Genomic DNA, 55,186 nt, shown 5'->3' with positions numbered 1-55,186 from the left:
TAGAGTCGAACAGGAATGACATTAGCGGTAGCTCCAGTGTCGAGTTTGAATCGGATACTGCGTGACTGTGCTCCTACCTGAACATCTGCGAATGCCTGTTCATTAGTTTCTCCCTCATTGGTTTTGGTGATAGTGTCAATAAACAGTTCCTCTGTGCCGCTTGAGCTGTCTGGTATATGTTGTCTGACTTGTGTTGTGATGATCGACAAACCTTGGCAAAGTGGTTCATTTTCTGGCACTTTTTGCACTTACGCCCTTTTGCAGGACAATCCTCTTTGTCACTGTACGGCAGCGCACATCTCCCACATGTTTTCTTCGGGTTATTACCGCTGCCTGTCTTCGTGTTTCTCTGTTGAGCGTGTCTCTGCTTAGAGAAAATGGTGTGTGCTGCCATTGGTGCTTGGGAACTTGGACGTGGGGCCACCATTGTCTTCAGCTGGTCTTGTGCTATTTCGTATGAGCGAGCGATGTCAATTGCTTTATCCAATGTAAGATCCGAGCCTTGATTTAATGGCTTCTCTCTCACTTGGGGCGAGTTTGTGGCGAATACGATCCTATCGCGCACCATCTCATCACTGCTAGCATAGCCGCATTGCTTCACCAGTAACTTTAGCTCAGTAACGAAATGCTCAAAAGTTTCTCCTTCGCCTTGCATTCGCTCATTGAACTTGTATCTTGCAAATATCGTATTGGTTTTCGGCATTAGATACTCTTCAAATCGCCCATAATAAATATCCAGCTTTTTAGCTTCATCATCTGTCAACGTCCAAGTATTAAAAATGTCACGGCCTCTTTCTCCTACCCACAGAAGTAAGTAGCTGCATTGGGTCGCTTCCTCCTTTCCCTTCAGCGGTCCAGAAAACGTGAGCCTGACGTGCTGCACGAATCTCCGCCATGCATCGGGAAGGTTCGCCGAATCCCAGTCCATCTGCGGTGTAGGCACTCCAGACGAATTCATCTTTAGCTCTTTTTAGAAGCGTATGGTCCGGCGAGTCTCTGACACCATGTAATATTCCATGTCGGATGAAATAAGACGCACTGATGAAGCTTGTGGTTGGCGTTTATTAACATCCACCTGGTCACACTGACATTTCACTATTGAGTCCCCAGGACAACATATCCCAGCATGCATTGTCAATCCCGCCTGGACTATGGTGAGCGAAAAGGGACACAAGTCAAAATCCACAATAATACAACTATGTGTACAATGTGCCCTGACATATTCATTGCAAGTACCGTTAACAGCACTAAATTGTCACTTAAAGGCGCTATCCGCGATTTTAATTTAACCACTACGAGAAAAATGCTTTTGACATCGTGTACTAGCAAGTCCATGCTGCATTTCTGTGAAAAAAAAAAAAAAATCACACATTGATCAGCGTGTTTTGGATATCTGGCCCCGCAAAGCGCTGCCTGGGGATTTAGCGTGAGGACCTCTCTCCTCCAGTCACAGCGCAGCAGCAGTGGGGGCAGGGCGGAGCAAGGCCATCTTCAGCGCGTGCACAACACCGGTAAACAGACCAGCATGGAAGCCGAAGGAGCAACAAGTTACTTTCTGCATTGAACATGTAGTGACAAGGTAAAATATGGTTTACCTGAGATGAAGTGGCCATTTATTTTGAACAAAAAAGAGTCGAAGTGGCTTCTGCTGTGTTTCCTACCAGACGATAGTGCACGCGTATGGGATGTGCATGTAGCGTCGTGCACGCTGAGTGGGAGCAGAGCGGAGGGGGAGTGGGAGGGTTTTCTCAACGTGAGGAACCAGTCAGAGAGCTCGGGGGCGGTGCCAACATTTCAAACTGAAGTCAGGGCTCAAAATTGTGCAGAATCACGGATAGCTCCTTTAACCCCGCCCGCCACTGACGGATTAGGCTGATGAAACAACCACCACCTATTCAAATTGCCAACCCTAGCTTTAAAGGTGCATTAAGGAGTTTGCACGTTTTATGCAAAACAGCGCCCCCTGCAGGCCTTGGGCGTAATGCAGCTTAGTGAAAAACTCGTCCCTGTGGCTCGCGTGCACGGAAGAGGGGAACTCCTTCCTCGCTCATTCAGTCGCGCTCAAGTAAAATTTAAGTTTCTTTTACCTGGTGGAGTCTGTGCTGGAGTTGTGGCAGTGCTGGAAGTCGGTCTTTTCTTACTTTCTGGAAGATCCTGCTCAGTTGTTGCTCACTAAGCATCTGGCGGAGTAATGGCGGACAAAACGAAACCTAACCAGGCGGAGCGTGCATTACGTCATTCCTTTCAAATTCTCCCCCAAAAAATTCTGGTGCCGGACTGGCACTGCAACTTTCAAGTGACAATTTAGCGCTGTTAGAGGTACTTGTAATGAATATGTCAGGGCACATTATACACATCATTAAAAAATATTTATAGTGGAAAATAAGTATTTTTAAGGTTGTAAAACTCCTTAATGCACCTTTAAGGTTACAATAAGAGGTGGAAGGAAAATCCATAAAACAAGGGACCAATTAACCTGACACGCCTGTTTTTGGACCATGGGAGGAAGTCGGACTACCCGGAGAGAACCCACGCACACAGAACATGCAAACTCCACACAGAAAGGCCCCGAGTGCCAGCCAGTATTTGAACCCAAGACCTTCTTGCTGTAAGGCACAAGCTCTAGCCACTGCACCACCATGCTTTTTTATGTTTTCATGTTAGCAACATAGCTCAAAAAGTTATCTACAGATTATAATGACATTTTTATGAAACGTCCCAAATGGGGCAAAATGATTAGATTTTGGGGGTGATCCAGATTAGCCATCTTAGCATTTATGGAGAGACTCTTTCGGTATTTGTAATTTCCCTGTGATAAAAACTAAATTAGTAGTCTTGTTTTTCATGTTTTTTTAGACTAGTCGTTTTTGTGGTTTTCTATAATGTTTCATGTACCATGTAAGAGATCCCTAATAAAAGTTGGAGAGAAGGGAGACATATTGTTGCAATATACAAACTCTCCACTAGATGTCACTAAAGTCCAACATACACAATTCGTGAGACGATATCAGAAAGACTGACCAGGGTGTGCAAATATTCATATTTATTTAAATATAGAACTGCTGGGAAAACACACAATCACACAATGTAGATTAACTAATTAACAAAAAAATGCAAACAATTAAAAATAACAAGCATTGGTAATAGATAACACCAATGCTAAATTAGAATAAATAAAATTTTAACATGAAGACGCTCTGACACTAGAATGTTTTCCTCGAAGCACATGGGCCATCTTTTAAGTGGCTTTTTAAAATTCTTACTCCTTTGAGTTGATGATTTATCAAAAACAGAAAATTTGAGGTTTTCCCACCTGCTCCCTCCCCTACCATAGGCCAATGGAGCATGACCTACTGAGAGAGGAGTTCCTGGAAATTCGGCTATGCCTCCCCTACAGGTGACAGGATGGAATCTGCTCCAGAGGCAAAGCTGGTCTAAGGCAGCAGCAGAGCGAGTGTTTTCTGGGGGGAGGCGCTAAACAAGACCAAGATCAGGAACAGTTCGGCCCTGGACGGAAACGTGTCATTAAATAATGACTATAAAGGTGCATGCAAATTAAACATCCACACAATTAGCCATGCTGTCTCGTGTGTCATTGACTCACCTCCTAAAAATATGTCGAAATCAGCATGGTGTCCCTGTGCCTTCACACACACTGTGAAGTTGTTCCAAGCACTAACCAGCTCTTTTTTTATTGTCAACCGTAGTTTGTGACTTTGCCTCTTAATCATGAATCAATATAACATTTTGTATTTTGTAATATGGTTATGTATTTTTGTGTGGACGCATAATAAACACAATTGTTGGGGTAATTTTGTTCTTTAGACTGTCTAACTGGCTGCTGGATGAAAATTTAAGGTGCAAAATAAAGAAGGAAAAAAACAAACAAATGCAATGAAAAACTTGCTCTTAAAGTTCGACAGAGACTTGACAGCAGATGGCAGCAATGCTTCTGACAGATCCTGAGCAGCAGAAAGAAAGCTGCTCTACCACCAGCCTGTCAGGTCAAGATTGTTAAAACATATGAAAAGCTGCAAAAATTAACAAGACTTTCGCCCACAGTTTACTGAGAATAAACAGTGGTGCAGAAAGGACATCAAATCGTATTCTAGAAATTCTAGATAAAATTAAGTTGTCAAATGTTCACAGTAGTTTATGGCAAAAATTGCAGTTGTCAGTGTTCTTTATCCAGTGATGGGCAGTAGCGAGCTACAAGTAGCGGAGCTAGCAGCTTTAGTTACATTTTTCAGTAGCGAGGCGGTAGCACCGCTCCATTTGAGTCAAGTAGCTCTTTCCAGTGATGGGCAGTAGTGAGCTACAAGTAGCGGAGCTAGTAGCTTTAGTTACATTTTTCAGTAGCAAGGCGGTAGCGCCGCTCCATTTGAGTCAAGTAGCTCTTTCTGTAACGAAGCTATTTTTAGAGCCAGTAGCGACGGAAGCTACACGTCGGCTGTTTTGTGTGTGGGGAAAAAAACTCTACAGTGACTGGTTGGTTTGCATATGACGACTCACAGTTGGGTAAGGTTACCCAATCAGAGGCAAGATAAGGCGGGTCATGCCACTCCAACCAGGAAGCAGAGTCCTACACCCATATTATCAAACGCACATGTGAAATGAGGACGAGTGAAGACAAAGCAAGCAAAAGGGATGGAAGAACAACCGGATAATGGCAGAAGCAGAAAGCACTTGTCCCTCTGCTGACAGGAGGCTTGTTGAATTGTTTGCAGTTTGTTTTTTAAAAAGTGCGCCGGCCCGAAACATCTCCAGATGCATTTACCTAATGTGGAGACGCAGTTCTCAGATTCCACGGACACACTATGTACCGTTAGAAAGCTTAAATTCTCACGAATCCATCGGTATAAACCACTTTCAGATGTGATTACCACAGCGGGTAATATAAACACATTTGTCCAACAAACAGCAAATAAAGTAAACAGCGCAACTCACCTTTGGAGGCTCATAACTGATCACAGATGATCCATAATCTAGATCAGGGGTCACCAACCCTGTTCGTGGAGAGCCCCTATCCAGCATGTTTTCCTTCTTTCCCTGTTTCAACACACCTGCTGGCATCAACAGGCTCGTTACTGGGCTTTGCTCTTTGCTTGGTGATTAGAGAATAAATAGATTCAGGTGTGTTGAAGCGGGAGAGAACTAAAACATGCTGGATAGGGGCTCTCCAGGAACAGGGTTGGTGACCCCTGATCTAGATAATCCAGCAAAAACTGCCACAGTCCAAACGTATGTATCCAGACAAAGCTAGAAAGTATAGCCTTTTGTCCAAAGCATGTCTTGAAATAAGCAAATAATCCAGAATTAGACGCGCCACCACGCACGCACGCTGCGCGTCTCTCCGTGTGCGCGTCCTATAATAATCCATACTTTCATCAGAAAGTCGCGCTGAGGATATCCAATATGGCGACTGAACGGTTTCCGTTGCTTATTCGTCACATTTCAACCAATCAAGTGACTCATCGCTGCCTTCGAGGACTAACCAGCCAATCGTTGCCGAGACTGATGGACCCTCGTCATCTCTCGTCGTGGCGCTTCGTCGATGAATCCTGAGCCAATCACGTCGGAGGAAACGTTTGACTGACAGGGCTGGTAGCCAATGAGCATGCTGGACGGCTGGATAGCCTGACAGCGCTGTTTTGGGTCTGCTGAGGGCTGAGAACTGGGGCCTGTCTGTGTTCCTCTCAGTCTTTGTGCTTTATCCAGAGGTGGCCAGAAAGTACTTTCCCATGCCATGTTTTCCATGTACCCAGTCAGTTCTCGAAGAGCTGGGCTGATTGTGATCACCTGGGCCCAGAACTGTTTGTTGCAGGTGATTCAAATCAGCCCAGCCCTTTGTTAAATGACTGGGCACAACAAAAACATGGCATGGGAAAGTACTTTCTGGCCACCTCTGGCTTTATCCCACACTGAAGCCTATTTGAGGTGATTTTTTGAGTAATTTATGATTTTTTGGAGTGAAAAGAATGTAAAAACAGGCTAAAAACCAACATATACAATTGTACAGAGGGCATCCAGAGGGTATACAGAGGATGTCCAAAATTGACACCACCGGGGCATAGCAGTACAAATACATGTGTGAAACACTCATTTCTTGTATTGCTGCCCTGACATTTTGACCTGAACTATGTAAGACCCCAGGCTTTAGCAAAATTGTGTTTTCAAGCTATTTCAGTGCTGCCACACTTATTTCCAGGTGTTTTATGAGGGAAAAAATTCAGGCGAGAATGAAATTCATCCTAATTCAGTGTGTTGCAACATAAATAAATCTGTCCCAGTAGCACCTAGAGTAATTATGACTGCACTGGGTGAAAATACAGGTTGTCAGCTTTAAAATGAGACCCCAACCATGCATGTACTCCAAACAGTTCAAGAACAGCATTCAATTTACTTTCTGTACATCTTCAGTAGAAATTTTGGGCGGAAATTGCCTGTAGTATATAAGGTTAATTAACGGTGGTAAAAAAAAAAAAAAAGTAGTGGGACTGTAGCTAGCTACTTCTGCACTGTAGCTTGTAGCTTAACTAGCTACATTTCTCTGGGTTAGCTTTTGCTGTAGTGAAGCTATATTTTATTAAGATTAACTTGTAGCTTAACTAGCTACATTTTCCAAGTAGCTTGCCCATCACTGTCTTTATTATTCTATTACATTTTTTGACAACTTTGCTCTAAAACCTGGACATACTTCAAACATTGTGTTCTTTCTGGGGAGTCTGCAGAAGTCAGAGACGTGAGCTTTGACACTGTGATTCTCTTTTACAAAATACACATTTTATTTCATTTGAGGATTCATATTCAGTTACAATAATCCTAATATTCTGTGTATATTTTACAGCAGTTACACATTTACAGTAAAGTTCAGTGAATAAGTGTTACAAAACGAAAATCAATAAAACAAAAGAGAAGCTTAATTTTTTTTTTTCTTTTTAAACTTTTGAAGTTTTGACTCTTGAAGTGTGAGACACATCCCGTCTCCTCGTCTCTTCGTATCAGGATGGTCTCTCAAAACATCGCTGAAGATTTTTCAGCCAAGTATGCAAATAAAGAAGAAGACGCAGCAGCCGCAGGCCACAAACACACATAGAATAATGTAGACCAGCGTCGTGGTCCAGAAGGCGAACAGGTAGAGCGTCTTGTTGCAGTAGTGATCGATATTTGTTGTGTTCTTGTTGTAGTCTGGCTGATAAATAGAGTAGATCCACACGTTACCTACAAAGTAAAAGTGGTGTTTATTAACAGTTGATCTCTACACACACAAGTGGATGAACTGGATGTAATATGATCAGATATGACAGTTTAAAAACTTTACAATCAATATATTGTGTTTTCACCTTCATTTTCAGATCATAACAAGTAATCAACAAAGCGATCCATCAAAAAAGAGTTGAAATATCAAAGGACACAGTTTTTCACATCTTACATTTTGCACACCACGGAGTTACTGAATGTAACTATTGTAGGCTGAAGATAATTGTCTAATCTCTCCCACTAGAAGACGACCTCGAATAGCTGCATAAAAACAATAGAAACAGCTGGAAAAACAGCAGCTGAGCAGCAGAAGCTGAACACATGAAGAGGTTAACTCGGAATGCCACCGCTAGACAAACTGTGTTTCATAACCAATCAGAAAAATGGCTCAATGGTTAAGCAGTCGTGTCCCAGAGGGAACATTGAATAAAAGTGTTCAAGCCATCTTTTGTCTGTGTTTGTGTGTGTTGTCCCTAGTTGCCACAGTAGGTGGCGCTCATAGACAATGGCTGATGTGAGACAGAAGCAGAGGAGTTGATTACTCTCCAGATGCCCTGTTACCTGGGAAAGGTACACAGTTTTTTTTGACCAGCAGTTTTTTTTGACCACCCAGGTGCTTTCACACCCACAGCATTTGGTCCGCTTGAAGCGAACTAGAGTCCCCAACTCCTGCAGGTTCGGTTCGTATATGCTGGTGTGAAAGCGGACCAGTTGGTTTTGGTCCAGGACAAAGAACCGTACCGAGACCTCCTCGAGGAGGCGGTCTCGGTTCGGTCTCGGTGCGGTCCGCTCCTGGTGTGAACGTTGACCAGCCTCGGTCCTGTCCGCTCTGTTGTGGAGAAGGCTTTTTGGAGGCTTCCGTAGAAAGCTGCGCGGCGCATTACGTCACACATGCTGGCCAATCAGGGTTCACTTCTGTCACCCAAAACACACTATTGTGTGAACAGCGCTACCAAGGGGCAGGAGGATCATAGTGGATAGTTCATCTGCAAAAACAAGTGGTGTGAATGCGAACCGAACTGGTTGACAGCTGCAACGTTTATGAATAATTTATGTCCGAACCGAACCACTCTAGCGGACTAGTAGGTGTGAAAGCACCAATAAGTTTCTTAACTCTGAACCTTTTGTGAATCTACATACAAGTTACCGGCATTTCAGTGTGTGTCGATTAATGAAAGTGTACTGTAAATGGGATTGTCATAGAGTAAATGTTCTGAGCACAACTTCCTGGTAGCCTCACCTCATGTTCTTCTACTCTGTTCTCCAGTCATGTTTTGTCTCCTCTCCTGTATTTAGTGTCATTTCTCCAGTCTGTATCTGTATACGTATCTGTCTCTCTGGCATACTGGACTTTGACCCTGGCCTTGGATTGCCATTTCTGGAATTGTTTTCCTTGAATAAAAACCTGGTTTTGACTCTCGCTGGCTCCAGTCTGCGTTTGGGTTCACCTGCCTTGTGACTCCAAATAGTCACTTTTAATGAGCTGTGAAAACAAATGATTGAGTGTGATGTTTGGTTTATATCAGCATTTCTGACCTGTGATAAACCAGCAGAAGAGGAAGAGGGATATCAGCGAGTACAGGAATTTGCAGCATCGGGTCAGCAGGGTGGGAGGTTCTTCTTCTTCACCCTCCTGGGTGCTCGGCAGGCAGCTGGTCACCACATTCAGCACCAACCCAAACACCCCCACCACGATCAAATAGATGGGGATGTAGTGGTTTATTGGACAATCCTGCAGGTACACTGACCCTGGGGAGCACGGGGGATGACGGCAGGATGAAGTTAAAATACTGTGTGTCAAAACAAATTAAATAAAATACATCTGTGACTTACCAATCGCAATCTGTGCAATGGGGATAGCACTAAAAATCACCCTACAAATGACTGCAAGAAAACCATAAATTAGCTTTATGAAAACAGGAATCCATGGCCGTGTCGTCACTTGGTCTCACCTGACGTTGTTCCTGAGGGTTTAGGAGGGTCTCGCACACGTTGAATGAGCCCAGTGTTTGACATTATCAGCAGTTCGGTGTCCAACCTGCAGAGGAAGGCAAGAGACGGTGACGGATCTCAGAGTAAAGCAACACACTGTTTACGTTCTTCTAAACCAAATTTATGGAAGCCTTGTTTTCTGTAGTGTAGTGATTAGCACTCTCCGGTTTGAGTCTGATTGGGAGGAGGATCATAGGCCTTGACGGTGAACACCCGCGTTTAATGCTCAACTATATAGAGTTCCTGAATTGACTATATTTTCTACTAGTTTTTGGAATACACTTAATTTAACTTTGGTTTCAAAAAGAGCCCGAGGCTCATTTGAACCCAATCAAAAATGCCAAGTTTCAGAGTTCAAATAAACATATAAAGCGCCCAGTTTCAGGACATGTTCTGGTCTCTATCACTAGTTTCCACAACCGTGTCGACTTGACAAAAAATCGTCTGCTGATTTTATTTGATGATGATAATTTGCAGAAATCTCCCTATCACAGTGTCTTCTCTCTCCACATGACAGGCTTGACAAATCACATTTACATCTGGTTTTCAAATGTGCAATATGGAGAATCCTCAAAACGGGATTTCAGAATGCTAAGGGTGACGCCACGTACGTTTCGTCCATCTTTTATAGACCGTCAATAGGTTGGAACTATTGTTTCAGGCCCATATTCATTCCCTCGAACTTCAGCGTTTGGCTATAGGCAGTCAGTCAGGGTTCTCCTTCGCCACTTGCATCAGGCAGTGATTGTACCTCATGGCTTTGGTTTTTTTAGAAGATTAGCTTTGGCTGGTTTTGTTGATGAGTTCATTCAGTCTCCTGCCTGAGAGTTGCTGGATCGATGTACTACACGACACTACACTGTGATTCATTGTTATTATCAAAGTCATTATCAATCTCTGAAATTTTTACCAATCAATGTAACATCTTGAAACCCTCTGAGGCAACTGTTGATGTGATACTGGGCTATACAAAAATAAAATGAATTGAATTGAATGTACCAAGGGACAGCTGAACTGTGCTGATCATTAATCCAGAGAATGATCTCAGACACACAAAGGAAAACCTCAGGATATGGAAACGCAGAAATGGACCATAATTAAGGATGATAAAATGTCTGGAACTGTTCTAAACTGTGCTTCACATTTTGATGTTGCAAGTCACCTGAAATTAACACCAAAGTTTCATGAAGAACAGAAACTTTTATTATGTTTGAGTGTGCAGTCGATGCAAGGAACTGGCCTGATGAACGGTGAACTTTGATACGACAATGTGTCTTTCCAGGTAAGGCACAAGAGGCTTCTACAAATCTATCCTGAGAAGACTGTAAAGGTTACAATACGGTCAAAGCAGCTGTCCCTCACACAGGATTTAGTTTCACATTTTACTCACTGGTTCTCTTCCACTGATGTGTCAACATCTGACACATAAAGAAGCAATTCCAGTCAGCAGATTCTTTATCCCTGATGGTGCAACATGAACCGTGGGTGTAAGGAAACCTTCAGCATTTTTTCTGTTCCCGTTTGAAACTTGATGTCTCTGGATTGATGAAGACACGTCACTCCTGTCAGGTTACAGGGAAGTCTGATCAGAGTTTAAAACCTGCTCCTTTCTATCCTGTATCTGCAGTGAGTCAGCCATTTGAGCATCTCATTGACTGCTTGGGCCTTTGGCCCTGCCCAGTTCAAAGTCACTTTGCTCTTACCTGATAACAGAAATGTCTCAGACCAAATACCCAGCTGCTTATCAAGAGGTTCAAAGATTTTTATTGTCATTCTAAAGCATTACAGCGAAATTGAAATTCGACTTCTGCTCTAAAGATTAAAAAATATCAGTAAGACTGAATAAATGAATACAGTGAAACAAGATAAGTGGAATATAAATAAAAGGCTGCAAAAACCAGGTCAGTGTTATTCCTGTAGACAAATATGGAATTGAACATATTCCCGGGAGTGTTGCAGTTTAGAGTGTTCACAGGAGCACTGTGCCAAACATGATCACATCTGTTTATCTCTTGTTTAAACTTCCAAAGTTCGATGCTCTGATTTCTTCTATTTAAAAACAGGTATTTAGCAGGGTGACTGCCTCAGTCTTCTGTTATTTCTAATTAGTATTGAGCCACTCGCTGCTTCAATCAGGATGAATGAAAATATCAAAGGCATTGAGGATGGGAATAAGAAAGAACATAAGATATCCCTCTTTGCCGATGATATTTTGACATACATTAGTGATCAAACCACATCTGTAACTCCACTTCTAAAAGTTTTAGAAGACTTCAGAAAACTTTCCAAATATCAAATAAATCAATCAAAATTGGAAGCGAGATGTTAAAGGCCAGTGGCCCAAAAATCTTAGAGGTGAATTTAATTTTCAAATGTTCAATCAATGATTTCGATATATTGGAATTATAATTACCCCTGGAATATCACAAGTACTTAAAGCCAATTATGGTAAGTGTTTGGATGAAATTAAAAAGATCTTACTAGGTGGGAAATCTTACCCCTCTCATGAGGAGAACAGAAACAGTCATGAACATATTACCCTGCTTGCTTTTTCTCTTTCAATCCTTAAAGGAAAACTCCAAAAATTTTGGACCCACGCCCTATCCCTATCATTTACAAAGTGAGATAAGCTCGTAAATACATTTTTTGTGTCTGTGCATCCAGTGGCTGGATCCCAGCTGTTAGCATCGTAGTTAGCTTCGCTCAACTGCTGGAGGTGAAGAGGAGACAGAGCCAGACTGACGAAAGTGGACAAAATACTCCCTACAGTGGTCCAGGGGATGGCGTATTAGCACATGAAGTAAATCCGAATGGTTATAAAACATTTTAAAAGACGTGTTTTCTTTTCAATCTGTTAAAATAACGTTTTGATACACACAGATCTGCACATACGCAGTACTCCGCCCGCGGAAGGATATATCCGGCTCACAGCGGCTGAGTCTATGGCTTCTACTGCTGCGCTCCAGTATATCCTTCCCCGGAGCACTGCGCATGCGCAGGTCTGTGTGTATCAAAACGTCATTTTAACGGATTGAAAAGAAAACACATTTTTTTAAAACGTTTTATAACCATTCGGATTTACTTCACGTGCTAATACGCCGTCCCCTGGACCACTGGAAGGAGTATTTTGTCCATGTTCGTCAGTCTGGCTCTGTCTCCTCGTCACCTCCCACAGTTGAGCTAAGCTAACTACGATGCTAACAGCTGGGAACAAGCCACTGGACGCACAGACACAAAAAAGGTATTTATGAGTTTATTTCACTTTGTAAATGACAGGGATAGGGCGTGGGTCCAAAATCTTCGGAGGATTCCTTTAAGCCAACGTCCACTATGCTTAATAAATGGCTCTCAAAAATTTGTTTGGCAGAAAAAACACCCAAGAATCAAACTTGTGTGGGAATATAATGACCTTCCATCAACTCCAACAAAAATATAATCTTCCAGCCAAAGATTTTTTTATAAATGTCAACAATTGAGGCATTATCCACATAAACATAATTATTTGATGTCCCTGCAGGAACCACCCTCTCCTATAGAACAATTATTTATTCCTGTAATAAAAAACGTCAATCACGTAATAGCAGTTATGTGCCTACAAAATATTGTAAGGAGATTGGGATTTTCCCAAATTAACAAATTGTTGGAAAGATATTCAGGGTGAAATTATAAATTGTTTAGGTGTCAAATTTCCATTAGAACCAAGTTTTACAATTATGGGAATGTTCCCAATCAATTTTGTACCAAACTGTAACCAAATACATTTTCACTATTGATTGCACAAAAAAGAAGAAGAAGAAGAAAAAAAGATTACAGTCGCCTGACTTTAACCTCAACCCCCTACTATTACACAATGGAAGAACAAGTTAAAGGAAGTGTATCACATGGAGCAGACAACCACAAGATGGCAACTGAAAACTGGCATATTTAAAGATAAATGGTCCTCAATTCACAATTATATTTTAAACTGAATTCTAGTATATAAAGAAAAGAAAAAATTATTCTTTATATTCTTGTTTTATTGTAATGCGGGCGGCAAAATGTGTTTTATGGAAACAAGAAGTCACACTGTACCGCGTTGTATCTGTTAAATTCTCTCAACAGAGGTGTCTGAGGATGGAAGCTGTAGTGGTTTGCTCCGTTTTCCTCACAACTAAACCAGAAAAAGTAATAAAAAAATAAAATAACTTTAAGTCCTTAAACTGTCCGATAATGGGTTTAATCTCCCCTCAGACTAACGTCACTGTCAACACAACAAACTTTCTCTGGTGGAGAATAAAAATAAATAAATAAATAAATAAATAAATGAATGAATGAATGAAAACAACAACCAAAACACCGTTTTCTCATGGGATGTCCCGCACTCACCTCGGTAATGATCCCTCAGCCTCCTCTCTGTCTGCAGCCGCTTCTCTCACAGCCTCACCTGCTGGATGACCGCCTCCTGTCTGTCTGTCTGTCATGCGCGTGCCTGCACAACAATGAGCGCGTTCGCGCGGTCAGCTGACAGTTGGTAAATGTTTCAGCATCCTGCTCAGCAGGACTGCAAAATGCACATATTTCAAGTTCCTGTTCTTAATTTTTTAGGCTCACTGGTGAATATTTAAGGTTATAATAAGAGGTGGAAGGAAAATCCATCAAAAAACTTGATGCGAAACTTGATTTGAAAGTGTGAAACAGTTCTGGGTGGGAAGCAGGAGAGCAGAAAACAGTGAAAACCTGGTTTCAGCGAGAGCCATGTAGTGACTCATTCGAGGAATCGGAAGTTGGTGACTGTTTAACTGCAAGATTGTCAATTTTAAAATTGGTGACATTTGACCTCATAGTGTACAGTCAACTCCTCCTACTTTCAGCACTCCTGCAGTTTCCTTTCAATTTATTGATTATATCGGGGGTTTTTTCTCCATGGGGGTTTGGGTTGGCATTTGATTGTTTCAGTTAAAAGTGGAGCTGCTGAGTCCAGACTGGATTTCACAGTCTACTGTAAAAATCATCAACGATGAAATCACATGGTGCATGAAATCTGCAGCCACTTCACAAGTTAGTGAAGTTCTTAACAGCACTTCTTTAAACTATATCCTTGCCAAAATGACCCTGGAACATCGACGGGATAAGTAGATCATTGAGTGCCAAATGACAACAATGAACATGACATGTTCAGTAAAGCGCCATTCCAAATTACAACATGGAATGGAAGTGACACTGTAAAAGGGTAATAAGTCACATCATTTCACTTAATGGCACGTGCAAAAGTAATCAAGAAGAAGTAAAATGGCATAATAAACTATACCTGCTGCCTTTAACAACACAAATAATACAGTAATCAAATATCTGAAAAAAATGAATGAACAAAAATGTCTAAATAAAAACTACATATTTAAATATTCATGCAGTTTTTTGCTTTTAGTGTTTTCCAGTTCTGATCCTCAGGCCTCCTGTCCAGCATGAAGATGTTTCCTTCCTCCAACTCATTCTGCGGAGCTTGACAACAACATTCGTATTCTTATTAACTCGCATGACATATTGGCGTGTATTAACTAGTCATCATTTTGCATGTAACAGCATTTCTCACCTGATACGGTTTGTTTGTATAAAGTTTGCAAAAGTTGTTTTCAGCAGCTCCTCCAGTCAGTCAGCTAAATGCGCTCATGATGCGTTTATGGACGGCTCGGAAAAACACGTCACGGCTTGTAAATACTGGATTTTATTATCTTTATGTTTACCAGAAACTCTTCTCTCGGGTTTTTTTATTTTGGTTTGTGTGTCAGCAACATAGCTCAAAATGTATCTACAGATTATACTGACATTTTCAGGAAACGTCCCAAATGGGACAAAATGATTAGATTTTGGGGGTGATCCAGATTAGCTACCATAACATTTATGTAGAGACTCTTTCGGTATTTCTAATTTCCCTGTAATAAAAACTAACTTAGTAGTCTTGTTTTTTTTTTTTTCTTTTTTGTAGACTGATCATTTTTGTGGTTTTCTACCATATTTAAGAGATCCATAATAAAAGTTGGAGAGAAGGGAGACATGTTGTTGCAATATACAATCTCTCCACTAGATGTCACTAAAGTCCATCATACACGATTCGTGAGACGATATCAGAAAGACTGACCAGGGTGTGCAAATATTCAAATTTATATAAATATAGAACTGCTGGGAAAACACACAATCACACAATGTAGATTAATAAATTAATAAAAAATGCAAACATTAAAAATAACAAGTATTGGTAATAAATAACACCAATTCAAATTGGATTAAATGAAATTAAATTTCAACATGAAGACACACTGACACTAGAACGTTTTCCTCTAAGCACATGGGCCATCTTTTAAGTGGCTTTTTAAAATTCTTACTCCTTTGAGTTAATGATGATTTATCAAAAACAGAAAAATTGAGGTTTTCCCACCTGCTCCCCTACCATAGGCCAATGGAGCATGACCTACTGAGAGAGGAGTTTCTGGAAATTCGGCTATGCCTCCCCCACAGGTGACAGGATGGAGTCTGCTCCAGAGGCAAAGCTGGTCTAATGCAGCTGCAGAGTGAGTGTTCTCTGTGGTGGGGGCGCTAAACAAAACCAAGATCAGGATTGGCCCTGGATGGAAACCTTTCATTAAATAATTACTATAAAGGTGCATGCAAATTAAACATCCACACAATGTGCCACGCTGTCTCGTGTGTTTGTTTGTTTGTTTGTTTTATTGAGATCCCCATTAGCTACTGTTAAAACAGTTGCTATTCTTCCTGGGGTCTAAACTTCATCAGAAATATTTCTGCACCAACACTCAGCAACGCGTCAACAACAGGATGTACAGACAACATTCATACAGACAATACAATAACATAACTATCAACAAAGACGACATTAACAAAAACAAAACAATATCAAAACAGACGAAATAGCTCACCATTAAACAATCATAAATGACCAGTTCCATGTTATTCCTGAGTGAATAAAAATAGTCTCATTTGTTTACAAAAATAAGTTGTGTGCATCTGTGAAATCAAAAACTGCGGCAAACGATTCCAGGCCACCATTGCCCTATAGTGCACGGATCTTTGAATGTGACTGGATCGACAGACAGGTAACAGAAAACGTCCCTCAACTGTTTGACGGGTAGAATGCTGATGCACATCACTGAAAAAGGTCAGCTTATTATAGAGTATTGCTGGTGTTCTTGTAATTATAATATTTCTGATAAATTTTGTAAGAGAATAATTTATTCTACTTTTTACTCTCAGCCACGCCAGCTGGTTATGCATGTCTTCAATGCTTGTCCTAAAAGAACAGTTCAGGACGAGCCGAGCTGCTTTATTTTGTGCAACCTGAAGTTTATTGATATTAGTTTCTGTAGTGGCTGACCAAATAACGGAACAATAATCTAAATGACACAAAACTATTGATTCAACCAAAATCTTTCTTATTCGGTGTGGTACACATTTTCTACAATTTCGAACTGCTGCCAAACTTCTGCCCATTTTATGTAATATCTGTTTTATTTGATGATTCCACGTAAGCAGGCTATCCACAGTCACACCAAGCAGCTTAGCCTCAGTGACTTGTTCAATGATTGTGCATCCTACAGACAAACGCAAAGCAGGAATATCTTTTAAATAATATGTTGAACCTATGACCATGCATTTAGTTTTCTCAGCATTAATTACCAACTTATTTTCATTGATCCAATATTCTACTAATTTTAATTCATTATTCAGTCGTGTATTCAATTCTGCAATATTGTCACCAGACACATAAATAGTTGAATCATCTGCATATAGAACAAGAGTGGCATGTTCCAAAATAAAAGGCAAATCGTTTGTAAAAATGGAAAATAACAACGGTCCTAGACAACTCCCTTGCGGCACTCCACATGAAAGAGGCCTTGTCTCAGAAAAACTACCATTAAACAATACGGTATAATCTCTATTCATAAGGTAACTTTTAATCCATAGAATTGCAGAGTTTTTAAAACCATAACAACTTAGCTTTTCCAAAATTAAATCATGATCAAGTAGGTCAAATGCTGCACTCAGATCTAGCAATACAGTCCCAATTAATTTCCCTTTATCAATATCATTTGACCAATCATCAGTCATCTGAGCTAAGGCAGTCATTGTGGAGTGCCCTTTCTTATAAGCATGTTGACACGGTGAATTCAACCTATTTTTACAAAAATAATAAGTGATTTGATCATAAACTATCCTTTCCATAATTTTACTCAGAATGGGCAAAATACTAACAGGCCTACTGTTTTTCCCAGAAAAGGGTTCTTTAGTGTTTTTCGGAATAGGAACGATTTTAGCTGTTTTCCATTTGACAGGGCATTTACATTTTTCTAAACTTAGATTAATAATATGACACACAGGCATCGAAATTACATCAACTACTAATTTCAATAACTGTACATCAAGTTCATCAATCCCTGGAGGTTTTACTTTCATTACTTGCAACACATTTTCCACTGTAGTTACAGTTACTTTATCAAAAGCAAATGCACACGATTTCCCATTCATAATGTTATTTTTAATTGTTCTAAATGATAAATCACCTTTAGTCTTTGAAATCAGGTTTTTCCTTAAATTCTGGATTTTATTTTTAAAATAATCACTTAAATGATCAGCTATATCAGACGGTTTAGTCAAGAATGAATCACCTACTTCCATGTATGTTGGTGTAAATTTACATTTTCTTCCAGTTAATTCATTTAGAGTATTCCATGTTTTATTACTGTCTGCTTTTGCCTCCTTAAATTTAGTTTCATAATAAGCCCTCTTTTTTGTTCGATTTAATTTGGTAACATAATTCCTTAATTGTCTGTACCTTTCCCATAATGCATTGTCATCTGATGAGATCGCCTCTGTCTTTACTTTCTCTCTTTGTTTAATATATTCTTTGAGTTCTAAATCTAACCATGGGGATGCAATATTTCTCACCGTCATTCGCCTTAATGGGGCATGTTTATCAAAAATTGGCATTATAAAATTTGTGAAAACCTCCAAAGCTGTATCAGGATCATCTTCCAGTAACACTTGTGACCAATCAACATTTCTAATGTCAGCACAAAAACTAGCTTCACTAAATTGTTTAAAAATGCGTTTTATAATTATCTTCTGTCCAGATTTTGGTACTTTAGTTTTTCTGTTAATTGCAATTAAATTATGATCACTGAAACCAACATCAGTTGAAATTGCTTTTGAACATGAATCTGTTGCATTGGTGAAAAGCAAATCAATACATGTAGCGGTTTTTGTCCCATCAGACTTATAGGTGACTCTTGTTGGTTTTGTAACTACTTGTGACAAATTGCAAGTATCTGTCATAGCCCGCAACTTATTTTTTAAAGAGCAGTTGTTCAAACTCCAATCAATATTTAGGTCACCTAAAAAATAGATCTCATTATTTATATCACATACTTTGTCCAACATGCCACAGATCCGATCTAAACAGACTATAGGTGCATTGGGTGGCCTATAGCAACAACCAATCAGGATGGACTTGATGTGTGGTAACTGCACTTCCAACCACAGCGCTTCAACACCAATGCAACCAAGGTCGAGTCTAGTTTTAACTGGTATTTGATCCTGTACATAAAAAGCCACTCCACCACCATTTATATTTCTGTCACATCTGTACATCAGGTATCCATTTACATGCAAAATTGAGTTGTCTATCGTTGCATCCAAATGTGTTTCAGATATTGCCAAAATGTGCAAGTTATTGTTTCCAAGAAGCACAGTAACATCTTGAATCTTATTCCGTAGACTACAGATATTTAAATGAGCTATTTTCAAACCTTTTTGTGAAAGTACTTTATCCATCACCATTGCATATTTTACTCAAACCTTTCCTCCAACAGTTATTTAATGAAGAGCTATCAAATAAACAAAATAAACAGCAAAGACAAACACACAAGGACACACATTGATACACATACATACAGCTACACCCCCCTTTTGCCAACATTTTTAAGTGACAACTAAATAGGATGTATAACCAACCCAGACTTACTTTTTACTCTTTACCTATGTGGTTATTATTTCATCCTTCAAGACGGTCATTATTATCTTCTAAGATGACTGTCTGACATAATTTTAACCAAAATTCCAAAAGCACTTAGGCTGTATACATAGAAATAATGGAGCAGTCTTAAATAAATGTTTAAGTCACAGCCGCATGCACAATATCAATACCTGTGTTTTGTCATCAGTGTTCATCACCTTGGTTACGCATTTCCGGTTCAACCACAGTCTTGAAGAAAGTCTCTGCGGCGAGATGGTCCGTAAACTTCATGATCCCTTCTTTAAAAGTCACGATCAGAGTGGCTGGGTGTATGATGCCATGTTTCACCCCTGCGCTCCACAATTTGTTCCTCACGTCACGGAATCGCGCCCTGGCCCTCGCCGTCTCCGCAGTAAGGTCAGGAAAGATGCGCAGCTTCATTCCACGAATCTCCAACAGCTTTTCTCTCTTTGCAACTCGCAAGATCTCCTCTCTCGTTTCCAGTCTGTGCATCCTTACGATCATTGCTCGCTGTCCAGATTTGGCCACGGGTCCGACGCGGTGCGCATTTTCCACTTCAGGTGCGCGCTGTAGTTTATCCCCGAACAGATCCTTCAGCAGAGCAGACACATAACTTGTCGGATTTCCCTTCTCAACATCTCGAGTCAAGCCGAGAATTCGGATGTTATATTTCCGACTGTGATTCTCCATACGATCGACTTTCTCCTTCAGGTCTGTGTTCTCTTTACGCAAACTTTCGTTAGCAGTCTCCAGCGTCGTCACTCTGGTTTCCATGCGGTTTAATGATTCCTCCAGAGCGGCGACTTTATTGGAACACACAATCACCTCATTTTTAACGGCATCAAGTTGCGGCTGGAGTTTATCAATCGCCGCATTGATTTCTTCTCGTATTATGGTTCGGATCAACACAGATAACTCGGCGGCGTCTTTACCTGCCATGTTAGTCTCCGACACCTGTGCAGCTTGGCCGTGTTCACTTAACTTTGTTTGCGACCTTGTTTGTTTCTTAGACATATCACAGATCACACTCACGATCTAATCTTCTTTCGTTGTTGATTGGCGGTAATTGCAGCGCATCAAGATTTTGTTCAACCACAATATTTTGGATTTTGTCTGAGATTGGCGTCACCCCCCAGCTGCTCAGTCTTGGCGCATGCTCAGTGTCGTCTGGCTCACTTCCTAAAAATATGTCGAAATCAGCATCAATCACCTCTCAAATACATGTTTGTTTGTTTTTTTACTGTTAGGGTAAAATGAATGAATACAATAGCAGCGACAATGATGACAAACTCAGAACAGACGGGAAGGAGCGTGAGCTTGTGAGAGAGGATTAGAGTTACTGACTAGATAAAGGTGGGTTCACATCCACACACAGCAGAGGCTCTGGAACCAAATCCCTCCAGAGGGGCTGGACTCTCCACTTTTCGTTACACATGGCATCCCTGTGCCTTCACACACACTGTGAAGTTGTTTTAAGCATTAACCAGCTCTATTTTTTATTTTCAACCATAGTTTGTGACTTTACATTTTAATCACACATGAATCATAACATTTTTTATTTTGTATTTTAAATATGGTTATGTATTTTTGTGTTATAGGATGCATAATAAACAAAATTGATGGGGTCATTTTGTTCTTTAGACTCTCTAACTTGGCTGCTGGATGAAATTTTAAGGTGTAAAATGGAAAAGAAAAAATAAAACAAAAACAAATGCAATGAAAAACGAGAGTTACGTATGTAACTACGGTTCTATGAATCCCGGATGACCGCCAGAAGCGGTGCTGAAAGCACTGGAATGTTCCCTTCGCGCATGTGTAGTTCGAGTATGTATACCAACACACGTCAGTCGTGACTCTCCAGGTCACCCCGGAACCGTATAAATACCAGTTCCCTGACCCAGAATCGGCTCCTACGGAAACTTCTCGCGTACTACGAGGATTCCGAGTGACAGAGCGCTCTGGCGGTCATCCGGGATTCATAGAACCGTAGTTACATACGTAACTCTCGTTCTATTTCATCCCTACTGACTGCCAGAGGCTGTGCTGAAAGCACTGGAATGACGAATGCCATCTCAGTCACGAAGAAGTCAGGCACCCACCTTACTAAGACGCCTCTGTAGGGTCCAGCACCACTTGCAGCAGATGTGAAGGCACAACATCCAGCCTGTAAAACCAGGAGAAGCAGCCGAAATCGCTGCCACATACACCCGCAGGGTGGACGGGGAGCGGCCCCTGTCCAAGAGGGACTGCAGAAAGTCCAGAACCACCGGAACCGGGCAAAGCACCGGGTCCGCCCCGTGGCCGTTGCACCACTGCGCAAATAACCGCCACCTGCAGGCATACAGCAGCCGGGTAGACGCTGCCCTAGCATTGAGAATGGTGCGCCAGACCGGCCACGAACAGCCGCTCAACATCGGCTTGGTCCCCTCAGAAGCCAAGCGCAAAGGCAGAGACGGTGAGGGCAGGGATGCCAGATCCGGCCGCTGTGCTGGGACAGCAGATCCCTCCTGCAGGGAAGGCGCCATGGGCTGCTGCGGGACAGCCTGTGGAGCAGGGGGAAGCACGCCTGGCCCGACCAGAATGGGGCCACCAGGAGCAGCGTGTGTCCCTCCCGTAGCACTCGGAGGACCGTAGGCTAGATCTGAAGGACCAGAGGAAAGGCATAGAGCAGGGCCCGCGGCCAAGGGTGCGCCAGCGCATCCTGGCCCAAGGACCCGGGGGGGGCTCTCCCCGAGAGAACCAGAGTGGGCAATGGAATGCCTCTGAGGAGGCAAAGAGATCGACCTCAGCCCTGCCAAAACGCTCCCAGAGCACACACACCACCTGTGGGTGGAGGCGCCACTCCCCGGACGAGAACCCCGGGCGGGAGAGAGAGTCCACCAGCTGACTGCAAACCCCTGGGAGATACACCACCCGCAGGCTGGCTAGGCGGGGGGCCGCCCAGCGGAGCAACTGTCGAGCAACCTCCAGCAGGTGGGCAGACCTGGTCCCGCCCTGGTGGTTGATGCAGAACACCACCGAGGTGTTGTCGGACTGCACCACCACATGCGGCCCATTCAGGAAGGGCAGGAAATGCCTGAGGGCCAGGTGTACAGCCCGCAGCTCCAGCACGTTGATGTGGTCCGCGCCGTCCCGGGAAGACCACCACCCTCGCACCGTCCTGCGGTGCCAGACCGCACCCCAGCCCGTGAGACTGGCATCTGAGGTGACGGTCTCGTGGCAGGCAGGGGCCACGCCCAGCGGATTGCCCCGTAACAACCAAGCCCTGTCCCTCCATGGGGCCAGGGCGACAAGGCACCGCCATGACACTCTGAGCCTGCGGTGGCGATGCCACTGCGCGTCCAGTTGGAAGCCGTTCAGCCACCTCTGCAGGGGGTGCAACGACAGCAGGCCCAGAGGGACAACTGTCGTAAGGGAAGCGAGCTTCCCCAGCAGCTGAAGAAGGGTGCCGTAACGCACGACAACACCCCTTCGGAACAGGCCGAGAAGGCCGAGGATGTCCTCCACCCTGCGAGAGGACGGCCAAGCCCTCATGACCGTAGCGTCCAGTGTCACCCCAAGGAAGTCTATCCTCTGGACAGGGACCAGACAGGACTTTGGGCGGTTGACCCTGAGGCCCAACCGCTCCATGTGGGCAAGAAGTTGTGCAGTGGATCGGGCCACTTGTGCCCGCGATGGTGCACAAACCAGCCAGTCGTCTATATATGGAAGCACCGTCATACCCTGTGCCTGTAAGGGGTACAGAGCCGCCTTCACGACCCGGGTAAAGACCCGCGGCGACAGGGAAAGCCCGAAGGGAAGCACCCGAAACTGCCAGTGGCGGCCCCTGAAGGCGAACCGAAGGAACCGCCGGTGCTGAGGTGCAATGGGGACATGAAAATAGGCGTCCTGTAGATCGACAGATGTGAACCAGTCTCCCGGAGAGACAGCTCGCAGGACCTCCTTTAGCGTCAACATGCGAAACGGCAGTACCCGTAAGCAGCGGTTGAGATGTCTCAGATCCAGTATGGGGTGAAAGCCCCCAGTCTTCTTGGGCACGAGGAAATACGGTGAGTAGGTCAAGATCAAGGTCAAGGTTTATTTCTATAGCACATTAAATACAGAAAACTCTGCCCAAAGTGCTGCACATGTTGATAACACCATAAAAAGAAAAAAAAAACAATAGAAAAATACAAAAGTTTAAAAACAATAACTTACAAAAATGTCCAGCTCAGCTTGTGTTGAACGCCAGAGCAAATAAATGTGACTTTAACAAAGACTTAAAACACTCAACAGATGAAGCAGAACGAATGTTCAGAGGGAGCTCATTCCAGAGTTTAGGACCAGCGACCGCAAATGCCCTGTCACCTCTGGTTTTCAGTCTCAATCAGGGACAGGTTAAGAGCAGCTGGTCACATGACCGCAGGGCTCTTACAGGAGCATACAAACACAACATTTCAGACAAATATTCGGGGGCCAGACCATTCAAAGATTTAAATACAAGCAGTAAAATTTTAAATTGAATTCTAAAAGACACAGGGATGAAGTGACTGAAGCGCAGGAGTAACATGATCAAAGCGCCTTCTCCCTGTGAGGAGGCGAGCAGCGGCATTCTGTACCAGCTGTAGGCGACGAATGGATGAAGCAGGTGAGTAGAACCCCCCCGGGTCCACCAGGGGGTCCACAGCCTCGATTGCCCCCTTGGCCAGGAGGGAGGCCAGCTCCTGGTCCAAAGCAAGCGCCTGCGCCGGGTCCCTGATGAAGGTCATGGTGACCCGGCGAAAGGTGGGGGGCCAGCGTCGGAACTGCAGCTTGTACCCCTGGGTCAGGACGGACACTACCCAGGGATCTGCGGCCATAGCCGAACAGAGGCGAAGCTGCTGACGAGAAAAAGTTCCGACAACCGGCCCCCGGGCATCAGTCCCTGCTCTTCCGGCCCAGGTGCCAGAGGGGCAACCACTGGGGCCCGCACGCCGGGTGCGCCGAGATGCCTGTCTAGGGGGAGGGGGCTGAAAGGCCCCCGCTGCCCCCTGCGACGCCCGTCGCCCCCCGGGGCGTAGTCCACAGCGGGTTGGGGTCCTGGAGGCAGACGAAAACGAGAACGGCCGGAGGGACCTCCAGAAGCCCCGCGGGGAGCACGGTCCCAACCGATGCCAACCAACTGTCGCCTAGTCTCACGCACCCGGGCCGACCTCTCCAACACTTCCATGGCGGCTGAGCCAAAGAGCTGTTCGGGCTCCACCGCCAATCCCCGGAGAGCCCGGCGAGAGGCCTCCGACAAGGGGGACTGCGCCAGCCACACCTGGCGGCGCGCCAAGACCAGCAACGACATCATCCGGCCCAGGTCCCGCGTGATGAGGGCAAAGGCCTGCAGCACCGCACCAGAGAAGCTAACCGCAGTAGCATCCACGACGCCTCCCTACAGGGAGGCAGAGAGTGCAAGCATGAGGTGGGCGAGGGAATTACCCATCCGCCCAGCACGCGCACCTGCACTGTAGGCCCGTGTAAGGAGGTCGTCCGTGATCCGGCACTGAGGATGGGGGCACCGCACCTCAGACCAGAGGGACTCCTCCGCCGACACGATGAGAGCTGCCATGGCCGACTCAACATCGGGCATCCGCTCCAAGCCAGCCGCCGCTGCATCGTGCATGGCCGCCAAGGCTCGACCATCCTCAGACACTCTGGAGGGGGCGGTACTATCCCTCCAGCAGGAGTGCAGTTCCCTCACAAAGTCCTCAGAGGGAGGGACCACGAACGCAGAGGGAGGGCGCCTGCGTCTAAAGAAGGCGTTCACTGCGGCAGGCTGGGTCGGTGGTGGAATCTGCAGCTGAAGACGCTCCAGAGCCGCACGCAGAAGAGACCGCATGGAGTCATCCCCCGTCTCGCCCATAGAACTCTGAGACGACCGGGCAGACTCCTGACCCGACACCACCGAGACTTGGTCACCGCCCACCTCACAAAAGTGTGAGGCGGATGCCGCCAAGGACATCACGTCCTCCTCTGGGGGGGATGCAGTCTGCGTGGATGGCGTCCCTGCCCCCTCCTCCGTAGGTGAGGCAGGCGCACGCTCATGCAGGAGAGACCTCATCTCCTCCAGTTCCCGGTGCAGCTGAGCCACCTCCGTGGCGAGCTCCTGCTCGGACTTTGGTCTCTTCCCCAGTGGTCGGGTCTCCGTCGAGGTCTCCGCGCAGCATTTAGACCACCGTGGTTGAGGGGCAGGGAGTGGCCCCGGCGAGGAGGACTCCTGGCTTCCTCCGGCCGCCACAGACACCTGTGCCAGTCGAGCAGCTCGCTGGGCATAAGGCATAAAGCTGCAGTTCATACAGGGGTGGTCCGAGAGCGCCTCCCTGAGGTGAACAGGGCCAAGGCACCGCGGACAAAGGTCGTGGCCATCATCCGCCTGCAGGGGAATCCAACAGGCCACACAACGGTGGGAGCCGTCCATCACCAGGCACTCGGGTCGTCCTCCACCTGAAGCCAAGCCAGAATACAAAGGGTTGTGGGAAGAGGGCGTACGCCACCTGCACCACCCACTGTGAACACCAGGCACGAAACACCCACTCCCAGCCAGAGGGGGGAACAGCCACCAGGCGGCCCCACTCGGCTTAGCCGCGGCGCAGCTCGAGCACACGCGGCGGGTCAAAAAAACAACAGTGCAGAAACCGAGGGAAGGATGCACACGCCGCCTGCACGGCCACCTGCAACTGACAAATGCCACTTAGTGCAGAAACCGAGGGAAGGAGGCATACGCTGCCTGCACGGCCACCTGCAACTGACAAATGTCACTTAGTGCAGAAAACCGAGGGAAGGAGGCATACGCCGCCTGCACGGCCCGCACCACCGTAGCGAATCACACAGGGGAAGCTAGCTGCCCGGCCGAGCACACACGGGAGAGGGAAGCGGCCGCCTCGCGGCACCCGCTCCCACTGCCGACAGCGGCGCTACCTGCCGGAAACAGCCGGGCTAGAGAGACGGCGTCCCGACCAGCAGGTCAACACACGCCACCACGAGCAACGCAGTCACGGCGTGGCGCCTAGCGCCGCTTCCCCAAGCCCGCAGCACAGCCCCAGCGCTCACGGAGCGGCAGCGGCGTGCGTGCGGCAGAGGAGAGCTCTCAGGCTAGTCTGTCACTCCGCTAAGCTCTAGACAGAAACAGCAACCTTACCGTGATTGCACAGATCCTCCTGCCGAGGAGACGCGGTGACTACCAGGCGCCGCGGCATAGATGGAAGAGGTTAGCACGGTTGCAGCCTTTGGAGGGTGTCCGCAGCTCCGAAACAACAGGGTCTCAAGGCTCCCAGCAACCGAGCAATAATATGCCGAAAAAGGCAAGTCCAATTCCTCAAGCCTCGAATAAACGCGAGAAGAACACAGGAGCCGATTCCGGGTCAGGGAACCGGTATTTATACGGTTCCGGGGTGACCCGGGGAGTCACGAGTGACGTGTGTTGGTATACATACTCGAACTACGCATGCGCGAAGGGAACATTCCAGTGCTTTCAGCACCGCCTCTGATGGTCAGTAGGGATGAAATAGAACTGCTGTTCTTAAACTTTCGATAGAGTCCAGACTTGACAGCAGATGGCAGCAATACTTCAGATCCTGAGCAGTAGAAAGAAAGCTGCTCTACCACCAGCCTATGAGGTCAAGATTGTTAAAACATGTGAAACGCTGCAGAAATTAACAAGACTTTCACCCACAGTTTACTGAGAATAAACAGTGGTGCAGAAAGGACATCAAATAGTATGCTAGAAATTCTAGATAAAACTAAGTTGTCAAATGTTCACAGTAGTTTATGGCAAAAATTGCAGTTGTCAGTGTTCTTCATCATTCTCTTACATTTTTTGACAACTTTGCTTTAAAACATGGACACACTTCAAACATTATGTTCTTTCTGGGGAGTCAGCAGAAGTCAGAGACGTGAGCTTAGACACTGTGATTCTCTTTCACAAAATACACATCTTATTTCATTTGAGGATTCACATTCAGTTAAAATAATCCTAATATTCTGTGTATATTTTACAGCAGTTAAAGATTTACAGTAAAGTTCAGTGAACAAGTGTTTCAAAATGAAAATCAATAAAACAAAAGAAAAGCTTAAATATTTTTTCTTTTTTAACTTTTGAAAGAACAAATTTTTGACTCTTGAAGTGTGAGACACATCCCGTCTCCTCGTCACTTCATATCAGGATGGTCTCTCAAAACATCGCTGAAGATTTTTCAGCCAAGCATGCAAATAAACAAGAAGGCGCAGCAACCGCAGGTCACAAACACACATGGAATAATGTAGACCAGCGTCGTGGTCCAGAAGGCGAACAGGTAGAGCGTCTTGTTGCAGTGCTGATCGATATTTGTTGTGTTCTTGTTGTAGTCTGGCTGATAAGCAGTGTAGATCCACACGTTACCTACAAAGTAAAAGTGGTGTTTATTAACAGTTGATCTCTTCACACACAAGCAGATGAATTGAATGTGATATGATCAGATATGACCGTTTAAAAAAAATACAATCAATATATTGTGTTTTCACCTTCATTTTCAGATCATAACAAGTAATCAACAAAGCAATCCATCTAAAAAGAGTTGAAATATCAAAAGACACAGTTCTTGACTTCTTACATTTTGCACACCACGGAGTTACTGAATGTTACTATTGTAGGCTGAAGATGATTGTCTAAACTCTCCCACTAGAAGACGACCTCGAATAGCTGCATAATAACAATAGAAACAGCTGGAAAAACAGCAGCTGAGCAGCAGAAGCTGAGCATGTGAAGAGGACAACTTGGAATGCCACCGCTAGACAAACTGTGTTTCATTACCAATCAGAAAAATGGCTCAATGGTTAAGCAGTCGTGTCCCAGAGGGAACATTGAAAGTGTTTGAGCCATCTTTTGTCTGTGTTTGTGTGTGTTGCCCCTAGTTGCCACAGTAGGTGGCGCTCATAGACAATGGCTCATGTGAGACAGAAGCAGAGGAGTTGATTACTCTACAGATGTGCTGTTACCTGGGAAAGGTACAGTTTTTTTTTTGACCAGCATTAAGTTTCCTAACTCTGAACGTTTTGTTAATCGACATACAAGTTACAGGCATTTCAGTGTGTGTAGATTAATGAAAGTCTACTGTTAATGGGATTGTCATAGAATAAACACTCCCTCTCGAACTGCCACCTTATCATGGAGGGGGAGTTTGAGAGCCCGCGTGATCCCAGGAGCTATGTTGCCGGGGGGCTTTATGCCCCCTAGTAGGGTCTCCCATGGCAAACACGTCCTGGGTGACGGGCCAGACTGAGAGCAGTTCAAAAGCCCCTATGAGAAGGAGGACAACAAAGGTCGTGACGTCGCCCGGTATGGCACAGCCGGGGCCCCACCCTGGAGCCAGACCTGTGGTTGGGGCTCGTAAGCGAGCGCCTGGTGGCCGGGCCTTTACCCACGGGGCCCGGCCGGGCTCAACCCGAAGGGATGACGTGGGCCTGACCTCCGGTGGGCTCACCACCCACCGAGGGAACCGTAGGGGCAGGGTGCAATGTGGATTGGGTGGCAGCCAACGGCAGGGTGCCCAGCGACCCAATCCTCAGACACAGAGACTGGCTCTAGGGACATGGAATGTCACCTCGTTGGCGGGGAAGGAGCTCGAGCTTGTGAGGGAGGTTGAGAGGTACCGGCTATATATAGTCAGGCTCACCTCCACACATAGCCTGGGCTCTGGAACCCAACCTCTCGAGAAGGGCTGGAATCTCCACTTCTCTGGCGTTGCCCGCGGTGAGAGGCAGCGGGCTGGTATGGGTTTGCTTCTAGCCCCACAGCTCAGCCATGTGTTGGAATTCACCCCAGTGAATGAGAGGGTCGCATCCCTGCGCCTTCGGGTCGGGGACAGGTGCCTCAGTGTTGTCTCGGCTTATGGGCCGAACAGCAGTGCAGAGTACCCGGCTTTCTTGGAGTCCCTGGGAGGGGTGCTGGACAGTGCTCCAACTGGGGACTCCATTGTTCTACTGGGAGACTTTAACGCCCACGTGGGCAGCGACAGTGAGACCTGGAAGGGGGTGATTGGATCGCACAGCCTACCTGATCTGAACCCGAGTGGTGTTTTGTTATTGGACTTCTGTGCTAGTCACAGTTTGTCCATAACAAACACCATGTTCGAGCACAGGGGTGTCCATAAGTGCACTTGGCACCAGGACACCCTAGGCCGGAGGTCGATGATCGACTTTGTTGTTGTGTCATCTGACCTCCAGCCACGTGTTTTGGACACTCGGGTGAAGAGAGGAGCAGAGCTGTTGACCGCTCACCACCTGGTGGTGAGTTGGATTTGCTGGCACAGGAGGAAACCGGACAGACTTGGCAGACCCAAACGTGTTGTGAGGGTCTGCTGGGAACGTCTGGTGGAACCCTCTGTCAGCATGGTTTTCAACTCCCACCTCTGGGAGAGCTTCGCTCATGTCCCGAGGGAGGTTGGAGACATTGAGTCCGAGTGGACCATGTTCTCCACCTCCATTATCGAAGCAGCTTGCCCGGAGCTGTGGTCGTAAGGTCTTCGGTGCCTGTCGTGACCCCGAAACCGGTGGTGGACACCGGAAGTAAGGGCTGCCATCAAGCTGAAGAAGGAGTCCTATCGAGTCTTGTTTGCTCATGGAACTCCCGAAGCAGCTGACAGGTACTGGCAAGCCAAGTGAACTGCAGCCCGAGTGGTTGGGGAGGCAAAAACTCGGGTCTGGGAGGAGTTCGGGGAGGCCATGGAGGAGGACTATCGGTCAGCCTTGAAGAAATTCAGGCAAACCATCCGGCGCCTCAGGAGGGAAAGCAGGTCTCCACCAACACTTTTTACAGTGGAGGTGGGGAGCTGCTGACCTCAACTGGGGATATTGTTGGACGGTGGAAGGAATACTTCGAGGACCTCCTCAATCCCGTCGCCACGTCTTCAGAAGTGGACTCGTCCATCACCCAAGCTGAAGTCACTGAGGTGGTTGCTAGCTCCTCGGTGGCAAGGCACCGGGGGTGGACGAGATTTGCCCTGAGTACCCTAAGTCTCTGGATGTGCAGGGACTGTCTTGGTTGACACATCTCTGCAACATCGCGTGGCAGTCGGGGACGGTGCCTCTGGATTGGCAGACCGGGGTGGTGGTTCCCCTGTTTTAAAAGGGGGAACCGGAGGGTGTGCTCCAACTATAGGGGGATCACACTCCTCAGCCTCCCTGGGAAAGTGTATTCTAGGGTACTGGAGAGGAGGATTCGACCGATAGTCGAACCTCGGATTCAGGAGGAACAATGTGGTTTTCGTCCTGGTCGTGGAACAGTGGACCAGCTCTATACCCTCCATAGGGTGCTTGAGGGTTCGTGGGAGTTTGCCCAACCAGTCCACATGTGTTTTGTGGACTTGGAGAAGGTGTTCGCCTGCGTCCCTCGTGGTGTCTTGTGGGGGGTGCTCCGGGAATACGGAGTCTGGGGCCCCTTGTTAAGGGCCGTCCGGTCTCTGTATGACCGGAGTAGGAGTCTGGTCCGCATTGCCGGCAGTAAGTCGGACCTGTTCCCGGTGCATGTTGGACTCCGGCAGGACTGCCCTTTGTCACCGGTTTTGTTTATAATCTTTATGGACAGAATTTCTAGGTGCAGCCAGGGGCCGGAGGGGGTCTGGTTCGGGAACCACAGGATTTCATCTCTGCTTTTTGCAGATGATGTTGTACCTGTTGGCTCCGTCGAACCTGGACCTACAGCATGCACTGGGGTGGTTTGCAGCCGAGTGTGAAGCGACAGGGATGAGGATCAGCACCTCCAAATCCGAGGCCATGGTCCTCGACCAGAGGAAGGTGGCTTGCCCTCTCCAGGTCGATGGAGAAACTTTGGCCCAAGTGGAGGAGTTTAAGTATCTTGGGGTCTTGTTCACGAGTGAGGGACGGATGGAGAGTGAGATTGACAGGCGGATCGGTGCAGCGGCTTCAGTGATGCGGTTGTTGTATCGGTCCATTGTGGTGAAGAGGGAGCTGAGCCGAAAGGCGAAGCTCTCGATTTACCGGTCAATCTACGTTCCCACCCTCATCTATGGTCATGGACTTTGGGTCATGACCGAAAGGACAAGATCCCGGGTACAAGCGGCTGAAATGAGCTTCCTCCGTAGGGTGGCTGGGAGCTCCCTTAGAGATAGGGTGAGGAGCTCAGTCACCAGGGAGGAGCTCGGAGTAGAGCCGCTACTCCTCCACATCGAGAGGAGCCAGCTGAGGTGGCTCGGGCATCTGGTTAGGACGCCTCCTGGACGCCTCCCTGGGGAGGTGTTCCGGGCATGTCCCACTGGGAGGAGACCCCGGGGAAGACCTAGGACACGCTGGAGAGATTATGTCACTCGGCTGGATCGCCATGGGATCCTCCCAGAGGAGCTGGAGGAAGTGTCTGGGGACAGGGGAGTTTGGGCATCCCTGCTGAGACAGCTGCCCCCGCGACCCGGCCCTGGATGAACGGTCGAAAATGAATGAATGACTGAATAAACACGTTCTGAGCACAACTTCCTGGTAGCTTCACCTCATGTTCCTTGTACTCTGTTCTACAATCGTGTTTTGTCTCCTCCCCTGCTCAAGTGTATTTAGTTTCATTTCTCCAGTCTGTATCTGTAGATCTGTCTCCCTGGCTTACTGGACTTTGACTCTGGCCTTGGATTGTCATTTCTGGAATTGTTTTCCTTGAATAAAAACCTGCTTTTGACTTAAACTGGCTCCGGTCTGCGTTTGGGTTCACCTGCCTCGTAAATCCAAATAGTCACTTTTAATGAGCTGAGAGCTGAGAAAACAAATGATTGAGTGTGATGTTTGGTTTATATCAGCATTTCTGACCTGTAATAAACCAGCAGAAGACAAAGAAGGATATCAGCGAGTACAGGAAATTGCAGCATCGGGTCAGCAGGGTGGGCGATTCTTCTTCTTCACCCTCCTGGGTGCTCGGCAGGCAGCAGTTCACCACATTCAGCACCAACACTAACACCCCCACCACGATCAAATAGATGGGGATGTAGTGGTTTATTGGACAATCCTGCAGGTACACTGACCCTGGGGAGCACGGGAGGTGATGGCAGGATTAAGTTAAAATACTGAATGTCAAAACAAATTAAATAAAATACATCTGTGACTTACCAATCGCAATCTGTGCAATGGGGATAGCACTAAAAATCACCCTACAAATTACTGCAAGAAAACCATAAATTAGCTTTATGAAAACAGGAATCCATGGCCGTGTCGTCACTTGGTCTCACCTGACGTTGTTCTTGAGGGTTTAGGAGGGTCTCGCACGTGTTGAAGGAGCCTGGTGGTCGACATTATCAGCAGTTCGGTGTCCAACCTGCAGAGGAAGGCAAGAGACGGTGACGGATCGAAGAGTAAAGCAACACACTGTTTACGTTCTTCTAAACCTATTTTATGGAAGCCTTGTTTTCTGTAATGTAGTGATTAGCACTCTCCGGTTTGAGTCTGATGGGAGTAGGATCATAGGCCTTGATGGTGAACACCCGGGTTTAATGCTCACCCATAGAGTTCCTGAATTGACTACATTTTCTACTAGTTTTTGGAATACGCTTAATTTAACTTTGGTTTCAAAAAGAGCTCGAGTCTCAGTGGAACCCATTTAAAAATGCCAAGTTTGAGAGTGCAAATAAACATATAAAGCGCCCAGTTTCAGGAAATGTTTTGGTCTCTATCACTAGTTTCCACAACCGTGTCGACTTGACAAGAAATCATCTGTTGATTTTATTTTATGAGTTAAAGTTTTGCAGAACTCTCCCTATCACAGTGTCTTCTCTGTCCACATGACAGGCTTGACAAATCACATTTACATCTGGTTTTCAAATGTGCAATATGGAGAATCCTCAAAACGGGATTAAAATAAAATGTCTAACTGTTTTAAACTGCGCTTCACATTTTGATGCTGCAAGTCACTTGAAATTAACACCAAAGTTTCATAAATAACAGAAACTTTTATTATGTTTGAGTGTGCAGTCGATGCAAGCAGCTGGCCTGATGAACGGTGAACTTTGATGCTGCAATGTGTCTTTCCAGGTAAAGCACAAAAGGCTTCGACAAATCTATCCTGAGAAGACTGTAAAGGTTACAATATGGTCAAAGCGGCTGTCCCTCACACAGGATTTAGTTTCACATTTTACTCACTGGTTCTCTTCCACTGATGTGTCAACATTTGACACATAAAGACATTTTTGGAAGCAATTCCAGTCAGCAGATTCTTTATTCCTTATGGTGCAACATGAACTGTGGGCGTAAGGAAACCTTCAGCATTTTTTCTGTTCCTGTTTGAAACTTGATGTCTCTGGATTGATAAAGACATGTCACTGTTGTTAGGTTACAGGGAAGTCTGATCAGAGTTTAAAAACTGCTCCTTTGTTTTCTACAGTGAGTCAGTCATTTCAGCATCTCATTAACTGATTGGGCCTTTGGCCCCGCCCAGTTCAAAGTCACTTTGCTCTTACCTGATAACAGAAATGTGTCAGACCAAATACCCAGCTGCTTATCAAGAGGTTCAAAGATTTTTATTACCTCCGCCAGGAGGTAATGTAATCATGTGGGTTTGTTGGTTGGTTGGTTGGTTGGTTGGTTGGTTGGTTTTTTAGCAAGATCCCAGAAAAAGTAATGGACAGATTGCAATGAAACTTTGTGGAAAGGTGGGTCTTGGGCTAACTTAGAATTGATAAATTTTGGTGATGATCCGGATCACTGTCTGGATCCAGGAATTTTTTAAAGGATTCTTTATCATTGAGAGATATGGAGTCTTTCACATGGTTGGGCAGGCCCGCCGACAGGGGGGGACAAACGCCTGGTTCACACAGGACTCGCCGCTTCCGACACGGAAGTGGGAAACGCCGAGCACCGACTGTCAGATACAGGTCATACAGGAGACGCGGGGGACCGCCACGTGCGTAGCAGCTCACGTCGTGGACCGCGGCCGTTCTGCTCCTCTCTATTTTCTCCGCGAGCCGCGCGCCTCGCACCTCACAGAAAGTCGGGAACGGAAAATACGACAGAATCCGGTCAATTTTCAAATTAAAATGAAGTAAAATAACATAAATTATGTTGCTTTTCGGTTTTCCTTTTCAGATAAACACACACACACAGGGAGAGAGGGCGACAGACAGAGGCACCGCACGCTGCAGCGCTCCACTCTGATCACACCCGCGATCACAATGTGTGATTATATACGGTGTTCTTATGGTTGTTGGTGACTGATTTGAGCTGTGGCAGAGGTCTGCGCTCTCTGAGTGCCAAATTCTAGTTGTCATTGTAAAGCATTACACTGAAATTAAAATTCTACTTCCGCTCTCAAGATCAAAAAATATCAGTAAGACTCAATAAATGAATATAGTGAAACAAGATAAGTGAAATATAAATAAAAGGCTGCAAAAACTAGGTCAGTGTTATTCCTGAAGACAAATATGGAGTTGAACATATTCCCGGTAGTGTTGCAGTTTAGAGTGTTCACAGGAGCACTGTGCCAAACACGATCACATCTGTTTTTGTCTTGTTTAAACTTCCAACAGAAACAGAGACAGTCATGAACATATTACCCCGCTTGCTTTTTCTGTTTCAATCCTTACCTATAAAAACGGCAACGTCCACTATGCTTAATAAATGGCTCTCGGAATTTGTTTAGCAGAAAAAACGCACAACAATCAAACTTAAAACATTTCCAAAGAACTTAAAATATTTCCAAAATGTTGGGTCAGATGGTGTAAAGTGGGAAATATAATAACCTTCTAGCAACTCCAACAAAAACATAATCTTCCAGCAAAAGATTTTTATAAATATCGACAATTGAAGCATTATTTACATAAACAGAATTATTTGATGTCCCTGCAGGAACCACCCCCTCCTACAGAACAATTCTTTATTCCTGTAATCAAAACGGCAATTAATGGCAGATATGTATTATATGCCTACAAAATATTGTAAGGAGATTGGGATTTTCCCAAATTAACAAATTGTTGGAAAGATATTCAGGGTGAAATTATAAATTGTTTAGGTGTCAAATTTCCATTAGAACCAAGTTTTACAATTATGGGAATTTTCCCAATCAGTTTTGTACCAATCTGTAACTGAATTCAATTTCACTTTTGATTGCACAAAGAAGAAGAAGAAAAAAAAACAAAGATTACAGTCGCCTGACTTTAACCTTAACCCCCTACACAATGGAAAAACAAATTAAAGGAAGTGTATCACATGGAGCAGACAACCACAAGATTGCAAATGAAAACTGGCATTTTTAAAGATAAATGGTCCTCAATTCACAATTATATTTTAGCTGAATTATAGTATATAAAGAAAAAAAGAAAAAATCATTCTTTATGTTCTTGTTTTATTGTAATGCAGGCGGAAAAATGTGTTCTATGGAAACAAGGAGTCACACTGTACCACGTATCTGTTAAATTCTCTCAACAGAGGTGTCTGAGGATGGAAGCTGTAGTGGTTTGCTCTGTTTTCCTCACAACGAAACAGGAAAAAGTAAGAATAAAATAAAATAACGTGAAGTCCTTAAACTGTCCCATAATGGGTTTAGTCTCCCCTCAGACTCACATCACTGTCAACACAGCAAACTTTCTCTGGTGGAAAATAAAAAAATAAAAATAAAATAAATTAAAACAACAACCAAAACACCGTTTTCTCATGGGATGTCCTGCACTCACCTCGGTAATGATCCCCTCAGCCTCCTCTCTGTCTGCAGCCGCTTCTCTCACAGCCGCACCTGTCTGTCTGTCATGCGCGTGCCTGCACAACAATGAGCGCGTTCGCGAGGTCAGCTGATAGTTGGAAAACGTGGTCAATGTTTCAGCTTCCTGCACAGCAGGACTGCAAAATACACACATTTCAAGTTCCTGTTCTTAATTTTTTAAGCTCACTGGTGAATATTTAAGTTTATAAGAAGAGGTGGAAGGAAAATCCTTGATGCGAAACTTCATTTGAAAGTGTGAAACAGTTCTGGGTGGGAAGCAGGAGAGCAGAAAACAGTGAAAACCTGGTTTCAGTGAGAGCCATGCAGTGACTCATTTGAGAAATCGGAAGTTGGTGACTGTTTAACTGCAAGTTTGTCAAGTTGATGACATTTGACCTCATAGTGTACAGTCAAATCCTCCTACTTTCACCACTCCTCCAGTTTCTTTTCAATTTATTGATTATATCGTTTGGTTTTGTTTTTTTTTTCTCCATGGGGGTTTGGGTTGTCCCTTGATTGTTTCTATTAAAAGTGGAGCTGCTGAGTCCAGACTGGATTTCACAGTCTACTGTAAAAATCATCAACGATAAAATCACATGGTGCATGAAATCTGCAGCCACTTCACAAGATAGTGAAGTTCTTACCAGCACTTCTTTAAACTATATCCTTGCCAAAATGACCCTGGAACATCGACAGGATAAGTAGATCATTGAGTGCCAAATGACAACAATGAATATGAAATGTTCAGTAAAGCGCCATTCCAAATTACAACATGGAATGGAAGTGACACTGTAAAAGGGTAATACATGATCCCCTGTAATGTAAAAGTATGTAAAATGTAATGTAAAAAGAATGTAAAAGTCACATCATTTCATTTAATGGCACATGCAAAAGTAATCAAGAAGAAGTAAAATGGCATAATAAACTATACCTGCTGCCTTTAACAACACAAATAATACAGTAATCAAATATTATCTGGAAAAAATAAATGAACAAAAATGTCTAAATAAAAACTACATATTTAAATATTCATGCAGTTTTTTGCTTTTAGTGCTTCCCAGTTCTGGTCGTCAGGCCTCCTGTCCAGCATGAAGATGTTTCCTTCCTCCAACTCATTCTGCAGAGCTTGACAACAACATGAGTATTCTTATTAACTCGCATGACATATTGGCGTGTATTAACTAGTCATCATTTTGTATGTAACAGTATTTCTCACCTGACACGGTTTGTTTGCACAAAGTTTGCAAAAGTTGTTTTCAGCAGCTTCTCCAGTGGTCAGCCACTTCTCCAGTGGTCAGCGTCCATAAACGCTCATGATGCGTTTATGGACGGCTCGGAAAAAAACACGTCACGGCTTGTTAATAATGGATTTTATTATCTTTATGTTTACCATTAAGTTTTCTGTAGATTGCAATATACAATCTCTCCACTAGATGTCACTAAAGTCCAACATACACGATTCGTGAGACGATACCAGAAAGACTGACCAGGGTGTGCAAATATTCAAATTTATATAAAGATAGAACTGCTGGGAAAACACACAATCACACAATGTAGATTAATAAATTAACAAAAAATGCAAACTTTCGAAATAACAAGTCATGGTAATAAATAACACCAATGCCAAATTAGAATAAATTAAAATTTTAACATGAATACACACTGACAGTAGAATGTTTTCCTCTAAGCACATGGGCCATCTTTTAAGTGGCTTTATTAAAATTCTTACTCCTTTGAGTTAATGATGATTTGTCAAACAGAAAAACTGAGGTTTTCCCACCTGCTCCCCTCCCACAGGCCAGTGGAGCATGACCTACTGAGAGAGGAGTTCCTGGAATACCAGGCTATGCCTCCCCCCACAGGTGACAGGATGGAGTCTGCTCCAGAGGCAAAGCTGGTCTAATGACGGAAACCTGTCATTAAAGGAGCACAGCGCAGTTTGCTCGTTTTATGCGAATCACCGACCCCTACAGGCATTAGGCGTAACTGTAGCTTAGTGAAAAGCTCGTGTCTGTGGCTTGTGCCCATGTACGTGCACAGAAGAGGGGAACTCCTTCCTCGCTCTTTTAGCGGCGCTCGAGTAAAATGTAAGTTTCTTTTGCCTGGTGGGGTCTGTGCTGGAGTTGTGGCAGCGCTAGAAGCCGGTCTTTTCTTACTTTCTGGAAGCTCCATCCTCAGTACTGCTCAGTTGTTGCTGCTAAGCGTCTGGTGGAGTAATGGTGGACAAATCGAAACCAGGCCAGCGGGAGCGCGCATTACGTCATGCTCAGAGCGATTCGTACCCGAATCACTCATATTGCTGTGCCTTCAGTGCCCTTCACAGGAAAATAGGAGTGACTGCGATCTTGCAAAAATAGCTCTTGCTGCCCATCAGGCAAAGGTGAAAACGTGTGTGAGTGTGAATAATTGAAAATTTAACATTTAAAACTGCGCTGTACCCCTTTAAATAATGACTATAGGTGCATGCAAATTAAACATCCGCACAATGAGCCATGCTGTCTCGTGTGTCATTGGCTCACCTCCTAAAAATATGTCGAAATCAGCATCAATCACCTCTCAAATACATGTTTGTTTTTTTACTGTTGGGGTAAAATGGATGAATACAATAGCAGCGACAACGAAAACAACAACAACGACAAACTCAGAACAGACTAGATAAAGCTGGGCTCACATCCACACACAGTGGGGGCTCTGGAACAAAATCCCTCCAGAGGGGCTGGACTCTCCACTTTTCGTTACACATGGCGTCCCTGTGTCTTCACACCGTGAAGTTGTTCCAAGCACTAACCAGCTCTGTATTTTAAATATGGTTATGTATTTTTGTGTTATAGGACGCATAATAGACACAATTGTTGGGGTAATTCTATTGTTTGGACTCTCTGGCTTCCAGATGAAAATTTAAGGTGTAAAATGAAAAAGAAAAACAAAACGCAATGAAAAACTTGTTCTTAAACTTTCGACAGAGTCCAGACTTGACAGCAGATGGAAGCAATACTTCTGACAGTGTCAGGATTCTGCTCTGGCAGGCTAGGGGACGGTCCCAGTCTCCCTGGGTCCTGCTGATTACTCGTTACTGTCAGCTGGGGACCGCCACCCTGCCTGCCTATTTAAGCCTCTCCCAGCCACCTGGTCCGTGCCGGATCGTTATCTTCTCTGGTCTGCCGTGCTGCTGCAGAAGCGCTCTCCTGCCCAGCACATCTCTGTGAGGGATTTTGCCTCACCTCGCCACGCCTCGACCTCGCCACACCACGCCTCGACCTCGCCACGCCACACATCGACCTCGCCATGCCACGTCTCGACCTCGCCACGCCACGCCACCCCACGACCTTGCCACAACCTCGCCTTAAGCCAACCTGCGGCACTGCAGCCAGGCTGCAGTCCTAGTGACTCGTTGCTCTGAATAAACCTTTGCACACCTCATCTTGCCTCTGTCTCTGCACCTGGGTCGAACGGCACTCCCACCATGACAGAACGATCCGGCCAGACCCCCGACCCAGCAGAGAGTCGCCCCGCCACACCCAAGGAACGCTTGGATGCAGTCGAGGGCTACCTGCATCATCTGGGACAACAGATGAGTGAGTGTATGTCCATGGTGAATCAGTTGGCGAAAGCGAAATCAGCCCCGGGTGCATCTACTCCGCCATCGGGCCCCCCACCCTCGGTGACCAGTGGAGCGGCCTACGGCCAGCGTCGCATCATCTTTATTTCCTCTCCGTCAAGGTATGGGGGAGAGGTTGGAAGAGCCAGTGGTTTTCTGCTTCAATGTAAATTAGTTTTCGAAGGGGCTCCGGAGGAGTTCCCCACTGATGCTTCCAAGATCTATTACTTGACAAACCTTCTTGACTCGCGGGCGCTAGTTGGGCCCGAGCCATCATCGAGAGTGCTGCATTTGCTAACTACTCCTTCTCTCATTTTTCATCTGAGTTTAAGAAGGCCTTCGACCACACTGAGGAGGAGGGGGATTTCTCCCGGCGGCTGCTGATGATGAGACCAGGAGGTCGTTCCATCGCGGATTACTCGGTGGACTTCCGGGTGGTGGCAGCCGCAAGTGGTTGGAATGACATAGCCCTGCATGGGGTGTTCCTGTTTGGGCTACGTCCGGAGCTCCAGGCTGAACTGGCGCACCGAGAGGATATAAGGACGCTGGATGACCTGATATCCCAAGCGGTTCGGCTGGACAACCGCACCCGGGAGGTCTGCCCTGGTAAGACGGTCTCAGCCCGCCCCAGAGCTCCGGCGCTCACGGGTGAGCAGGATCCAGATGCCATGGAGGTCGGTCGTATCCAGCTAACCGGGCCGGAACGCCAGCGGAGGGTGAGTCTGGGACTGTGTTTCTACTGTGGGGAGTCCGGCCATGTCCGGAACAGGTGTCCCAATCGGCCAAAAGACATGGCCCGCCAGTGAAAGTAGGGGGCCTGGCGGGTCAGGAGGATCAAAGTCCCCTTAAGAAGCTTCTGTTGCCTGTCACTTTGCCATGGGGGTCAGTGGAGGTGCATTCCAAGGCTCTGGTGGACTCAGGAGCTGAAGGGAATTTTATCTCGGAGGGGCTGGCGCGGAGGCTGGGGGTCGACGTCGACGGGCATGCTCCAGCCAAACAGGTCCTCGGTGCTTCTGGAACCCAGGTTGCCATCGTTGAGTCCTGCACAGTTCCTGTTACTCTGCTTTCCTCCGGTAACCACAGGGAGGAGATCAGTTTCTTTATTCTGCCCCAGGCCATGGATGAGGTGATCCTCGGGTACCCCTGGCTGCAGCTCCACAACCCTCTCATCTCCTGGACCGGGGGAAGGGTGATCTCGTGGAGTACTCGCTGCCTGGCCAACTGCCTCCGGTCGGCGGCCTGTTCTCCATCTCTGCCCACCCGTCAGCCCACCATGGAGGCTGCTGATCTCTCCTTGGTGCCTCCGGTTTTCCATGACCTGGCTCCTGTGTTCAGTAAAACCAAGGCCTTGTCTTTACCCCCTCACAGGCCCTATGACTGTGCCATCGAACTTGTGAAGGGGGCGACCTTGCCGTCGGGGAGACTTTACAGCCTGTCGGGTCCGAGAGGGAGGCCATGGAGGCCTACATCAAGGATGCCCTGAAGGCCGGGATCATCCGACCCTCCTCGTCACCTCTCGGGGCAGGCTTCTTCTTCGTCAGTAAGAAGGATGGCTCTCTTCGCCCGTGCATCGATTTCTGGCAGCTCAACAACATCACGGTCAAAGACAAATACTCGCTGCCCCTCATGGACTCAGCTTTCGAGCTGTTACAGGGAGCCACCATCTTTACCAAGCTGGACTTGCGCAATGCGTACCACCTGGTCCGCATTTGTGAGGGGGACGAGTGGCTGACGGGGTTCAAGACTCCGGTGGGGCATTTCGAGTACCTGGTCATGCCCTTCGGCCTCACCAATGCCCCAGCAGTGTTCCAACGTCTGATTAATGTGTTGAGAGACTTCCTGAACACTTTTGTTTTTGTGTACATTGACGACATCCTGGTGTTCTCCAGATCTAAGGAGGAGCATGTCAACCACGTCCGGCAGGTGCTGCAGAGGCTCCTGGAGAACCGGCTGTATGTCAAGGCAGAGAAATGTGAATTCTTCTGTCTCCACTTCATTCCTGGGGTTCACCATCGCGGAGGGCTCGATCCAGGCGGATCCAGCTAAGGTCAAGGCGGTGGTGGACTGGCCTGTCCCCCTAAACCGCAAGCAACTGCAACGCTTCCTGGGCTTTGCGAACTTTTATAGGCGCTTCATCAGAGGCTACAGCCAGGTAGCACGTCCCCTCACCCAGCTCACATCCACTAAGTCCCGCTTCGCCTGGTCTGAGGCTGGGAAGGCCTTCGCCAGACTCAAGGAGTGCTTCGGCAGTGCCCCCATCCTGAGACAGGTGGACCCAGCCCAGCAACTCATTGTGGAGGTGGATGCTTCTGACGCTGGAGTCGGCGCTGTCCTTTCGCAAAGGTCACTGGACGATGGTAAGGTCCACCCCTGTGCTTTTTTTTTCGAAGCGACTGTCTCCCGCGGAGAGGAACTACAGCGTGGGGGACCGGGAGCTGCTGGCAGTCAAGTTGGCCCTGGAGGAATGGCGGCACTGGCTGGAGGGGGCGAGGCAGCCGTTTGTGGTTTGGACTGACCACAAGAACCTGGAATACCTTCGATCTGCTAGGCGGTTGAACTCTCGGCAGGCCAGGTGGGCGTTGTTTTTTGACCGCTTCTCGTTCTCCATCACTTATCGCCCAGGCTCCCGGAACGTCAAGCCCGATGCCCTCTCTCGTCAATTCGCTGGTGAGGGAGAGAGGAGTAAGGAGACTACCATTATCCCGGTGGATTGTGTGGTGGGGGCATTGACCTGGCCCGTTATGGAACGGGTGCAGGAGGCATTGGTGGGTGAGCCGGATCCTGGGGGAGGTCCAGCCAACAGGACGTACGTTCCATCCAAGGTCCGCGGTGAGGTGTTACACTGGCTTCACTCATCCAAACTCACCTGTCATCCCGGGGTCAGGAGAATTTTGTTCCACCTGCGCCACGGATTTTGGTGGCCTGGTATGTGGAGGGACGTCAAGGATTACGTCCGTGCCTGTCCTGAGTGTTCTGCGGGGAAGTCTTCGTCTGCCCCTCCCTCTGGTCTGTTACAGCCTCTGCCTGTTCCCGGAAGCCTCTGGTCTCACATCGCTCTGGACTTCGTCACGGGGCTTCCCCCCTCCAGGGGTCATACTTGCATCCTGACTATCGTGGACCGGTTCTCCAAGTCGGTCCATCTGGTCCCATTGCCGAAACTGCCTTCGGCGCGCAGGACGGCTGACCTCCTCACGCTCCATGTCATCAGGCTCCATGGTATCCCCGTTGACATCGTCTCGGATCGAGGACCTCAGTTCACCTCGCAGGTGTGGCGGGCTTTCTGTGAGGGGGTGGGGGCTTCCGTCAGTCTTTCCTCTGGGTATCACCCGCGGTCTAATGGCCAGACTGAGCGTGCCAATCAGGCCATGGAGACCGTCCTGCGCTGTGTGACGGTTTCCAATCCTACGCTGTGGAGTGGCCTGCTTCCTTGGGTGGAGTACTCCCTCAATACGTCGGTGTCGGCGGCCACGGGTCTGTCCCCGTTCGAGGTGGCTCTGGGGTGCTGCTGCCCCTGCTGGAGAGGGAGGTTGCTGTCTCCTCGGTGGGACGGCACATCCGCCGATGCCAACGGGTCTGGCGCCTCACCAGGGCCGCCCTTCGCCGGTCTTCGGAGGAAAATGCCAGGTGGGCGGATCGGACTATCTCCAGCCCTGGACTATCAGGTGGGACAACAGGTCATGCTGTCGACTTGCAACATCCCCATTAAGTCTGATTCCAGGAAGCTGATGCCTCGGTTCATGGGTCCATTCTCCATCTCCCGGGTCATCAACAAGTCTGCGGTCAGGCTGTCCCTTCCCCCGTCGTTGCGGATCCATCCCACATTTCACGTGTCCCAGGTGAAGCCCCATCACTCCAGTAACCTCTGTCCCTCTCCTGCTGATCCTCCTCCACCTAGGTGGATCGATGGAGGGCTCACCTACACAGTGCGCCGGATATTGGATGTCCGACGTCGGGGCAGGGGTTTCCAGTACCTGATTGACTGGGAGGGGTACGGACCAGAGGAACGGCAGTGGGTTCCGCGTTCCCGCATCCTGGACGGGGAGCTGGTGGCTCGGTTTCACCGGGACCATCCCAAGAAGCCTGGTGGTCCGCCAGGGGGCGTCCCTTGAGGGAGGGGTACTGTCAGGATTCTGCTCTGGCAGGCTAGGGGGCGGTCCCAGTCTCCCTGGGTCCTGCTGATTACTCATTACTGTCAGCTGGGGACCGCCACCCTGCCTGCCTATTTAAGCCTCTCCCAGCCACCTGGTCCGTGCCGGATCGTTATCTTCTCTGGTCTGCCGTGCTGCTGCAGAAGCGCTCTCCTGCCCAGCACATCTGTGAGGGATTTTGCCTCGACCTCGCCATGCCACGTCTCGACCTCGCCACGCCACACATCGACCTCGCCACGCCACGTCTCGACCTCGCCACGCCACGCCACCCCACGACCTTGCCACAACCTCGCCTTAAGCCAACCTGTGGCACTGCAGCCAGGCTGCAGTCCTAGTGACTCGTTGCTCTGAATAAACCTTTGCTCACCTCATCTTGCCTCTGTCTCTGCGCCTGGGTCGAACGGCACTCCCACCATGACAGACAGATCCTGAGCAGCGGAAAGAAAGCCGCTCTACCACCAGCCTATCAGGTCAAGATTGTTAAAACATGTGAAAAGCTGAAGAAATTAACAAGAGTTTCACCCACAGTTTACTGGGAATAAACACTGGCGCAGAGAGGACAACAAATAGTATTTTATAAAGATAAAATATAAAGATTAAAAGTTGTCAAATGTTCAAAGTACATAAAAGGGCAGTTGTCAGAGTTCTTCATCATTCTATTACATGTTAGACAACTCTGGGGAGTCAGCAGAAGTCAGAGATCCAGGGCTTTAAACCTGGTGGCTTTCAGTGAAACGGTCACTTCGTGGTGCATTGCCATTGGATGTGAGCTTTGAGACTGATTCTTTTACAAAATACACATTTCATTTGAGGATTCACATTCATTTATAAGTAATTTTAATATTCTGTGTACATTTTACAGCAGTGAAGCATTTTCAAGTACAGTTTAGTGAATAAGTGTTATAAACTGAAAATCAAAACAATAGAAAAGGTTTGTTTTGTTCTTTTCACACTTTTGAAAGAAAGAACTTTTGACTCCTGAAGGGTGAGACACATCCCGTCTCCTCGTCATTTCTATTCAGGATGGTCTCTCGACATGGTTGATGTTGATACAGCCAAACAAGAATCTGCAGGCCAGGAAGCAGACCAGGAACAGACCCAGGAGAATATAGGCCAGGTTCGTGGTCCAGAAGGCGAACAGGTAGAGCGTCTTGTCGCAGTACTGATCGATATTTGTTGTGTTCTTGTTGTAGTCTGGCTGATAAATAGAGTAGATCCACACATTACCTACAAAATAAAAATGGTGTTTATTAACAGTCGATCTCTACACACACAAACGTGGATGAACTGAATGTAATATGATCAGATATGACAGTTTAAAAAAATGCTCTGCTCTTTTCCTGCAGATTATTTATTAGAAAATGAATCACATGTGTGGAAAAGCCTGGTACACACTGCAGGATTTTTCCAGTCTTCCCCGATTCAGAGACCACACGCTTGAAGACACCAAAAAGACAGACAGGACAAGATGTTCTGCCTTTGGACTTTGACCCTGGTCTTGAATTACCCTTTCTGGAATTGTCTGCCTTAAATAAATAAAAGCCTTGGGTTCACTTGCCTCGTGACACCAAACAGCCAGTATAAAACAGAGGTACTGCGCTGATAGGATCAGCTGCCAGTCTCGTAAAAACAAGCGTTTCTCTGTTTGATTTATTTCTGTATTCTGACCTGTGATAAACCAGCAGAGGAAAAAGAGGAATGTCAGCAAGTGACAAAATTGGTAGACTCGGTTCCAAGTGGTTGGCAGTCCTTCACCCTCTGGACGGCCCGAACAGAGGGTGACCCAAATCAGCACCAGACTGAACACCCCCACCACTATCAAATAGATGGGGATGTAGTGGTTTATTGGGCATTCCAGCAGGTAGACAGATCCTGGGGAACACAGGGGAGAGGGGCGGTGGCAGGATGAAGTTAAAATACTGCGTGTCAAAACAAATTCAATAAAATAGGTCTGTGACTTACCGATCGCAACCTGTGCCGTGGGTAGGACACTGGAAATTGCCCTACAAATTACTGCAACAAGATAAGCTTTTATGGGGATCGGCATTATCAGCAGTCTGGTGTCCAACCTGAAGAGGAATTCAAAATACGATGACGGAGTAAAACAACACTTTTTTCATCCTTCAGGAACATGAGTTTATACAGGAGCGATGCATGAAACCTCTGCTAACCTCTCTTCTTATAAAGATGTCAACTTTTATTTATTTATTTATTTATTTATTTTTTTTTTTTTAGCAACTTGCTCCCCAACAAAAATAAACCTAATTTACGGAGGCCTTGTTTTCATTAAATATTCCACTTGTTGTTGTTTTTTTTTGTCACTTTTGATGCAGTATCACACGCAGTGGTAATATTTTGTTAGAACTTGGAATTGGTTGATTCCATTTGGAGTTTTGAATTGTCTGGCGGTGGCATTACTTTTGGGACTTTTCCACTGGTGCCTATTTGACTTGACTCGACTTGGTTTTTTGGCGTTTCCATGAAGTCACTCCAGGTACGATGAAAAACAGCCTGAACTGAGTCGAGCCGGGGTTGAGTAGTGCTCGAACTGTGTAATGGAGCAGTACTATTGGACCGGTGTTATACGGTCAGGTGGAGGACCAGATTCCAACAGAGGATCTGTTGCATGAGGTTCGGGATCACATTCATGTTTTTTTTTTGGGTGTCTCTATTTTATGCAGTTGCTCTTCAATGCCCTTGAACTTCAGTGAATAAGAACCCACCTCAAGTACCTGTATGAACACTGGGGATGAGATAGCTAATTTGTTTGGCTATAGGTAGTTCGTCAGGGTTCTCCTTGGCCACATGCATGAGGCGGTGATTGTACCTCATGGCTTTTGTTTTTTTAGAGGGTTAGCTTTGGTTAGTGTGGATGAGTGAAGCAGTAGTGATTTGCTTCATTTTTCTTAAAACTAAACAGTAAAAATAACTTTTCAAAACTCCTTTAACTGTCTGATAATGGGTTCAGTCTCCCCTCAGACTACCGTCCCTGTCAACACAACAAAGTGTCCGTTTTCTCATGGGATGTCCTCCACTCACCTCAGTGATGATCCCCGCAGGCCTCCTGTCCTTCTGCAGCCGCCTCTCTGAAGGAATGAACACCTTCACGCGGTCAACTGATGGTTTTAACGTGGTTAATGTTTCATCTTCCTGCACAGCAGAGCTGAAAAGAAGCGCATATCCCAGGTCCCTGGTTTTCATCTTTGGGCTCAGTGGTGCATATTTAAGATGTAAAAAGAGGAGAAAAATCCATCAAGCTTCAGGGAATAACTTTACTTTTAAAAAGTCTCATTGTACAAATTCATGTTGTTGACTTTACGTTTCTTTAATCATGTTCAAATCTGTGAACTCACAAGTATTTTATTAAGTTCTTGTTGAAAAAACAACCTCAAAGCTATGAAAGATGAAGAGATAGATTTCAGAAATTAATTCTGATTCATGCTATAAAATGTGTGGCAATGGAGAGAAAATTATGTGATTTGAAATATAGGATGTCAATTAAAGAGGCCATATGACACCATTTAATTTGAAAAGTATGAAACAATTCTGAGTTAAGCAGGAGAGCATGAAAACTGAAAACCTGTGTCATTTCAGTGATAAACCTTGGAATATGAGAACTTGTACTGACACTGGCTTTGTTTTTAATGCTATTAATAACATAGTTATACAAGTTTTAATTAATGCTGAATTGAAACTTGAAACACTTCAAGCAGAAGTCATAAATGGATGAAGTTAAAAAGGAGCAACAAAATAAACTGTACATACAGCGCGGTGATTTGCAATCTGGCCTCTCAGTGAGAATATCCCTGGTTCAGGTCACTGTGGGCTTTTCTGAGTTTGCATGTTCTCCTTGTGTGAGCCAGGACTTTCCCTGCATACTACGATTTCCTTCCACAGTGCAAAAAAATATATGTCTGATGTTAAACCTACTCTAAGGAACTCTTCAACCTTAATAAAACATTTTAATATCTTTTGTGATGATACATCCGACTTACAACTAGTTGAATGACCCCTCTGTCACGGCCTGAGGGCGTCAGTATTGCTTTCATCTGGACTAAGCAACTGTGAGGAGGGTGATAGGAACCCTGCACACTAAAAAACTCCAAATGTGCGGACTGCTTTAGGGCATGCGTTACATCATGATATAACATTGTTTAGATTCATTACCTCGTCACTATCCATCCTTCACACAGTCACTGGAAACAAATGCAGGCGAGTTCAGTCCGACAGCATGCCACCGGGAGCAGCATTTCACGATGCTACGCGCTAGTCCTCATGGGAACTGTAGTATTCCTTCAGGCAAAACACTACCGCTTTTGTCCACTGGCGCCGCCAAAATCAACGAAAACTGAAAGTTCCTTAGTGTTGCTTTAAAGCGATACTTCAACATTTTGGCAAATTGGCCAATTTAGCGCAATTCCTTAGTCATTTCGAACAGCATACTTACTTTTTTTGTGAGGGCGAGCTGTTGTTTGTTCAGAGGCGAGTCGGGGAAGGTTTTCAGGACGGACACAATGGAAGTGGATGGTATTTTTCCAAATCGAAGGTTCTTTTTCACAGACCGATGTGTTTGTTTGTTTACCTTACTGACGGTTTCGACAGCTGTCAGCCATCTTCCTCAGAGTGTTGTCACTGATGTTGTTGTGATGTATCTTGTCAGCTGATTTATACAGGTTTTGGCGCTATTCTCCCACTAGTGGAAGCGGGAGAACAGCGCCATCTGAAGTCCGACTTCTTGAGTACAGCATCCCAGGTGTGTGAAAGCAGAAAGGTCCCCTCATCCCGGTTAACTGTCCCGGGGGCATGTTTCTGAATTTCAATAGCCTCTTTTATCCAGAGTCGGTGTTTATTCTCTTCTGTCCCGATGACTCTCACTCCATCCCAATCCATAATGTGATTTTCTCTTTTAAAATGATCCGAAATGGCCGACTTGAGTTGTTCCTGTTCAGCTTTTCTTTTTGTTGCTCGTGTTAATGCTGTTGTGGTTTCTTTCTCACATTCTGTTTTGTGTTCCTTTTTTTTTGCACTGAAAGTCCTCCCTGTCTCTCCAATGTATGTTTTGTTACATGACTTACATGGAATTTCGTAGATTACGTTGCATTTTTGTTCCGGTTGTATTGTGTCTTTGGGGTGTACAAGTATTTGTCTGAGTTTTCTACATGGTTTTACTGGAGTATTGATGTTATGTTTTTTCATTGCTCTTTGTACTTTTTCTGTGATGCCCCTGATGTATGGTAGGGTTACCATCGTGTTGTTCTCCGTTCTCTCTCTGTTTTTTTCCTTTGGTTTGGGTCTCTTTTCCTTCTCCTGGACCTGTTTTCTTCCCTTTTGTATTGCCCAGTTGGGGTATCCACATTGTTTGAGCGCTCGGATGATGTGTTGTTCTTCTTTTCTCCTGTCCTCCTCATCTGTGATTATGTTTGCCCGGTCAAAAAGTGTTCTTATTACTGAAAGTTCGTGTGCTGTGGGGTGTTCAGATGTCCATCTTGTCCATCTTGTCACCTGACAAGATACGTCACAACAACATCAGTGACAACACTCTGAGGAAGATGGCTGACAGCTGTTTAAACCGTCAGTAAGGTAAACAAACAAACACACCGGTCTGTGAAAAAGAACTTTTGATTTGGATTACACTTGGAAGACCATATAAACCTTTTTGGAATAGTATGGTATTTTTGTTCCCCCTGGTCAAACTCATCAAATACACAATCCAACAACCCCGAAACACTTTGGTGGACATGTTATAATCCGCACATTCACTACGCTGTGAAATATTACTGCAAAATTACGAGACTGAGTTGTTTATGCGAAGATTGCTAAAACGGAACTACTTACTAAACATGGCGTCTGGGCATAGTGATTTCAAAAGAAAAAGTAGTTCCCAGTATTTGCTTCAGTGTCGTAACGCTACAATATTATTTGTTGGTGTTCCACAGCGTAGTGAATGTGCGGATTATAACGTGTCCACCAAAGTGTTTTGGGGTTGTTGGATTGTGTATTTGATGAGTTTGACAAGGGGAACCAAAAATACCATCCACTTCCATTGCGTCCGTCCCGAAAACCTTCCCCGACTCACCTCTGAATAAACAACAGCTCGCCCTCACAAAAAAAGTAAGTCTGCTGTTCGAAATGACTAAGGAATTGCGCTAAATGGGCCAATTTGCCAAAATGTTGAAGTATCGCTTTAACTGGTTCATTTAAAATGCCTGTAATTATTAATGTGATTATTAGATCTCTTGTCACTGTTCTGTGGACCAGATGTCCTGTTGAAGAAGAAAAAGATCTTCTTACTGGTACCTCAGTCGCTACGCCTTGATGACACTGAAGTTGTTTAAAGTTTTAACCAGAAAAAAAAAAAAAAAAGTTGATAGTGAAAAATTTTTTTTGTTTTGAATACTTTTTTTTGTTCGTTTTAAATTATTTTTTAGACTGATAGTTTTGTGGTTTTCTACCATGTTTGAAGGATCTCAAAGGAAAGTTGAAGAGAAGAAAACCTTATGTTGTTGCAAAATACAGTTTCTCCACAAGATGTCAATAAAATCCCACATGCATGATTCATGACGAATCAGAAAGACTGGCCAAGGTGTGCAAATATTCAAGTTCATGATTGAACAAATATAGAACTGCTGAGAAAACACACAATCACACAGGGCAGATTATAACGAAAAATGCAAATGCTTCCAAAAACAGAAGTATTGGTAATGAATAACACCAATGCTAACAGTCACAACAGGAAAAAATATATAAATACTATAAAACAGCACACATTCTGATTTTTCCCAGATAATTATCATTTCATTTTATGCAGATGATGTGATAAACAGTAGAACCAAATGTGGAGCAATTTACAGGATGTAAGAAAAGAATATACCACAGTGTATAGTTACAAAGAGATTGCTTGGTGATTGTATCCTATGTGTAATATGTACATGAATCCTACATGCTACTCTGCTACCAGCCTGACTATGAAGTCGCGACTGTAAAAACGTGAAAAGCTGCAAAAATGAACAAGGCTTTCACACCACAATTGACTGAGAATAAACACTGGTGCAGAGAGGACATCAAGTAATACTTTTTAAGATAAATTGAAGTTGTCAAGTTCCAAGAAGTCTTTAAAAATGAGTAGAGCAAAAATTGCAGTTGTCTGTATTTTACAACAGTGAAACATGTACAGTGAAGTTCAGTAAGTGTTACAATATGAAAACCAATACAACAAGAGAAAAGCTGAGATTTTATTGTTTTTAGACTTTGATAGAACAAAGTTTTGACTCTTGAAGTGTGAGACACTTCCCATATCCTCGTCACTTCGTATCAGGATGGTCTCTCAACATCGTTGGAGTCTTTGCAGCCAAACACAAAACTACAGGCGAGGAAGCAGACCAGGGACACACCCAGGATAATATAGACCAGGTTAGTGGTCCAGAAGGCGAACAGGTAGAGCGTCTTGTTGCAGTACTGATCGATATTTGTTGTGTTCTTGTTGAAGTTTGGCTGATAAATAGGGTATATCCACACATAGCCTACAAAATAAAAATGGTGTTGATTAACAGTCGATCTCTACACACACAAGCAGATGAAGTGGATGTAATATGATCAGACATGACACTCTCTAAAATGTACAATCCACCCTAACATATTGTGTTTTCAGTTGAAATTCTTGTAAAAAGAAGCGTTTCTCTGTGTTGTTTGGTTTATTTCTGTGATCTGACCTGCGATAAACCAGCAGAAGAGGAAGACGGATGTCAGCGAGAACCAGTTTTTGCAGACTCGGGTCATTGGTGTGAACGGCTCCTCTTTACCCTGTCGGGTACCCAGCAGCGAAAGGCCCCCACTCAGCACCACCCCAAACACCCCCAGCATTATCAAAAAGATGGAGATGTAGTGTTTTATTGGACACTCCAGCAGCTACACTGAGCCTGGGGAACACAGGGGGAGATGACAGGATGGATTTTAAATACTGTGAGTCTGAACGAATTCAACAGAATAGATCTGTAACTTATTGATCGAAACATGAGCACTGGGGTAGGCGTACAAAAGCACCTTCAAATTGCTGCGAGAAAACCATAAATTCACCTTTTGAAACAACAGTCCACGGCCGTGTCGTCACTTGGTTGTGAGATTTGAGGAGGGTTTCGGATGAATTCGCTGAGCCCAGCGTTCGACATTATCAGCAGTTCGGTGTCCGACTTGCAGAGGAAGGCTGTTTTCTTTTTCTTCTTCTTGAATTGCTCTGCTATATGTGGAAATATGTATTGTCTCTAGCGGTGGCGTCACTGGCTTTAGCCTCTGTGCTGATACCAGCTTTTAATGTTCCCCAAAGGTGCTCCACTCTGAGGGTTCATGGGGGGCTGGAAGCCCTGCGGGATGTTGCTCCGCTGTGGGCCTTGTTGAGGGTTCATGGGGGGCTGGAAGCCCTGCGGGATGTTGCTCCGCTGTGGGCCTTGTGTTGAGGGTTCGTGTGGCGCTGGAAGCCCTGCAGAATGTTGCTCCACTGTGGGCCTTGTGTTGAGGGTTCGAGGGAAAAAATATATAAATACTATAAAACAGCACACATTCTGATTTTTCAGAGGGTTTTTATAAGGAATATGGGAACAGATGCATTTTCCAAAACTGTCCAGCAAGACGAACTGGCTGCTGGATGAACCTGGAAACGGGGAATAAAACCGAACATGAAATGAAATGGGAAAAAAATCCGGTTCTTAAACTGTCAACGGTCAAAACTTGACAGCAGATGGCACTGATGCTTCTCGTGTGGGACAACTCTGCTCTCACACCTTGATATACTTAAAACATTGTGTCCCCAGAAGTCAGACATACTGGCCTTGACACTTGGTGACACTAAAATGAAACTGTTACATTACCATTTGACGTGATATTTCACTTGAGCTCAGGCTGTGTTCCTGACGTTATTAAACATGCTGTCGTTCAGCCCCTCCTAAAAAAGCACAGCTTGGATCCTTCAGTGTTGTCTAACTATAGGCCAATCTCTAAGTTGCCCTCTCTGTCGAAGGTTTTAGAAAAAGCTGTACTTTCTCAGCTGCAGTGTCACTTGAATTTAAACAAAATTGCAGAAAAATTTCAATCTGGTTTTAAATCATGCCACAGTACAGAAACGGCATTGATAAAAAAATTTAATTATCTGCTTTTAACAATGGACTCTGGTCAGCCAGCTGTCCTGGTGCTTTTAGATCTCACTGCAGCCTTTGATACTGTGGACCATGAGATTTTATTATCGCGGCTGGAATCATGTGTTGGAATAAAAGGCACTGCTTTGGAATGGTTCAGGTCATGTCTTACTGGGAGACAGTTCTCTGTGAACGTCGGCCCTTTTTCATCAGCCAAAGCTAGGCTTGCGTGCGGAGTTCCCCAGGGCTCTATACTGGGTCCGATTTTATTTTCTTTATATTTGTTGCCACTTGGCTCAACTTTTAGAAAACATCACATTTCCTTTCATTGTTTCGCTGATGATATGCAGATCTACATGCCGCTTACGTCTGAAAGTGGTTCATCCCAGTCTCTTCCAAATTGCCTGAAGGAAGTGAAAGATTGGCTGAAATCAAATTTTCTGAACCTAAATGACAACAAAACTGAAGTAATTGTGTTTGGTGAACCTGTTCCTGCCTTTGGCCTCAGAGTTCCTCACAGTTCTTGTGTAAAGAACCTCGGCGTCATCGACAGTTCTTTTAAACTAGAGAAGCAAATCAGTGCTGTGGTGAAAGCGAGCTTCTTCCAGCTGCGACTGATCGCCAAAGTGAAATCCTGCTTGCCCTCTGACCAGTTGGAAAAACTAATTCACACATTCATTACGGCACGTCTGGGTTCTTGTAATTCCCTGTATTATGGTCTGGATGCTTCATCCATTCGTCGCCTACAGCTGGTACAGAATGCCGCTGCTCGCCTCCTCACAGGGAGAAGGCGCTTCGATCATGTTACTCCTGCACTGCAGTCACTTCATTGGTTCCCTGTGTCTTTTAGAATTCAATTTAAAATTTTACTGCTTGTATTTAAATCTTTGAACGGTCTGGCCCCTGAATATTTGTCTGAAATGTTGTGTTTGTACGTTCCTGTACGAGCCCTGCGGTCATGTGACCAGCTGCTCTTAACCTGTCCCCGATCGAGACTGAAAACCAGAGGTGACAGGGCGTTGGCGGTCGCTGGACCCAAACTCTGGAATGAGCTCCCTCTGAACATTCGTTCTGCTTCATCCGTCGAGTGTTTTAAGTCTTTGTTAAAAACACATTTATTTGCGCTGGCGTTCAACTCGAGCTGAGCTGGACATTTTTGCATGTTATTTTTAAACTTTTGTATTTTTCTGTTGTTTTTTTATGGTGTTATCAACACGTGCAGCACTTTGGGCAGAGTTTTCTGTATTTTAAATGTGCTGTAGAAATAAACCTTGACCACTTTAGATTCTGAAAGAAGCAGCTTTAAATTACCAGCTGCTAATCAAAACAACAGATTTACACTATTTTAATTCTTTAACAAAACATTTTATTTGAAGATTCATGTTAAATTACATGTAATCCTTATTTTACAGCAGTGAAACAATTGCAGTCAGGTTGAGTGAAGAAGAGTTAAAAATGGAAACAAAAAAAAAAACAGATTTAATAATTTTTTTCTACATTTTTGGAGGAAGAAAGTTTGTCTTTCGAAGTGCGTTATCAGGCAGCTGTTGTGAGGATGTGAGTAAATATGAAGTGCCAATTACCAATGTACATGAGAACTAATGTAAAAACTTCAAATTATTTTTGCACTGCACCAAATCTGTGGTCCAACACAAACATTGCACCTTATTGTAACCAAAACATGAGCTATGACCAGTGTTCAAACTAAATCACCCATTTGCTGCGTGCTTCGGGCCTCCGTACATTCCACACCGTCTGCAGCAGTAGCCTCTTGTGCAGCCCTGCGAGAAGCGCCGCCTCTCCTCGTCACTTCACATCAGGACGGCCTCTAACCGTCGTCCGGATCCTCGTAGCCGAACACGAATCTGCAGACGAGGATGCAGCAGCCGCAGACCAGGGACAGACCCAGGATGATGTAGACCAGCGTCGTGGTCCAGAAGGCGAACAGGTAGAGCGTCTTGTTGCAATACTGCTCGATATTTGTCGTGTTCTTCTTGTAGTCTGGCTTATAAATAGAGTAGATCCACACGTTACCTGCAAAATAAAAGCGGTGTTTATTAACAGCTGCAAAGTATCACCGTATATTTTCCTTATACATACAGGAATTTTCTCTTGATATGTCAGTTTCTGCTCACAGGTAAAAAAAAAAACATGCATTTCTGGACTAACTGGTTTCTCTAAATTGCCTGAAGTCCGTGAGATTTATAGGAAGAAGAGCCCATTTCGGTTTATTTCCGCATTCTGACCTGTGATAAACCAGCAGAAGATGAAGACGGACGTCAGCACGTTCCAGATTTTGCAGAGTCGGGTCAGCGGGGTGGACGGCTCATCTTTGCGCTGGCGGGTGCCCGGCAGGCAGGACACCACGCTCAGCAC

At 45.5% G+C, this 55,186-nt stretch overlaps 1 protein-coding gene across 1 annotated transcript; it reads right to left on the bottom strand.

The window, feature by feature from the left end:
• Nucleotides 1-27,047: 27,047 nt before the first annotated feature.
• Nucleotides 27,048-35,979, bottom strand: LOC115385818 (transmembrane protein 272-like). The gene is made up of 5 exons (XM_030087889.1): nucleotides 35,914-35,979; nucleotides 32,482-32,567; nucleotides 32,363-32,413; nucleotides 32,066-32,278; nucleotides 27,048-27,659 (listed from the first exon to the last, which is right to left on the bottom strand). Exons 2-5 carry the CDS (start codon nucleotides 32,543-32,545, stop codon nucleotides 27,475-27,477), a joined length of 513 nt encoding a protein of 170 aa, XP_029943749.1. The 5' UTR covers nucleotides 32,546-32,567; nucleotides 35,914-35,979; the 3' UTR covers nucleotides 27,048-27,474.
• Between the last annotated feature and the right edge of the window lie 19,207 nt (nucleotides 35,980-55,186).

The sequence above is a fragment of the Salarias fasciatus genome, chromosome 3 (assembly GCF_902148845.1).
Source record: "Salarias fasciatus chromosome 3, fSalaFa1.1, whole genome shotgun sequence".
In the NCBI taxonomy this organism is placed as follows: domain Eukaryota; kingdom Metazoa; phylum Chordata; class Actinopteri; order Blenniiformes; family Blenniidae; genus Salarias; species Salarias fasciatus.
Note: the sequence above shows the minus strand (reverse complement) of the source record. Positions and strands in the feature narration are given on the sequence as shown.

What these genes read in the sequence shown, in the direction of transcription:
- LOC115385818 (XM_030087889.1), bottom strand. Translation starts at nt 32,545, where the DNA reads ATGTCGACCACCAGGCTCCTTCAACACGTGCGAGACCCTCCTAAACCC. An exon ending in ACCCTCAAGAACAACGTCAG is followed by an intron (nt 32,414 to 32,481) that starts GTGAGACCAAGT and finishes GTTTTCTTGCAG; the next exon opens with TAATTTGTAGGGTGATTTTT. An exon ending in CATTGCACAGATTGCGATTG is followed by an intron (nt 32,279 to 32,362) that starts GTAAGTCACAGA and finishes CGTGCTCCCCAG; the next exon opens with GGTCAGTGTACCTGCAGGAT.